Consider the following 72,089-nt stretch of genomic DNA (forward strand, 5'->3'; position numbering starts at 1 on the left):
ATTTTGTGTGATTTTTGTGTAAGAACACATTTGATTGAGTTTGTTCAATTATTGAGAACTTATTTTTTAAAATGCAGGTCGTGCCGTCTCGGTTCGTGGCGTTATGGAGGGTGGCCAACCGGCTGCGAGCTACTGCCGTCGAGGCACTTATCGGCGGTCGAGGCCGTCAGGTATGAACCTTGTGACTGTTCTATTTTTGAATTTTGATTTTCCGATTTTTCTGAAACGATTGACATGAGCCAATTTTGTTGTTTACAGGGTGACCGTGAGCTGGAGCGAGAGTTGACCCAGTCTCAGAAGGAGACAGCTCGCTTGTTGAGGGAGCTCGAGGTTCAAGACGCCGAGATTGCTACTCTTGCGGCAAGGGTTGCAGAGCTGAAGGGCGACCAGCAGTAGTTTTGTGTAGTTTTTGTTTGTTTGTTGGCCGTATTTTGCACATTTGTACATTTGGACCTTTATTTTGAACATGTTAGACTTTGTTCGGGGCTCGAGCCCCCAGTTTGTTGTACATTTCCCTTTTTGGTTGTATATACGATGACCTGAGTGCCTTTGCTGCTGGGTTGCGTTGCTTGTGCCTGCAGGTTAGCTTTGAACAGGTTTGGTAGATGACGGTTTATGCCGTCATGCCGCCGAAATTTATATAGAAATCACGCAAAACATACATTTGTATATACATATGGCTTTAATTAGCGCAAAACGAAAGACTCAAAAAAATGCAAAAATTTTGCCGGAAATGACCGGACGGTAGGGAGGGTTATCCCCTAAAAAAAGAAAAAACAGAAATCTATAAGTTAAAAGAAATGAAATAAATGAAATAAATGTAAATCGAAATGAGAATTATTTCCTAAAATGAATTAAGAAAATGAAAATTATTTCCTAAAATGAAAATGTGCAAGTGTGGTAAAAAAATGTCGGTGTCGCCTCGAAATGCGTGCTTGCGGGATTAGGAAACCTGAAACATGGTAATTTTCGCGTATTTACCAAAACAATAACCCGTAGGAATAGGAAATTATTCGTCATGGGATTAGGAAAGATCCAACGCGGAAAATCACAGAAGTTGAGCTGAGGAAGAGGCGCAGCATGAGCTGCGTCCCTTTGAAGAGGCGCAGCATGTGCTGCGCCTGTTCCCGCATGGTTCGTTGCGCGATTTTTGGAAACAGAAATTAGTATAAATAGAAACGTCGATGGAGCTTTTATTCACACAATTCTTCCGTCTCTTCTTCGTCGTATTACATAAAATTCTCAAAATAAACTCTTCATCATGAATACTTTGGAGACTCGCTTGAAGGAATGGACCAACGAATTTTCGAACATGGAGAAATATGATATGGGTGCCTATAATCTTGGGTCGTTGTTGAGTTTAAAACTCATCAAGGTTGTCAAACCCTTCTTGGATGCTTGTCTTGACTATTGGGACCCGAATTAACATGTTTTTGCGTTTCCTGGAGGCGATATTTGCCCATTTTCTGAAGAAATTGCCACTATTGGTGGGTGGGACCCTGAACACTTGCCTGCCATTCCTTCTACTTCGCAAGGGTACAAGAGCAAATTTAGAGACTTGCTTGGGTTGACTAGACTTGAGGTGGACCGTCTAGTGACCTCGAAGGGAGTGCGGATGTTGGATTTCATAGATCGATTTATCAACAGGGCCGACCCCACCGTTTCTTATGTTGCTAGGCGGAGGGCATTTGGTTTTTGCTTGTTGCATGTGTATGTCTTCCAAGGGCATGTTGATGAGGACTTGAGAGGTGATCCCCGTCTTCTGGGCCTTGTTGAGCAAATGGAGCTACGCAGGAGCCCAGCTTATTTATGCTTAGGAGAGATCCTGTTGGGCTTGGATAATAGGAAAGTCAATCGTGACCTACCGTATTTGGGAAGTCCCGTCATTCTGCAGGTAAAAGACTTATCTTTCTTTTTTTTTTCTCTTTTTTTTTGTCTTTTTTTTTTTTCGTTTCTTTTTCTTTTTTTTTCTTTTTTTTTCGTCTTTTTTTTTTGATGTCTAATACCCGCTTTTGGTAGGTTTGGCTTATGGAACGGCTCCGATTGATCGAGCCCCCAGTTTATGTTCCTTCCTATCATGCTCGTTCCATTGCAATGAGGACTAGGCTTTACATGGTGGATTTCACCCGAGTCTGCAATTGTTGGGAGAACAAACTGAAGAGCGATGATGGTCCCTTGATTAGGTGGATTGTGCCGTGGTGGCATCTCAAATCTGTCACTGGAGTGTCTTCTTTGGATCCTACTCGGTCCGTGCGCATTCCTCGCTTGGAGTTTATGGTGTGCATCTTCCCGGAGAGGCTGATGAGACAGGTGGGACTGAAACAGACAATCCCTAAATTTGATACTGTCCCGCAGACTGCTGTGGCGCTTACTACAGAAAGCCGAAGAGAGTGGGCCATTAAATGGGCTCAAAGAAATGTATGGTTCTTGAACTCTTCTGCAAATGCCTTGTGGGTGTCGGATTCTTATCTGCGATGGAGGAAAGCTACTACTCCGGAAGAGCGCGAGAGATTGAGGAAGCGCGAGCCCATTGACTACAAGGTGCGCGAGGTAGAGAAAGAAAAAGAGAAGCATTTGACTGAGGGAGATGAAGAAGCCGGGTTTCGAGTCGTTCATCCTTCGAAGAAACCGAAGACCTCTCCTGTCGTAGAGATGGTGATTGGCAAGAATGGAAAGTCTAGGCCTCGATAAAGACCTTTGGTGATTAGGTCCGAAGTGGCGCAAGAGCGTCGGCTCGAGGTCGTGACAAGAAATATGACAAGAACGACAAAGGCAAAGGGAAGATGGAGGAATAGCCCGAGTCTTAATTTATTATTTGTTATTATTATTATTTTATTGTTGTAATAAAAAAAGGTGGGGTTTTTAGAATCCTAGCCTATTCTATTTTTATTATGTAGCGTACTATTATTATTAGAAAATGAAATAAAAAAGGTTAAATGGTTATGAAACCATTGTGATTTTCTATTTATTATCCTTGTCGAATTCCAAATGCAATGCAAATGTCCTTCTATTTACATTTTAAATATAATGGGTTGTATCCTGTGAAGGATTGCCTACGTATTCACTTAAAAAAATGAAATCAAACCCTTGCGCGTAGTTCGAGTAAATGTAAAAGAATAATTGTTCCAAGCAAGAGCTTGTAATGAACCTAGAAAATAAGCATGAGCTTTTTGCTTACTCTGAAGGTGCAAATTTAGTTTATTTGATGACATGAGGAGGACGAATTTGTCAAAATGCAAGAGCACAGTGACATTAGCTTATTTCAGCTTGGCCAGGGGCCGTTTATTTAGTGCCACAAGGGCGACACGTGGGGTTACGCGAGGCGCGTTTTTGTTCCTATTCTAGGCATAGTACCGCTTTAGTTGGTCAAGGTTTGTTGGGTTTGAAAACTCATTCCCGTCTAGGTCTGTGATTCTAACCGCACCCCCCCTGGAAGTATGGATTTGACTAGAAATGGTCCGGCCCAATTAGGTTTGAATTTTCCCCGTGGGTCGATAGGTAGAAGAGCTCTAACCGACTTAAGTACTAAGTCTCCTTCCTTGATGTTCCTTGGCCTAACCCTTTTGTTGAAAGCTCGTTTGATGCGTGCTTGATATGTTTGGACATTATGCAAGGCGCGTAGCCTACGTTCATCCAGGAGGATGAGTTCTTCATATCTATCCCTCTTCCAATCGGCTTCTGGTATTTGACTTTCGAGTAGGATACGCAAGGATGGTATCTCTAGCTCGACTGGTTGTACGGCTTCCATGCCGTAAGTCAAATAGAAAGGAGTAGCCCCAGTGGGCGTCCTAACAGATGTACGATACCCCCCATAAAGCAAAGGGTATCTTACTTGGCCAATATCGATAGTTAATCATTTTCTTGAGAATCGTGACAACATTCTTGTTTGCCGCCTCTACCGCGCCGTTAGTCTGTGGTCTATAGGGCGAAGAGTGGTGATGCCTAATTTTATACTTGGCTAGCACCTATTGCTCGTCTCACTTGGAAATGTGATCCATTATCACTAATGATCTCATGTGGGCAACCGTATCGACAGATGATGTTGTTTTGTATGAACTTTGCTACATTTTTAGCCGTGAGACTGGTGTAGGAAGCTGCTTCTACCCATTTGGTGAAATAGTCGATTGCCACTAGGATGAAGCAGTGACCTCCCCGTTCGGCCGGGGTTATCTTTCCGATTATGTCAATTCCCCAAGCAGAAAATGGCCAAGGAGATGTCATTGTATAGAGCAATGAAGGAGGGACATGTTGTACATTCCCGAAGATTTGGCAATTGTGGCAATGTCTTACGTATTTGATGCAATCGGATTTCATTGTTGTCCAATAATACCCCAAACGTGTGATTTTCTTTGCCATCATGGGCCCACTCATGTGAGGACCGCATTCTCCATCGTGGACTTCTTCCATCACCTTTCGCGCCTGTGAATGATCAAGGCAACGTAGGATTACACCAAGAGGTGTTCTTTTGTATAACTCTCCTTGCATGAGAACGTATTGGGAAGCTAGTAGGCGTATAGCACGTTGTTCCCTCTTTTCCATATCGGGTGGATAGATACCATTGAGCTTAAAATTCAGGATTGCTTGGAACCAGGGTTCCTGTGCGATTTCCTCTTCGTCGGTGATTTGGTGGACATAAGCCGGCTCTGACCGTCGTTCGATGCACAAAGGCATTTCCACCATGTGATCTGGCATATTAATCAAAGACGCAAGTTTCGCAAGAGTGTCTGCGAATTGATTTTCTTCCCGAGGTAGGTGTAGATACGTCACGTGATCAAAGAATTGGGCAACTTGGTCTATTCTGGCTTGATAAGGTGCTAGGCTTTCGCTTCGAATTTTCCAAGATCCCGTAACTTGGTTGATGATCAGGGATGAATCTCCATGTACTCGGAGGTTTTTAATGCCTAAGCTCACTGCCGCTTGTAGTCCAATGAGACAAGCTTCGTATTCTGCAGCATTATTCGTCACCTCGAAGTCGAGTTTGACAACAATTGGTGTATGCTCGCCTTCAGGAGAAATGAGCAACACTCCTATTCCAAATCCTCTTAAATTTGATGCTCCATCAAAATAAAGGTCCCAGGAGTCTACGTCAGTTTGGAGTATATCCTCGTCTGGAAGTGACCAAGTGTCTATCGTTTGTGCGTCGTTGATGGGATTTTCTACGAAGAATTCGGCAACGGCGCGCCCTTTTATTACTTTCAGAGGCACGTATTTGAGGTCAAATTCTGAGAGCATCAAAGTCCATCTTGCTAGGCGTCCATTGAGGATGGGCTTCTCGAAGAGGTATTTGACAGGATCCATTTTGGAGTATATTTTGACGGAGTAGCTAAGCATGTAATGGCGTAGCTTCTTCGTTGCCCACACAAGAGCGAGGCATGTCTTTTCGAGCTGTGAGTATTTACACTCGTACTCCAAGAACTTCTTACTAAGGTAGTAGATAGCTCTTTCTTCACTTCCTACGGTTTGAGCTACCATGGCACCCATGGCTGTTTCGGTTACTGTGAGATATAAACCAAGAGGTTGATCTCGTTGTGGTGGTATGAGCACTGGTGGTTTAGCCAATATCTCTTTGATTCGATCAAATGCCTTCTGACAATCATCATCCCACATGGTGTGATCCATTTTCTTGAGTTTCTTGAAGATAGGCTCGCAAATCATGGTGAGTTTCGATATGAATCGACTTATATATTTCACTTTTCCCAGGAATCCTCGGACTTCTTTTTCTGTTTGAGGTTGTGGCATTTCGATCAGAGCCTTGATCTTGAAAGGGTCTATTTCTATACCTCGTTGGCTAACGACGTATCCCAGGAGTTTGCCAGATATTACTCCGAATGTGCATTTCTGAGGATTGAGCCTCATATTGTACTTTCGTAGCCTTGTGAAAAATTTGCGAAGGTTCGCAATATGCCCTTCTCTATCTTTGGATTTGACAATCATGTCGTCTACGTATACCTCAACTTCTTTGTGCATCATGTCATGTAAGAGTGTAGTTGTGGTGCGTTGATATGTAGCTCCGGCGTTGATCAATCCGAATGGCATGACCGTATAGCAATAGGTTCCCCATTGAGTGACAAAGGCGGTCTTATGCATGTCTTCTATAGCCATCTTAATTTGATTATAACCTGCATACCTATCCATGAAGGATAGTAATGCGTGGTCTGCAGTATTGTCCACCAATATGTCAATGTGCGGTAGAGGGAAGTCATCTTTAGGACTTGCTTTGTTTAAGTCCCTGAAATCAACACAAACACGGATTCTCCCATCCTTTTTGGGTACGGGTACTATGTTTGCTAACCAGTCAGAATACTCGGAAACTTTGATGAACCCGGCTTTGAATTGCTTGTCAACTTCTTCCTTAATCTTGAGAGCCCATTCGGTTCTCATTCGTCGAAGCTTCTGTTTTACAGGTTTGAAACCTGGCTTAATCGGGATTCTATGTTCGGCGATATCCCTGTCGATCCCTGGCATGTCTTTGTAGGCCCAAGCGAAAACATCTTTGAATTCGTTTAGGAGGTCTATGAAATCGGCCCTTTCGGTAGAGCTCAAGGTAGTACCTATCCTAAGTTCTTGAGGTTCTAGTTCGGTTCCTACATTGATGGGTTCGGTGTCCTCTACTACTGGTCCCCCTTCCCCTTCCTGTAGTATTTCTTTGGCTACGTAGGGAGGTATTTCGATCGAGTCTGGGTCTTGGTCATCCTCGCATCATCGCAAATGTAATTGCACTCAAGATAACACAAAGAGTAAGCAGAACCTGATTTATTCATATTAAAGTTTGAGTAAAGTTGAAACAAAGAAGCCAACTGATCCATGGTCAGTGGCGGCAAAGGGACAGTGGTTGGGACATTTCCCGAGCTAATGTGACTACTCGAGGCTAAGCTAGGAGAAACAAAGGGAGTGGGGATGACGACAGGAGGAGACTCCCTAATGACTTCTCTAGACTCCGACTCTGACTCCGACTCCGACTCGAACTCATCGTCTTCTGGTTCTCCTTTGAACATCTCTCCTTCTCCAGTGGTGAGCTTGAAGAGTCTTCCTTGATTGTTGGTCCATTTGATTAATTTTCTCCATCCTTTCTGCTGACTTGCGTTGGTTTCTGTGATTAACGCGGTGGGGTTGAAACGATCGTCTTGAAGTATCATGGTAATGATCTCATCCTGCGCGGCCCTAACAAATCGATCTTTTCCAAACAATAGGCTAACAGCTTATTCGTCTAAGCAAGGTGCTTGACGGGTTTTAACGGTAGGAACCGTTTCTGGAGGGATGAAGTAGCAATCGTGAAAGATCTCGATTCCGGCTAGCTTCCTCTCGAGATAATGCCAAGGCTCGGGAAATCCGTGATAGAGTTCTAGACTTCCTTCCTTAACAAAGTACCCATTTAGGGTAGGGAGGTAGGGTCGCATTTGGACTCCTATATGCTTACGATTTTGGGCTTGAGCGAGCATTTCGAGAACCTCTTCTTTGGTGGGTTTGTACCCTAGTCCAAGTGGTATCCTTTTTAAGTTGCCTTCCTTGTATGGTGCGAAGGTGTTTCTTCGGGTAGGGTTCAAAGGCATTCCAGGGAAGTACCCCTGGGTTTTGAGTATGTGGTTGACCACCAAATTGGAGTAGGGATCATAGTATAAGGGTGCCAATTCGCTTTCTATGACACTTATGCTTTGGAAGCCCCAAGTTCGTATACGGGATCTGCAAGGACTTGATTGTTTGACCACTTTTCGATTATTGCCTTGATGGGTGACGAAGTGATCGTCACTACTTTGCCATTTAGTGGGATCTTGATCTTTTGATGGAGGGTGGATGTTACCGCTTTGGAAGCGTGAATCCAAGGTCTTCCTAGAAGTATGTTGAAGGAAGCTTCGATGTCCACTATTTGGAAGTTAACCTTTCGTTCAATTGGCCATGTGGCTATGGTTAGGTTAACAAGTCCTACCACCTTTCGTCATGTACCATCATATGCACGCACACCTTGATTGGTAGGGGTCCAATCCGACTCTTTCATGCCTAATTTTTATGCCGTTTTGAGGGGTATGACGTTGACCGCGGAGCCATCATCTACCAAGGTCATTGGCACGTTCTTCTTTAGACAAATTACAGTGATGTAAAGAACTAAATTGTGACTAGCGCCAAAAGGTGGCAAATCTTCGTCTGAGAAAGTAATAGGATTACTTAGCTTTGGTGATTCTTGGAAGACCAAGTTGACTACATCTTCAGGTGTCGAGTTATATGCTACATTTAGTTTGGCCAAAGCTTGCAGTAAAGCTTGGCGATGTGGGAATGAGCTCGCTATTAATTGTCAGACTGAAAGATCAGCCTTTGTCTTCTGTAATTGCTTGAGCAAATGGTCAGTGGATTCCTCTTCGTTATCATTTGGTGTGACAACGTTGGTTGGTTCATTTTGAGTAGTGCTTTGATATGGACGACCCGAGCGAGTTAGGTGGTCCACATCTTGGTCTTCACCATTTTGGACTATTTCCTTGACTAGGGAGTTCTCAATGAGGTACTCGTCTTCATCGTCGTCAGCCCAAACCCCATTGATTGTAGCTAGTTTCCTCATTCTCATGATTTCATCCTCTAGTCGTATGATTTGGTCGACTAGTTTATCTACCACGGGGACTATTTCTTGCATAGTAGCGTTTTGAGAGAAGATCAGTGGCATATGCTCTTTGGGTGTTGCGTTGGGATTGCGTAAAATTGTCACCATATTTCCTAATTCCCAAACTTGTCTATCCACACTTCTTGCCCATGTGATGAAATCGGAAATGGTAGGAGAGATAGTAGAATAGAACCCTTCATTCTCGATTGCATGGATTTCATCTTCGATTGGAGAAATGAGGTGTGAGCAATCTAAGGTAGATTCATCACTTGTAATCACTAGAACTCCAAGAGGATTCTGAGTGTTGTTGGGTTTACCTCCCGGCGGTATTGGCAATCGACCATCTTCAATCATGTCTTGAAGCACATTTTTCAACTTGTAGCATTTTTCTGTGTCGTGCCCCTTGCCCCTATGGTATTCACAGTACGAGTTCTCGTCCCAAAATTTGGATTTCCTTTTGGGTTCGGGAGTAGGCCCAATGGGTTGGAGTTTGCCTTGCTTAATTAACCTTTTTAGAGCGTTGGAGTAAGTGTCCCCAAGATTTATGAATTTCCTTGGTGGAGTAGTTTTCTTGGATGGCTCGAGAAGGTTAACTTCATCTGTCTTGCTAGTGGAGCCGTATGAACGACTTGTTGAGCCTTGATATCCTCAACCTACCGTTTTGGACAAGAGTCCTTTACGGATGTCATCTTCAATCCTTGTCCCTAGTACGGTTAAGTCCTTGAAAGTTTTGATATTTTGGTATCTCAAATGATTGGCATAGATGGGCTTGAGATTGTCCACAAACTTCTCCACAAGGGTAGCCTCATCCGGGCGTTCAACTAGTTGGGTACTAGTCTTCCTCCACCTACTCAGAAAGTCGGTGAATCCTTCTTTGTCATTTTGGGTAAGAACCTCTAGAGTGCGCATGTTAACTTGGATCTCGGCATTATCCGCATATTGTTTAGAAAACTCGATTGCGGCATCTTCCCAAGTAGCGACCTTCTTGTATTCTAAGGAGTAGAACCATTGTTTCGGGATGGTGTCAAGAGATGAAGGAAAGATCCTTAAGAACATCTCGGGTTTGATGCCTTTGATAGACATGTAATCCTTGAAGGCACGGATGTGGTTCAAAGGGTTCTCGTGCCCCTTGAATTTAGGGATATCCGTCATATTGAAGTTGGTTGGCAATTTAGAATTGACGGCTTCATACTTACGATTGTTCTCCCTATAAATGTCATCCCCTTTAAGGTACATTAATTGCTCCTCTAAGTATTGGAGTCTTTTCTCAGCTACAGTTAGTCCTATGGGAGGATTTTTATCCCTGGATTCATCCGCGGAGTCACCTATTACTTCACTTTCATGGGGAGGCAACCTTCCCTCTACGGCATAGATCCGTCCCTCGATGGTCTCAAGGCGATCATGGACTTGGTCTTGGGTATCTTGGATACGGGCTAGCGCGGCTAGGATTCGATCATTACCATCTTGAAGTTGGTGGAGGTTTGTTTCGTTGGATCCAGGCATCTTGAAAACTGGATAAGAGATCGATGACGAATCAAAACACGATCGACCATTCTAACACACTTGCTAAAAGAAGAAATGTTTTAACTCGTGAAGTGGGTGTGTGCCACTTGTGTTGAGTGAGCTTTGAAGAAAAGACAAGGTTTTGAAAATGTGTATCCTAGTCAACTATAGTGTAGTTGTAGGAGTGGACTCGAAGTGAGGTTTTGGAATGGGCTTGTGGCCCGAATTTTGACTCGACAAATGGACAGAGTTTTGACTGGTTTTGCTCTAATCAATGGCCTCTTTTTTTTTCGAAATTTTGATTTAAAAAAAGGATTTTGATTTTTTACAAAAATCGTCATGGTTTTGTTTAGAAACGATGATCACGTAAGGTACAAATATTCATACAAGCATTATAACGGGATGCCGAGTGTATTTAAAAGGGTTTTGGTTTAAAGGGTGGGTTGCCATACCGAACCATCAAACCCGAAGTCTGTGGAGAGGCTCGTACCAAACAAGAGTAAGGCCGATTCCTAGTCCATTTCCTCAAGTAGTGAAGGCCCTTGATACAAACAAGAGTAAGCATCATGGTATGGATGACGTCAATCGCTATCCATCTTTAGGCCCAAATAAGAATTAGGACCGTTTAGATGGGACGATTGGTCGAATGGGTTGGGTTGGGCCTAGGAAGGCTGAATAAAACGGTCTAGGAAGACCGAGTTATGAAAACCGACAATTGTCTTGTACAAATTATTCCCTAACCTTGTTCAAGTTTCACCTTTGGCTACACGTAAGTGTATTATCCCTAGCAGAGTCGCCAAACTGTGGACAGCGGAGGGCCCACGGGGGCGCTTGGGAGGAAGAGAACAAGCGTTTGCATTTTTGTTGGAGTCGCCACCAATTTTTATGGAAAATTGGAACCGTTCGAATACCTCGTGTCATGTCAAGACACAAAGTAAAGACATGAACACTAAGCAATCGTTACCCTTAGCATTCTATGTCTAGAATGACTCTCGTGGATGCCAATGAACACGGGTGCTCACGGAGATCTGGAGTAAGGGGTGAGGGTACGTATTAGGAAGCTCTTTTGATCGAACACCTAATCCCGCCCGCCTCGATAGCGACCTCTACTAATGATTAGGGACATCATTTATACTCGATATATCGTCGGCTATATGCATGCAATGCAACATCCAAGTTTTAATCCTAACATGTGAAAATTAACTAAGTCGGTTGACACGTAATTTAACATACAATTGGGTCGAAGTAGGATTTAATGCTCAATTACATGTGAAAACATACAAATGAATCATGCAAATGCGATAAATAATACAATAATAGAAAATTACAATAATGAAAATTACAATAATTACAATGGATTAGGCGATTTATGTCGAAAATACCTTTAAAACGGATAATTTGAGAAAACGAATAAAAGAATGATCAAAAGAATTAACGAACAAGTCAGCAGGCGATAATACGATTAATAGTTAATTATACGTAAGCTGAATAACTAAGTCAAGGCAAAAACGGAGTTTAGGGACAGAATTCAACCGGAACAAAGCAATGTAGTCGCGTCCTTTGGAATAGGCGCAGCGATTCTTTGCGTCATTCTGTTTCGACCGATTTCCGTCGTGAAGTTTTAATTGCGTGTTGTTAATACTCGTTGGTAAATTTAATGATTGATTAAATTATTTACTCGGATGAAAGTGGTTAGTGGGTTATTTACATGTGATTAAGGGTCATAAAGCGATAAAACACGGATAAGACGGAATTAAGACGGATTATTACATGAATGAATGATTAATTAGTGACATAGGTGAATGAAATAAACTAAACAAGATGAATTAATGACAAATTAATGACGAATAACATAATAGACAGATGGAAATATATCAAAGATCGAATTCCAGAAACTCAATGTGAACAAATCGAATTCCTACAACCCGGATTGAATTTAATGACGAAAACCCGTAAATATGAGATTATAAGGAATTTAAGTCGGATTTATGATGAATAAAACGTGTTAAAGATGAACAATAATATACATGTGAAACTAATATGCTATTATGTCAAAGAATTAACAAGAAACAAACGAAAACAAATAAAAGACGAACGAATTTGAGAGAACGAAGGAAGAAGAAAGGAAGCAGGAACTGCGGCAGCCTCACGAAGAGGCGCAGCGGGTACTACGCTCCTTCGAAGAGGCGCAGCAGTTGCTGCGTCCTTTCTCGACGGTTTGTCTTCTGAAAATCCGTAAAAAGGGTTTTAAACAAAGCTTTAGAAATCGGTTTTAATTGGTATTTTCGACATAAACCTTACATTAGTGATACAAAAAGTAAATACAATAATAAAAGAGAGATTTACACCCTCAGACTTACATGTTTGACGAAACGAGAAGGACTAAGATATCGATTAGTGATGCTCGACGCGAATGTAAAGAAAGTGCCCTCGTAAGAGGAAAACGATTAGATTAATTAAGGTTATTGATTGTGGAGTTGGTCAAATTGGTCGGTCATGTAAACGAGGTTGGTACTCAGAAGGATCCGAGCTTACGTGGTCGAATGTTCAAGCACGTAGGCGCCAAAAAGTAAGAACAAAGGTCTAGAATGCAAAGGGAGAAGAGAAGGGCGGATACTCGCGTGAGAAATATGAGGAACGAAGGCTCCTATTTATACTAATCACGTGAAGTAATTAGGGTTTCGGAGAGTCTTTGGAAGTGAATCTCGGAAAGATATGAAAAAGATACGAAAATTACGCAGAAAAGGACCTGGGAAGAGGCGCAGCAGCCACTGCGTCTCTTGGAAGGTTGCTGGGCCTGTTCCCAAGTGATTTCCTCCTGCGGAAGAAAGATTTCCGTGTTTAAGTTATGGTAGGACGGAATAATTTGGTTTTCCTTAATATTTTATGTGAATATTACGGGAAATTGTTTACCAAAGAATAAAGATTGTGAAATATTTGTAAAATATGGAATAGAAATATCCGGAACATTCTGGAACATTCTGACTCGGGATTTAACGGTTATCAGAAAATGAAGACGGTTTTAGGCCCGGACTCCAAATGTACTCTAATTACTGTCAAAACGACCGTATCGGCACGTAGATGACAACTAAGAGGTAGACATTAATATTTGAGCAATCACTTGATGATAAACTTACGAACTGTCACAAATCGTTCCGCGTAGCAAACATGCGGCCCAATCATCACCGGGTGGTTTGCGAGAGGTGCAGAAATGAGGTATCTACAACCTTAAAGGAACGCTTGACCACAGCTCCTATCCTAGCTTTGCCAGAGGGATGTGAGAACTTTGAAGTATATACCGATGCTTCAAAGAATGGTCTTGGTTGTGTTTTGATGCAGGCAGGGAAAGTCATCGCTTATGCTTCGAGGCAGCTGAAGCCATATGAGGAGAACTACCCTACTCATGATCTGGAGCTGGGTGCAGTTGTTTTCGCTCTCAAGATTTGGAGGCACTATCTTTATGGAGCAACCTTTAAGGTGTTTTCTGATCATAAGAGCTTAAAGTATATCTACACGCAAAAGGAGCTTAACATGCGACAGAGACGGTGGATGGAGCTTATCGGAGACTATGACATGGAGATCATCTACCACGAGGGTAAGGCTAATGTTGTTGCAGATGCTCTGAGTAGGAAGAGCGTTCATTCGCTATGTAAAACCATGTCCTTGTTAAAGCTGAGGGATGAGATGTCTAGGATGGGGATCTTTATGATAAGGAAGGGAGATACCATCGGGGATTTGACGATCGAGCCAGAGTTGTATGAGAACATCAAGAGGAAGCAGGAGCTTGATCCTAAGATTCAAGAGTGGAAGTCAAGAGTAGAGAGTGGGACGGTTTCCAGGTTTTCTATCCATACAGATGGGAGTGTTTGTTTTGATGGGAGATGGTGTGTTCCTGAGGATGCAGAGTTGAGGAGAGTGATCTTGACGGAGGCTCACTGTACTCCTTATTCAGCTCACCCAGGTGGTGACAAGCTTTACAAAGATCTTAAGAAGACTTTCTGGTGGCCAAACATGAAGAAATATGTAGCTGAGTTTGTGGCCAGATGTTTGACATGTCAAAGGATCAAGGGTGAACAAAGGAGACCACAAGGTAAGATACAATCTTTGGAAGTACCTGAGTGAAAATGGGAGTCGGTCTCTATGGACTTCATTGTGGGGTTGCCTAGGTCACAGCAAGGTAACAACATGATCTGGGTAATTGTTGATCGGTTAACCAAGTCAGCTCACTTTGTTCCTATGAAAGATACTTGGTCTAAGATGCAGCTGGCACTGGGATACAGGAGGCATGTGGTTCGGTTACATGGTATACCTAAAGATATCGTTTCTGATCGTGATGCGAGGTTCATATCCAAGTTTTGGCAAGAACTGCAGGAGTTGATGGGTACAACCTTGAAGATGAGTACAACCTTTCATCCAGCACCTGATGGTCAGACGGAACGAACCATCAAGACCTTAGAGGACATGTTGAGGGCATGCGTTATGGAGTTTGGGGGCAGCTGGGAAGACAGGCTTGATTTGATCGATTTTTCATACAACAACAGTTATTATACGAGCATCGGGATGGCACCTTTTGAGGCTTTGTATGGCTGGAAGTGCCGAATTCCAGTTTGTTGGGATGATAGTTCGAGACAAAGTGGTTTTAGGGCCCACTGGTGGTACAGGATATGGTTGAGCAAGTCCAGTTAATTCGGCAAAAGATGAGAGAAGCTCAAGTTCGTCGGAAGAGCTATGCCGATTTACACCGCAGAGGACATTGATTTGCAAAGAGGTGACAAGGTCCTTTTGAAAGTGTCACCTATGCGAGGTGTGATGAGATTTGGGAAGAGAGGTAAGCTAAGCCAAAAGTTCATAGGTCCTTATGAGATTTTGGACCGTATAGGCGAGGTAGCCTACAGATTAGCTTTGCCACCAGCTTTGGATAGAGTCCACAATGTTTTCCATGTTTCTCAGCTTCGGAAATATGTGAGTGATCCATCGCATATCCTTGAGATGGAGAACATCGAGCTTGATGAATCATTGTCCTACGCCGAGATTCCTAAAGAAATTCTTGATCGCAAGGTTCGTAAGACAAGAAATGGTGAGACGGTCTTACTCAAGGTCCTTTGGTCTAAATCATAATGTGGAAGAGGCCACATGGGAACCCGAGGAAGCCATGCGAGAATGTTTTCCTAGACTTTTTGATCAGGTATGTTTGGTTACGGGGACGTAACCGTTTTTTTTTAGGGGGGTAGGAGATGGTCGCGGTTGTGTTTTGTCTTATTTTGAGTCAGATTAGTGAGTTTTGTGGTGTCTTGTGTGGTTCTTTGGCGTTGGTAAATGTTTGTTAGTGTAGTCTTTTGCGTTGTGTAGTGTCTTGTTTTGGGGTGGAGTGTGAACTTCGGGACGAAGTTCTTTTTAAGGGCGGAAGACTGTAATACTACGTATTTTTCTTAAGTGACTACTCGACCGAGTAGAGCCTACTCGGCCGAGTAGTGCTGTTGGTATGGGGTGTTTCGGTTCTGCCGAGGAATACTTGGCCGAGTATAGTGGATACTCGACCGAGTAGAGGATACTCGGCCGAGTATACACTTTACTCGACCGAGTATCCGGTCTGGCGAAGCGTATTTTGACGGTTTGATTAGGGAATGTTTAAGGTTATTTTATATCCCGCGTCAGTTTCTAAAACCTCATTTCAAACTTCATCATTTCTACGTTTACCCTAATCACTCCCTAATCACTTCCTAATCATCCCATAGCATCGTTGTGTGTGTAGTCTTCGTGGTTCGTGCATATAATCCCTCATTCTACTGTTGGTAAGTTCTATCTCTATGTTATTATTCTTTGGGGTTATTGTATACATATATGGAATTGGGAATATGGGGGATTGTGCAATGTGTAATTGTGTTATGTGATTATTGTATAGGAGAAGACTTCGTAGAGGATCCTTTCTGATTGTCCGAGTTTCATTCTACTGTTGATTGCTAAGGTAGGGTTTCCCTACTCAGTTTACTGTTCATTGTTAAGACATGTTGTTTTATAAATATTGTTATCTGCTGATCATCGGAGTATGAGGGTTGTGGTGACGGTGTTGATGTGGGGATGTTATGACGGCTGTGATGTTGTGTGATTGTGATTGTGGTGGAGTCACTTGCGGGAGTGGCTTCACACCCTAGTTCACCCTCCGTGGAACCCGCCACGAGAGGGGATGTGCACATTAAGGGACAGGGATTGTTAGTCGCTCGTTGATGAGCTGGACTAGGTGGGAGCGGCTGCGGTCACCCACTGGCGGCGAGGATTACATTGCGATGCGGGTAATCTGGCGGGGCTACACACTTTGGTGTGTAGTCGGTTACTATGTGAGATCGGGAGATTGGAGTTGGAGGATGATCAGCTGGGTATCTCGTCTGTTTGTCTTATATTGTTTGAGTAATATTGACCCCGTTATTGTTGTGGAATCTGCGGTGATCCATTCGGGGATGGTGAGCAGGCTTGACAGGTATTGCTAGTGGTGAGCTTGGGGCAGTCATGGGAGCGTTGTCATCACCAGTCATAGCATCATCGTTCGAGTCTTAGTTTTGATTTTATTAGTTGTCAGACATTGGAGTTGTATTTGTTGAATTAGTTTTTGGATTTTGGTTGATGTAAACTTTAACCCTTTATGGCATTTAATAAATGTGCTCAGTTCAGACGCTTTTGATATGTACTAACCTCGGGAAACCGAGATGGTAACACACTTTCATGGTAGGGTGGTCCTGGTAAGGCACCTTGGTATGAGGGGGTGTTACACCACCCTTCCCCCAACCTCGACCCCCTCGCCCATCGCCGACCACCCTAGCTCCGCACGTCATCAACTCCAATCTTGTGTCTACAGAGGATCGTCGTCGACCACAAACGTCGTTGCTCCAATCGCCTTCTTTCTTCTCCATCGCCGACAACATTCTCCTTACTCCGCCGTCGTTGACCTTGCTTCTCCGTCGCCAATCGATTGATGGGGCGACTGGTGACTGCAAACATTTGGAGGTAGGGGATGAGGGTGGTGAATGGTGATCCATCGGGGTAATTAAATTTAGGGATTTCTTTTTAGGGTTTTGATTTCTCTCACTTGGTATTGGTTTGGGTGAAAAATAAAAGGGGCAGATTTGGAAAAATTTGTAAAAATGTGTGGGATTTTGTAAAAGTGTGTGCGGAATTTAGCACGTACTCAATCCAATTAAGGCCCTGTTCTTTCTGGCTTTTTAGAGCCGAGTTTCGAATCGAATCGAATCGAATCGAATCGAATCGAATGAGAGTGAAATAACTTAATCGAATGAATCGAATCAATCGAATCGAATCGAATCGAATCGAATCAATCGAATCGAATGGAGCCGAATGGATCGAATCAATAGAATGAGTCGAATCAATCAATCGAATAAAGTCAATTGAATTTGAATCGAATCGAAATAATCATATTAATATTAATAATATTAGTAATAATAATATTTAATATTATTGTTATTATCAACTATAATAATACTAATATTCATAGTATAATATTATTTATACTAATACTAAAATTTTTAAGAAAAATATTATAATATTATATATGAATAATCATAAATTATAATAATGAAAAAATAGTAATTTTTTACTAATAATATTCTTAATAACAATAATAAATAATAATGTCAATATGAATAATGATATTAGTAAAAATAGTTGTTTCGAATAAAAACACTCAAGTAAGAGTTGCTCGAATCCGGGTCGGGTCAACGCGCTCCTCTCAGACGATGGCACCTCGAACCTATGCTTGCTCTCTCCGGATGGATCTTTTACGCGTAACTAATAAGGCCTCGAAGGGTTCGCAATAGGTCCTTCTCTGATGCCTTACGAGTCTTGGTGGATAGTTGAGGCGTTGCTTGAAGCTAAGGTTTAGTGCCCTCTCATAGTAGCTCGAGTAGTCTTACTTCTAGAGAGAGGAAGTTGTTGGTGAGAAGTATTTTACCATTGATTGGTCAATAATGGGTATTTATAGGCTTCTATGTGTACCTCAAATGATGGCTTGGAAAGCATGGTTACCATATTCGCTATGAATACGCCTTACCGATTCGCGATTCGCTTATAGAAAATGTGTTATATGTATTTTCAGTAATCAATTTGATAGAATTCGCTTTTAACGATTCGTGATTCGTAGGTATCGTTTAACCGTAACCATGTTTTTAAGCGTGTTGACTTGTATGACCCCGTATTGGCTAGTGGGTCAAGTCGGTTGAGCGTACCCCATCAATAATATTAATAATAAATGTTATTAATTTTAATAATAATACCAATAATAATTATAATAACAACAATAATAATAATAATAATAATAATAATAATAATAATAATAATAATAATAATAATAATAATAATAATAATAATAATAATAATAATAATAATAATAATAATATTATTAACATTATTATTCACAACAACAACAACATTAATAACATTATTATTCATTTTAATAATAATATTCATAATAATAATAGTAATTTTAATAAATAAATTATTAATAACATTATTATTAACAATATTATTAAATATAATAATAATAATAATAAAGAATAATATTAAAAAAATAGTATTATTGATAACAAAATTAATAATAACTATTAATTTTAAGATGAGAAAGTAAAAATGAAATTAACTTAATGGAAATGAACGAAAATGAATCGAATCGAATGAAAGAATCGAATCGAATTGATGAATGAATCGAATGAAATTGAATCGAAATGAATTGAATCGAATCAATCGAATCAACTAAACTAAAATGATGAAAATAAAGGAAAAACAGGCGCCAAGACTTACTATCTAATAGGAGCAAATGACAATGTAAAAAAGGAGTTGACAAGATAACATTTTTTTGAGTCCAACACGAGGATTACTCATGTGAACAAGTTGTAGGGCTATGTCTAGTCAGCCTAACGTGGCTCTCAACATTTCAGATCCAACGAGTGATTATTTGGGTAAGACGTTGATCCGCGTTCATAGAATATAGAATACGCCTCCCCCTCTGAAATCGTAAGGCTGACTTATCTTGATTTACTTGCACCTTTTCTTCCTTTATTTCTAAGGTTTCCATTACCTTATAAATAAGGCACCCTATCCTTTATTCTTTCCCTCATCGTTACTCCATTCTCATATTATCCACAACCACAACAACAAAAACAAAATGGCGTTATCGATACGCTCTTATAATTCTTTGGCGACCCTTAAAATCGTCAAAGCCCTTAAATCTTTTCAAGAATTCTCTAATCCCACATGTTTTACACGAATCAGACCATGTCATGTTCGTGCAATGAATATAACAAATGCAGCACATTTCAGCCCTGATAGAAGTCCAATAATCCTGGATGAAAAAATGAAGGAAAAACGGGAGACATTCCACGAGTTGATAGCCAATCATGCAAGTGAGACAAGAGTGCCAGTTTACGTGATGTTGCCATTAGACACGGTGTCAATGTCCGGCGGTTTAAATAAACCACGGGCAATGAACGCTAGTCTAATGGCATTAAAAAGTGCGGGTGTTGAAGGAGTCATGGTTGATGCCTGGTGGGGTTTGGTCGAGAAAGACGGACCTCTAAATTATAACTGGGGCGGCTATGATGAGCTCGTAAATATGGTCCAACGACACGGTTTAAAGCTCCAGGTAGTCATGTCTTTCCACCAGTGTGGAGGAAATGTTGGAGATTCTTGCAGGTAACATATATATTCTGCATATATTTAAGTATTTTAATCAAAGGTAAACATAGACGTTCTTAATTAAATTTGTACTCCGTAAATTGCAGCATCCCTCTACCGCCGTGGGTACTAGAAGAAATGAGGAAGAACCCTGAGATTGTTTACACAGACAAATCAGGCAGAAGAAACCCAGAGTATATTTCATTAGGCTGTGATTCACTGCCTGTGCTCCGTGGAAGAACACCCATTCAAGTCTACTCTGACTTTATGAGAAACTTCCGTCATCATTTCAGAGACTTTCTTGGTGGAGTCATTGTGGTAACTAACTACACCTATTTCCCTATACTCTCAATTACTCATACAACAATTCTGACTCAAGGGTTCCTGCAATTCAATAAGTAATAATCAATTTCAAATCATATTGCAGGAAATTCAAGTCGGTATGGGACCATGTGGGGAATTGAGGTATCCATCTTACCCGGAAAGCAATGGGACTTGGAGATTTCCAGGAATCGGAGAATTCCAGTGCTATGACAAGGTAAAAATCAATCTCATACTCCCTCCGTTCCAAATTCCCAATCATTTGTTTACCTTTGATTAAAATACAACTCACAATGAATATAAAAGGTAAACAAACGAATGAAACGGAAAGAATATCTCTTAAGATTATCTGTCTTCTCTTAACACATTTTCATTGAAAAACAGTACATGAAAGCATCACTGCAAGCAGCAGCAGAGGCATATGGACAGAAAAAATGGGGAGGAGGTGGCCCACATGATTCAGGCAACTACAATCAATATCCGGAAGAAACTGGGTTTTTCCGTAAAGACGGAACATGGAATACAGAATATGGACAGTTCTTCCTAGAGTGGTACAGTGGGAAACTACTTGAACACGGTGACAGCATTCTTGGAGCTGCAAACCGGGTATTTCAGGGAACTGGGGTAAAATTATCTGGTAAAGTAGCGGGAATTCACTGGCATTACAATACTAGATCACATGCAGCTGAGTTAACAGCCGGTTATAATAACTCGAGAAATAAGGATGGATACTTGCCAATAGCAAGAATGTTTGCTAAACACGGGGTTGTGTTTAATTTTACGTGTATGGAAATGAAAGATGGGGAGCAGCCAGGGAATGCAAACTGCTCACCAGAAAAGCTAGTTCAGCAGGTAAAAATGGCAACACAAACAGCTGGAATAGAACTTGCAGGAGAAAATGCCTTGGAGAGATACGATGCTGGTGCATTTGGACAGGTTTTAGCAACCAGCAAATCTCACTCAGGAAGCGGGTTGTCAGCGTTTACATATTTACGGATGAATAAAAAGTTGTTCGAAGCTGAGAACTGGCGGCAATTGGTAGAGTTTGTTAAAAGTATGTCAGAAGGTGGACGGAATGAGAGATTGTCGGTGAGTGACTTGAGCACGACGGATCTTTATGTAGGATTCATCACACAGAAGAGTAGTCACAAGGTTAAAGAGTCTGTTATGTAAAATGTTGTAGAGTTACAACTGTATTATTGTATATAATGCGAAAACTTTTAGACAAGTAGATACTCCGAAACAGTTGCTCCGTATAAAAAATTAAAGAGTAAATAGAAGATGGGGCAGCATATAGATAGCCTGATTATTAGGAGACTGGACGGCTGGACCTATATTAGGGCTGACCACCGTTCAGGGTTGGCTACCACATCGACTCTAGATTAGAGTTGTCTAACTATCTGTATTTTATATTTCTATCAATGATGTTACCATATTAGTATTCTTCCTTGGAAGCAATCTATAAACACGATTTAAAAAATTCTTCTTACATACAATGTCGTCCGATGAATGAATCAGATACAATGCAGCAAAACAGTGTAAGAGTGTTCAAATCTGAAAATTGAAACTGAAACAGGTGAAGTCGAGAGTAACATTAATTGTATAGTCGAAATAAGATAGATTGTGTAGTACTGAACGAGTAACTGGCTTATGCATTTCTGAATGCAGTTTGTAATATCAGTCATCCGAAAACATACTCTATTTTCTTCTTCAATTGAATATGCCCAAGTAACTTTGCTCAGAAGAATGTAATCCGTAACTTCATTCATTTTTCAAGGCTGCACAAGATTACAAGACTTGGTCTCCAAAGCAGAAGAAACCTGCCCTCAAAAATGACTAGTAACGGTCCATATTAGACCAGGAGAATATTGATGGTGACAAGCTTGTTTAAGGTATAGGTACAGTGGCACAATCAAATTGACTTTGAACTTTGAATGGCCATACAACTCTTTTCAATAGGGTAAATGCTGCCACATATTGACAAATACCGAGAGAACTAGAGTCGCAGGTATGAGACAACCATCTCAATTAAAAGCTTAAGCTGATGGTTAAGCCCAATCGTTGGTTTTGTACGTTAATAGCAACTAGTTGAGAATTGTGTCGGGAATTGTACATAGTATCAAACTCCAAAGTTTAAGAATAATGTTGTATTAATAATAATAAATATTAAGAATAATATTAATAATAAATACTATTAATAAAACTATTGAGTTTAAGATGACTAGCTGAAATGAGCCAACTTAACGGAGCTGAGCTGAACTAAATGTAACTGAGGGGTTGAGCTGAACTGTATGGAGCTCAACCGAACTGGATGAAGTTGAAATTAAGCTAGAAAGAACCGGGCCTAATTTGGTCAATTTGGTGTCGATGGAAATGGAAATTTGAGTGGCAAACATAACAAGAAAATAGTCTCAAAGCAGAAACTGCATGAAAATCTCAAGGGAAAAGCTGCTGGCTAGCATGCATGCACCATCTAGGAAACTGCTGCAAAACCCTGATTTATTTCCATTTATTTGATGATAAATTATGCATACACTAATATACAGATCCAGAAATGAAGCAGTTAAGCCATTACAATGCCCTAACACTATATAAACTTACAATAAAAGAATCCTACATCTCATTACAGATCACACTCATATTCTTCATATGCTTCATTCACTCTTCAGTAACTGGCGTACTAATCCGCTAGATTGCTCTATCTTGATGAAACAATTATCAAATAACCATATTAACGGAAGATTTGTACCAAAAACCCTGTAGAAATGACAACATGATTTAATCATTTGGTTTTTTTTTTTTTTTGCTGACAGTTACTACTTCCTTGTTCCACTTGATTGCCCCTTTTCGGAGGAGCTGGTCTCAGATTCCAGAATAGCCTCTTTCAACACTTGTATTATCTCACTCATATTAGGTCGATCTTCAGCTTCCTTGGATAAACATTGATCAGCTAACTTGGCTATTTTCCGAGCTGTGCTAAGAGGGTATTGGTTACGGAGTCTGAAGTCCATTATCATGTAAAACATCTTATTATCAGCTGGGTACTGTTTAACCCAATCTAACAACTTCTGCTCTGAAGTAGGCCGATTTCTCTCTATAGCCCGTCTTCCTGTTAGAATCTCATACAATACCACCCCGAAACTGTAAATGTCGCTCTTATTCTTGAGATGGCCTGTTTTAACATACTCTGGGGCTGCGTATCCATATGTTCCCACAGGCTGAAAGTTCAGGAGTATACCAGGTTAACAATTCATTCATTATGGTGTTTTTCAGTACATGGAGTAATCAAAGGACGCAAAAATAGTTTTAATTTGGTCATTACTCATGTACTCGGACAGTCAATTAATTCAGGGAGACAAGTTACGACATTGTTCAGTAAAGAAACAAATGGCCTTGACAGGAAGAAAGTACACCCTGTGTCTTATCCATTTGTTTTATGTTTGATTCTGGGAGTTCATCTAAGTGTGGTAGGAGACTAGGAATATTAATAATGGGTAGATTAGTGTAATAATGGAGAGTCCATCTGTCACATGGTTAGTCATAAACAAATAGGCAAGACATAGGGAGTGTAATTTACGCACTTGTCTATGTTATTCGTCAAAAGTATCGGACATGGCTATTAAATAAAAGACCCTCATGTTATCTGCTTATGAAGTAGGCAAGTGCAATGCTCGATCACACGAACACGAGTATAAGACACATGTGTGTACCCGACGTAATATGTAGAGTCAAAGTAACATAGTTTATTATGCACCTAACACAGTCTGGGTCTAGGGGAAAAAAGGTTGTCAACAAGAATCATATGCTTCAAGTCATTACTGGAATATTTGGGATAAGCAAGAGTGTTACTGCCAGCCAGTTAAGAAGGTGACCCATATGCCAGTTAAGAAGGTGACCCATATGTGACTGATTCGGTAAGAACAATCAAAATGTTGCCTTGATCTTAGGCATGTCAATAATAAGACTCACCATAGTTGATACATGTGTATGATCTCCGGTAGGCCCTTCTCTGGCCATCCCAAAATCTGATAATTTGGCTTTCATGTTCTCATCCAACAACACATTTGAGGATTTGAAATCTCGAAAGATCACCTGACCAAAAAAACGATAAGAGAGTTTAATACACTAATGCAAAAAAAAAATGCATAAGCTGTGTTTGAGCTTTGAAATCTCGAAAGATCATCTGACCTCATCTAACCAGTATAGTAAAGCGTGTAGCCGTGCAGTATATAAAGACCAACTGCGACTTAGTCATACTAATTCCACAATGTGTATGGTACGATTAATCCATAATTTTACGATGTCTCAAACAATGAATAGCAATTAGTACGTATATCAGTTGAACAAAATGAACTTGCATCAAAAGACTCTGTTATGGACTGATGCCGTAATGGTCTATGGTCTATTTTTCAAACACGCGGACATAATCATCTAAATACACTTCCTTTAATGATGTAGATCATTTAATTCTTTCTGTATAAATGGGGCGCCAATGGCATTTTTGATACCTACGTCATGAGTACCATCTCATAATGATACCAACTAAGCTACCTAACATACTGAAATTTCTGTATCACATTCAAAGTATTTTATCAGCTACAAGTTTACAACTTACTTAAATTTACAGGTTTCGAAGGTAAATTTAGCTGAACCAGTAAAGAAGAGAACCAACCTGAACTTCCATTCCCTCATGCAGATACGCCAATCCTTCAGCTGCCTCAAGCATTATCCTCAGCCTCATTATCCAAGGTAAAGGAGGCAACTTTTGGCCAAATAAATGATTTTCCAAGCTTTTATTAGGCATGTACTCATACACCAGTAGTCTCTGGATTCCCCTTTCTCCATCTATGGCACAGTAACCCAGAAGCTTTACTAACCTTGGATTATCGACAACGCCAAGAAACTGAACTTCTGCAAGAAATTCTTTGTGGCCCTACAATAGAAATTCCAGAACATACTAGAAGTTAATGCTATAGCAAGGCTCAAAACAAGAGAAGGAAGCCAACAGGGTGAGGTTAAATTTTTTGATTTTTTAAGTTACTCGATTGCGCACGCGCATACACAGACACAAATATTTTACCACTCCATCCATATGTTTTAACTCCCTAACATCTAATCCTAACGCTGGCACTGCCCATTAGGTGAGAAAATTGCCTGCTGAGAGCGCCAAAGAAGCATATGTTTTGGTTTCAGTTACTACATCTTAAACCTATCACTCAAAGAGTATCAGAAATAAAGGAAACAATGCTCAAGATCTTGCTCCAGAATTTATGTACATCAAATATGACAATCATAAAATTTATAAATTTCCAAATTAGATCTTGAAACTTGTTGACACATTTAATCTTCTGTCTCAGTTTTGGTTAAAACCAGTAGTGGAGCTAGGGAGGCTAGCAGGGGCAGACGGGCGATCATCCCCCCTAACCATGGAAAATTTCCGATTTTTAGTTTAAATGTTTTTCTTATTTTTCTTATTATTAATCTTATTCCATCAATCATCCGCCCCCATGAAAATTTCCGCCCCTCTCTAACGACAAATCATAGCTCCGCCACTGGTTACAATCAGTAAATCATTGCTTCAGAACACCAAGTAAATCTTGTCTTGAATGCAACAAAAGAGTATCCAATGTGAAACAACTAGAAAAAGGAGCTGCTAAAGTCCACAATACTATTAGATATCAGGAAATTAAAAACAGCAAAACAAAACTCAGTCAAGATTTGAAAAAATCCAATGATCTGAATATTCAAGTAGTACATTTTATTTTACAAAATTAAGAACATCAGTAAATAAATAAATTCTCATGTGAGACGGTCTCTCAATAATATTAATATATGAGACGGTTTCTCAGGAAACTTTTAATAATTTAGAAAGAAGGTAGAAGAAACAAATACCTGCATACCATACTTGTTAAGCTTCTTAATAGCAACAACAATAGGATTACCCTTGCCATTTGCAGGCTTAATTGTACCTTTATAAACACTTCCAAAACCACCTTCACCAATCTTTAACAACCTGTTAAAATCATTTGTAGCTTCTCTGAGTTCTGAGTAAGTAAAAACCCTTAAATTATGCTTCTTTTCTCTAAATAATTCTGGTATACTTTTTGAAGATGATGCTGAATTTGCTGATTTTGAAACCCTATTTTCAGAAACATTTCCTGTTGTTTGCTTCCTTAACTCTGGTGCTGAATTTGCTTTTCTTTCCTTTCTTTTACTCTTATTAAATCCACCAAAACACCCCATTTCTTAACAAAAGAACACGATTTCCACACAAATTTGGACAACCCAGATGCCAAAAACAGGATTTTTTTTCAAAATTTGGCAACTTTGATAATTAAAATAAGAAATATAATTGTGGGCACTTGAAGGAAAGAAAGAAGAAGCATCTGTAATGAAAAGAAAGGTCAAAAAAATGTCAGAGATTTTAAGGTTTAGGTGATGTTGGTCCTAATTTAAATGGGAAACAACTTATATATGAATAATAAACAAATCATAAAAGATGTCTGAAAGAGAGAGAGACTGAAATGAAGCTGAAAATTAAACAGGAAAGCATTTAGGAAACTATAAAGAAACACGGTTTAGTTGAAAGAGAGGCGTGTAGGCAACGTGAATGAAAAAATACATGACCGTCAGTCAGTCCGTCACTATGACAACTTATGGCCGATTTAAATAATTACTTGTATAGGGTATTGTAATCCGTTATAAGTTTATGACCGTCACAAGTAAGACTTATTGGTAGGTAGGGAGTATATTGGATGATGTTATTATGGGGTCCCACATATAAACTGTTGAATAAAGTCAGAATAAGAGACCAAAAAAATACACCTGTAAATTTTGGGAGTCCATTCACAACTGTTTTAAGGGTACATTACATATCCTCTTTGAATTCAATGCATCTCAGATTTTGTTGAAGCTTATCTTAGGCCACAAATAATACAGAGTACATACCCTTGTACGGCAACAGTAAAATCATTAATGAACTAAGAATCATACCAATATAGTGTCTCTAGATCATACAACTGTCTTTTACTGGAACTCCAAAATTACTACACTCAGTAGTTTCAGGGATGAAATTAAGCACTTTTGTTTTACTCCAACTATATGGCCAGAATTTTGTCAATGAATTGAGTTTAAAGGATCGAGTTCTACTGCTGGAGCATGGGTTTCAAATTTCGGAAATAGTTGCGATAGCCAGATCAATCGTTGTGACGACTGACCACCAATAGTGATGGCAGCTTATGTAATTGGATTAGAATTTAAAATTTATCCAACTTTTAACATTAACCCTTTTTCCACTAACTGAATCCCACTAAATTATATCCATTGACAAAATTACATTTTTGTCTATTAACTTTGCCACAAAAGCCATAATATCTATTTATGATTATTTTATTTTGGGTAATGATAAATACCTTAAACATTGAATATTTTTCAAATTTAGTATTATTTTAGGAATTAAACAACTAAATTAGAGTAAATTATTGGTAGACAATAGTTAAATGGTAGTCTTTAGCGAGCCAAAATTTTATTTCAAGACTATCAATAATCATATCCTTAATGCCTCTCTCAAACTAAGAAAGGGCATCGACTACGTAGGGTCCTAAATCCTAAAGCAACAAACACTGAAAATTTGGAGCTCTTGTGACCCTGCCTTTCACGTGTGGACCCGTAAGTCGTAACTCCGCAAGGGAACATAGCCAAGATGTGATTTCATGATTTCATTGTAAAAAAAGGAAGACTTATAAAAGTCGTGGTCAAATATACTCCATGTATGATGACCTTTACTTAGCAAATTCTATCGTTTGATGAGGTGTTGTACTCCCTCCTTGTTTTGCTACTTCTAGCACTGAATTAATAACATGTTCCTCCTATTTCTACTCGGTATGAACCCGAGTAGGAAATCGATTGCTATTTCATTTTCTAAACCGGTATTATACTCCGTATTTATTTAAGAAGCTTCCGTTGACATGATATCAGTAATTATTTAGCCATGCATGAATAATGAGTTGTGTAAGAAACAAAAAAATTGGAAGCCAAATGCAAATGACTATTTATGGTCTTCCTCATTTCTAATGACTATTTATTGTCTTCCTCATTCCATCTTTAAACTATGACTTATCAATTGTACCTTGAGTTTAGTGGTTACGAGTCCACACTCTTAACACTAATGACCAAGGTTCAAACACGGGTAGTCTGGTACCCTCCATTAATCCTTATCTTTAATCCCTTATCTTTAAACTATGACTTAGGATAAACGACATTAAACTATGACCTAGGATAAAACGATAATTTGAACATCCACATAATCTATTGTTCATTTGTCACTCAATAACATTACTCACAAATAATCCCCTCCCCTTAATCTTTTTCCCTCTCTTTGATCTTTGTGTCAAAACTAAAAATAACAAATTACGGGGTTGCATTAAATAATTTCCAAGTCATTAAAAATGCGGAAGATTGGAAGTCCACATCAACATCATTAACCGTCCATCCCTAAACTTTAAAGCAAGTATATTCCGATGTAAGATGACGTATGAACACATGACGCAGTTACCATACAGTACAATTCCTCAAGTTCCACCACTTTTGTTCACATGTTCACTCGCTTTCCAACTTATCATTTCACTTTTCTCCCATACAATCATCCTCTTCATAAATGGGTATTCTATTAGACGGTTTTATACAAGAATTTGTGGAAGAGAAAACAATTAGTCGTAAATACAAGTTTCGATACAAGCAAACATACTCCCATCATATATGGGTATTCTATCATGTATTCAAGTAATACAACAAATCAATACTCGCAGATCTTACAAAAAAAAATATGGTTATTTCCCGCTATAGAGTACAATTGCGCCAAAACAGCCCACGTTCCAAAGTGAATTAGTGCTGGCATTTGGCAACGTCAACTCATGAGGGAGTATTATACACAATTAAGAATGGGAGTAACCTCGGAAATCATCATATGAAAGCAATTTTCGCGTTTGGGCTGGTGGGGCTAATCCAGGAATGTCCCGGATGTCTTTGTTGTTTGGATTCACAATCTGAAAATAACAAACGTAATCAAGGCATACAAATTAGCAGATGACTACTAACATAATGTACCATACCATTTCACATTAGGATTCTAGGTGTAGTAAATAAGTCCCATTTGACTTTTCTCCTCACTAAAATAGTCAAACGGACTTTATTCCATATGAAATGGAGGGAGAAATCCACAGGAAAACAAGGAAATGGAGAGATAAATTCAGCAAGTTGGAAAACTGGAGTCAAACCTTGACAATTATAATGGCTATAACTCCCATTACTATAAGGAAGAGGAAGGCCATAATCAACTTATCAGTAGCAACCTGCAGAAGTTGGAGAGATAAGCAGCAACGAGACGTGATATATATTACATTAACATGAAATATGTTTAAAGACAACTACCTGCCGACCAATTTCCTTAACTAGCTTTGAAGCCTTCTTGATTGAGAAGTTAATTGAGTCCAACTCGTTAACTATCCTACTCATTTGATCAGTCTGCATGCCAACAGAGCTTATATCATTAATACATCCTGCAGATAAAATCGCGAGGAAGATGGCAATAAGGACAGCTAGATAAATTACATGGAATACCCATTTTAACACTGAAAATTAACACCTACAAGTGATCACCTGTGCTTTAAGAGCTGCAGCAGTTTCTGTTCCAACCCCAATTGTTTCTTGAACAATCTGTATCACGTAAACGAAGTTACTGAGAAACCACACAAAAACTTGTATGAGACTATTTTACAAGTGAGGCCAACACATTAACCTTATAATTAGATGAAAAGACATGTATTTGGCTTGGTTTCGCATATGAGACCGTCTCATAAAGGACTCGCTGAAGTACCATCATATAGCAGTATAGACTATAGACTACGGACAGATGAACAGTGTACTCCAATAAGTCCAATTAATGACAAGAAGAGAGCATCAAACAAAGCATTCAGTTGAGAGTTGAGGCAAGCCTATCTAGACCAGTTATAGTCAATAACGTGTAAGATGAATCTATAAGCAGACTACTCCATCCTATATCAGAGTTGAAATGCTGACTGCTCACTGCAGATACATGCATGTTTTAACAAGAAGTCCCAGTCATGCCAAATTTGTATCAACCAGATTTGAAAGGTTCAGTACAGTGGCAATGTAATTGACCAACCAAAACTCCATCATCAGGAAATGCCAGATGAACATACAGCAGGTCTAATCAACGATCAACTACTGGATTTGCTTAAAGATAATCAAGGTGGGCAGTGCGAAGATGGCCTAACCAATGACAGTGTCATAGCTGTCATTCCATTCTGGAGACAAAAGAGAGATATAAAGGTACCAAAAGAAACAAACCTTCTTCCCTCTATCAATAGCTTGATCGGTTTCATCCATCATTTGATGTCCATGATCAACAAGTTGCTGATTTGTCATAGCTGCGGGGTAACAGGAGATATAAGTAGATAAAATGAAAAAAAGTGGACACTCAACGGAGTAAAATGCATACAACTGCAACTAGGCCTAGTGTCAGCCTAAACAAACTTTTGATTTTTCTAGCCCATCATTTTTCACGAGTAATTGGCATTGGATTCATTAAAACAAAACCATGCAAAAAGACAATTAAATTGTTATGCAGTATCAATGGGTACACATATCTGAATGAGTTATGAAATGTGTAAATGTGCTTATTTAAAAACAATAACCTTCTTGATTTCACATTAAAGACAAGGACAGTAACAATGGAAGTGTCAAAAAGAAACGTAGATGAATCAAGTTAAACTAAAAAAATACTCCACATAAGACTAATTCTTAATTTAATTTGTATGTCCATCACAAAAAAATAGTCCAAGTTGCTTTAGCTTAGAACCCTTTACAATAATTAAAATGATAACAGAGCATATAAGCTATGAAGAAGCATAATAAGAGAACTCTACTTCAAATTATGCTTACAGGAAGCCAACAAAACATTTCCTTCTCCAGCCCCTTCGTTAGGTCCTTCAAATAAATCAGCCCGTTTGTTTTCAAGATTGGTTGCATACCTGATAACCATAAGGATGATTAGTAAGAAGTATCAGCCTATGCTTAACAGTTAACAGGATATATGCAAGGAACATCAACCATGGAATGGTAAAAAATTTAATAAAACAATTCAATTTAGAACAAACAGTCAAAGAAAAAGAAAGAACACAGCAAACACAGTGGAGATTCCACAAGCCCTGCACATAGATATAGCATTGACAAACTTACTGGTATAAGGGATACTTGTAATCCCATATGTTCATGCATCAAAGATCAATTTTTCATCCATTTAACAGTGTTCAAGAATCAAGGGAATAAAACACTAGCTCATAATGATCCAGGCCAAAAGCAGACACGTAAATAAGCACGACCAATCTTAGAATGAAAGTAAGAACCTAATGCTTATTAACTTTACTAAGCTATGGATACCAACAGCGATAACCATATTCATTCTTTATTGCAATATTCATTCTCTTTAGAATACACAACATTAGAAAAAAACAAGGCCCAGTAGACATGGTCAACTCAAACAGCAACATCCAATCTATGTAAGGGAACACAGTCAAGTAAATGACAACAGCAAAACCACATCGAAAATCTGATCTTACAAATCATAAAACTGAGATCTGTATGCAAAAAGCACAATGAGATTAAAACAGCCAACTTACTGTTTTTTCATAGCAACATACGAATTCAACTCTTTAATCTGAGAAAAAAGAAAAAAAGTTCTTAGTACCATTTAGCATATATAAATGCATGCCTAACTTGAGCAAATAAATGAGTAAGAAGTAAGTCCCATGTAAAACGATTTTATTATAACTTACTATGAAACTGCATTGTGAATTTGTGATTGAGGCTAAATGAATCACGTACAATGGTTAATGATCAACAATGATATAAAGAATGGGTTACTACTAATATGGACTTTGTCATTGGCAAAATGGTCACCAACAATAGAAAAAAGATCACTAGCTAAAATGGTCGCTGACGATATTAAAAAGGTCACTTCTAACATATTACGGGTCACTTTATTTTGTTGAATAAGGTGGTCGTGGTTTGACCTAGAACTTGAGTAAGGCTACCTTACACAACTCTATGTGAATAAGTAATTTGGAAATAGAGTATCTTCCACATTAGAATTTTGCCTAAGCTTTATTTATCATGAAACTGTGATATTATATAATTCCTTATTAGCATCCATCAAAAGGTGGTCTCTTTCCCACAGAGGTCTGTTCTCCTGAGTCCTGACAAAAGCATAATACGGTTCTAAACCAACGGTTTTTATAATTAAAACCACAAATTTTCTTTTAAATGACAATATCACTATATGTCCCAGCTTGAAGAACTCGAGTAACTTGAGTAAAAACTACAAACCATTGATTGTTTTTTCTCATTCAATATCCTGTTTGTGTTCGCATCATTCACGCTTTCCATTTCCTTAACTTCTCGATCAAAATCTTTAATTAGCCTGCAAGAAAGTTATCGTTACCAACACAGCTTACTAGAGGGAGAGATAAAACAAATGAGATTTCGGAGTTATTAAAATTTTTTTTTTTTTTGAATTTTTTCCAATTTTCAAAATATGTTACGGGAATTTTATAACATGTGGCAATTCCAAACAATAAGAGGGCGTACGGTTTAACAGTGCCAGCAAAAAAATCAAAAAACAGATACATAATAGTACGCAACAAATTCACGCCCTTGACTAAACTGTACATGTATTTCATGAAAAATGAAAAATTTAAGAATACCCCACATAAAACAGAGTAGATTTCTAAAATCAGAACAAAAAAATAAAAAGATATTCTACTAAGACACATGCGATGAGCACGGATTGAAGTACTAGCTTGTAAGAAATACTCGAAATTTTGTAAAATGGAGCCACTATAGAGTACAACAACAACATTATCCTAGTGCCGTAAGGGCTCCCCAAAATGACAAGGTAAAAGGGAGTAGCCAGTAGGCCTAGAGTGTAGGACTTATTAAATCACCAAACAATTCCTACAGATGGTGTTGTATGATGCAAGTCTAGCCCGACTCTTGACAAACCTTGAAATGAGATCAAATTCGTGCAAATTTATTACATGTCAATAATTAAAGCTTTTCCATATTCAAGATCATCTACATGAAAGGACTCAACCACTCAAGACCCGATCAGGGACGAAAGAATGTTTCAGTTATCAAGAACCTCAATCTTAAAAACGTTGAGAGTAAGATTAACCAAAAATCCAAAATTCATCATCAAACTTATTATGCGACAACAATGCTAGTCCACCATAACCCAGATCCCTAACAGTTCGAATTTACTCATAATTCAATAAATTAACTCCTTGAACTACTTAGAGTTTGATATTATCAAACTTCCAAGGTGGTTTATATGGCATGAGAATTTGTGATGATAGTGAATTGTGGATTGTGAAGAAAACCGAAAACTGTGTGGCGGAATGCAGACACTGCTGATCTCAAGTCACAATATTCATACAGGAGCTCCTAATTCATATAGGCTATAGCATACAAAAATTAGTTGGTTAAAATTACCTTTTGCAATCCCGCATCTTATCAGTGAGCTCTTCCAACTGCCTGCTCTGTCGGCTAGACTCTTTGATCTTCTCCAATTTTTGAAACCCATTTCTGTTGGAAAAAAAAACACAGATCCAAGACTCATCAGCTACGCTGTAAGCCCTAGCCACAAAAACAAACGACAGACTAGAATCATACAAGTTCATTTAGAAACAATGTGATGCCACCAAAATTCAACTCTTTACTTCAGTGCATCCCTACACGCCGCGAGTCCGCGACTATACACATTACACAGCTCACCCGCTGCTGAAACAATGAAACATCAACGGTGCAACAGCATCACGCACTATATGATATGTCCAAACCCAGTTATATGGTTTGAGGTCCAGTCAGTGGATGCTCAAACTGAATCGGTGAACTAGGTCGTTAGAGTGCTTAATATTTGAAGGCACAAGCATTTTACGAGTTCAAACCCATTCCCTAGACCAAAGTGAGCACCAAGCCATGCAATAGTGGTCCAAAAACAAACCCTTGTAAACTTGTACACTATTAAAACATTTGTGCCCACTCGACCCATTGACCCACTTTAATTACTAACTAACCTCGCTCTGTTCCAGCCATTTCACTACATTATCTACAATCTCCTCACATATTTTGAGAAATGTGGTAATGTCGACCGAACTGATGAAGTAATTACCCTACTAAATAAACAAGGAGAAGCGAAAAGTAATATTCGCTTTATTTTGTTAATTGAACATTAAAGTTCACTAAAATTCCAAGATAATATCCCGGTACCAACTTTACTTTACCATTAAACAAAGGAACATTTTCAAGAACCTTTTTCGTCTAATTATATACTTAATCCGCTTCATTTGATTGTATACGTTTTTCAAAATATGCGGAAGTATCTACATCGTAACATCTAGCTAGATCCCAACAATATAAACTCATATATAAACTCATAAGGCCATAACATTAGCTCAGTGAATAAGAGTATTTCTTAATCAAATACAAATAACGAGCATGAAATGCAGCTCAAACAAACATACATTGTCAAATTACATAAAAAATATTGGCAAACATTAAAATTGACAGCAATAAAACTCATGGATCAGCTTAAATATCAAAATCAACAAAAATAAATACTATAAAAAAGATCAAAATTTTAGAAAATATAATGAGAAATCTTACGATAATGCACGGAACATATCGCTGATTTGACCATCGAGGTCCCCCAAAGCTTCGCTGATCGACGACAACGACGACATTTTCAATCTCTCTAAATATTTCCAATATCAAATCACAAGATTAAAAATATCATGCTATGTACACAAGAATAATTCGCCTAGCAGTAATCGCAAAATTGTCAAGTGAATGTTGGATCTAGGGTTTAATTTAGGTTTGAATGATTGAATTTGAGGAAAGCGAAATTCAAAGGGATTGAAATGAAGGCTAAACTTTTTTGTTTAATTATATCGGGATTTAATTAGCAGGCTATTTTGTTTAAGGAGTAGACTACACGGTCAACAAATTTAATAAAATTGTACGTCTCTTTCACGAATTTAAGGGGGGATTTTCTCTTATTCATTTGGGCGGGGATTAGGCCGTTTAAGCAAAATGAGAAGAGGCCACAAGGTAGTGCCGGTAAAAGTTGACCGGATTCGAATGACTTGAATTCAACCTGATAAAATCTGATAAAGGGGAAATCGACTTGCTCTGGCGCAATAGTAAATTGATAAACGGTATCATTTTTAGCTGGATCTAAACTAACCAGCGATCTTATTGATGGGGCGTATTCTGCACCCGCTGACCGAGTCAACGTATTAAGACCCCTCGGCATGGAGTCAACGGGGCCCGCCGGCCTGCCATGGGTCCCTCGGCCGAGGGTAGATCAGTCTTTCCACCTACTAGCCACTTGGTCACTTGGCCACTACGTGACAAAAGGTGAAAGTCTATAAATACTCCTCAACCCTCATTGAGGAAAGGATACACAATCTAACTTAAAACTCACTATTCATCTCGTATAATCTCCCTTATCTCTCTACAATATACTTTTGTCAAGTAACATACAACTTAATCCCTTTAAGTTCACTGACTGGAGCGTCGGAGTGAGTACGCTCGGTGCAAAGCCGAGCCCTCAGTTTGTTCATCGTTTCAGGAGAGACCGAGAGGAAGAGTCAAGGCAAGGAGGGACATCCATTCACCAAGCTTGCGTGGTAAATAACACTGCTCTGGAATTACACCCGGAACAATTGGCGCCGTCTGTGGGGAAAGATACTAGAAGCTAGTCAAATCCCTTACAAAAAAAAACACAAAACCCACCCAACAAGCTAAGAAGATGTCGAAACAACCAGAGATGGTGCTTGTGGAAACTGAATTCTACCAAGATGACACATTCCACAACTCGAAATCGGCGGTCCCCCACCTACAGTATCATCAACGATACGACGAACGGATGCCAAAGGAACAAGATACACCGCCGCCCGCCGACCAAGTCACTATCATGGGACATGTGGTTGATGCAAACTAACCGAAGCTACTCCTCGGAACTTATGGGTAGCACGCCGACTCACACTGTCACAACGACAAGAGCGGCGGCACCCCCACAAGAGACCAAAAAGTGACTCCGAGAAACTTGAACGGAGCATTGGAGGAAGCTGACCATGTCAAGACGCCGGGGGAGCCCAGAGTGCAGGTGGTAGACCCGAGTCTTTCCCGCACTCGCGGGAGGACAAATGTGTCGCCGCAAAGACCGACGAGGCCTACCCCGCAGGAGTGAAAGAAGTCCGACTCACCGAGTCGGAGAAGAAGTCCGACTCACCGAGTCGGAGAAGAAGCCCGACTCACCGAGTCGAAGAAGAAGCCCTTCCCACCACGGGGAGAGGAGCCGGACTAAGGATGCGAGGAGCCGATCGCCGCGTGTCATTCGACACGTGGTCGACCCCTCAACCCCTATGTCCTAGAGGTCCCGTGCCGACTAAGCTAAAATTGCCGCCCATATCATACAAAGGAGAAAGCGACCCAACCGACCACGCCGAGGCTTTCGAGTCTTACATGTCGGTATGGGAGCAACCCGATGAGGTTTGGTGCCGAGTCTTCCCAACGACCCTGCATGGGATGGCACAAAGTTGGTACAAGGGGCTACCCAACGGGTCGATATCACGTTATGGCGACCTAAGGGACATATTTTTGGCCCGATATTCTTGCAATAAGAGAAGGGCCGTCGAGACATCGGATCTCCCGACTATCAAACGGGAGGGAGGCGAGTCTCTCCGAAGTTATGTGAAGAGGTTCGACGCCAAGGTTCAGCAGATTCGTGAGCCGACAGCAATGAACCGGCGCCTTCGATCGATGAAAGGCCTCCCGAGAGGAGACTTAAAAACGATCTCATCAAGTGCGGAGGCTCGAACCTAGACTCACTTGAGAAAGATGGCCGATCAAGCCATAAAGGTGGAGGACTATCACAAAACACAGGTAGGCCCAGCGAGGCCGGGCACTCGAGAGAAAGAGCGCCGGGAGGACAACCCGGATGAAGGACGCCGTGACAATAATAGGTCACGGTCGGACAAGTCCGCCAGAAACGTAACTCGGCGGGCGCCGGAGGGAGTTCGGGACCGTACTACCAAAAGCGGTACAATGGTCACACCCCCCGGTCGTATCTCGCCGCCGAGGTCTTCTCCCCGAGCAAGAACGAGGGTCGAAGTGGGAAAGGCCTCCCAAGGCGAGGGGGACGGTGACACGAGCCGATCTTGTGAGTACCACGGCCACACCGGCCACTTAATCGACAACCGGCATCGAAGAATGCCATTGAAAAGCCGATCCGGAAGGGGAGCCTCAAAGCAAATATGTTGTCGGAGGCCAAAAGACTAATACCGGCGGCTCAAATAAAAATCCGTCTTTGAACGGATAGGAGTAATCCATGTTGTCATCGGGGCAACGAGAACGGTGGGGTCCGCTTATGGGCACAAACGGCACCGAACGAGCTATATCGTGCCATCAACTTTGTGCCCAAAACAGCGATCCCCGCTTCCAACATCCCCGATATGACTATTGGGAAGAAGGACTACGAGGAGTCATCGCCCGCACAAGCGACCCACTTGTAGTCCACTTGGACATAGCCAACCACCTGGTCAAGAGGTGCCTGATTGACACAGGCGCCTACACGAACATTATGTTCAGGGAGTGCTTTCTCAATCTCGGTCTGAAGATTGAGGACTTGAGCCCCTGCACCAATCCATTGTCTGAGTTTTTCCGGGCGGCCTGGTACCCCTAGGGTCAATCGACCATCGGTGATGTTCGAGGGGAATGCGGCTAAGAACGCCCCTATCGAGTTCGTGGTCATTGACGGCTCGTCCGCCTTCAACGTCCTCATAGGCCGAGTCACTCTGAGCGAGGCCGATGCAAGATAATGTCCATCCGGCCCCGACACCGATGTACGTCTCGGACCGGGAAAGCGCATAAGCTCGTCTCAAAGGACGAAAAAGACGAAGTAGTCAACGTCCAGATATCTGTCAGAGGGTGCAACATGCAATCCCTCAAAGTGGTGAAGAAGTCAGAGAAGGGGAAAAGCCCATCCTTACAACAGGAAGGCGACCTCATGGATGCCACTGTCGGCATGGTCGAAGGAGCGGAGACCGAAGAAGTGGAAATTGACCCAGGGCGCACCGTAACTGTCGGTGTCAACCTGGAGCCAAAATTCAGGGCCGCTCTCCTAGACCTGCTGAGGAAGAACAAAGACGTCTTCGCTTACTCAGCAGCCGAGATGCCAGGCGTGAGCCGGGAGGTAATTGTTCACAAGCTGAACGTACTCTCCACCGCTCGCCCGTCAAGCGAAGATGAGGAACTCCTCGCCGAGAAAGATAAGGCCATCAAAGCCGAGGTAGATAAATTGCGGCGGCGGGCTTTATCATGCCTTGTACTTATCCTGAGTGGTTAGCTAATGTTGTAATGGTGAAGAAATCATCGGGGGCGTGGAGGATGTGTGTAGATTTTACCAATCTTAATAAAGCGTGCCCCAAAGATTGCTATCCCTTGCCTCGAATAGATAGTTTAATCGACGCCACGGCAGGCTACACTATCGAGCCTGCTGGACGCCTTCTCGGGTATCATCGGTATTCATGGCCGAAGAAGACATGTCTAAATGCGCATTCATCACCGGTAACGGCACATACATGTATAAAATGATGTCGTTCGGTTTGAAGAACGCCGGCGCAACTTACACAAGACTGGTGGACAAAGTGTTCCAAAATAAAAAAGGGCGAAACATTGAGGCTTACGTCGACGATGCTATTGTAAAAAGCAAGTCGACGGCGAGCACTTAACCGATTTACACGAGACATTTTGTTTCGAGGAAATACAAGATGAAACTTAACCCAATGAAATGCAACTTCGGTGTCCGGTCGGGTAAGTTCCTCGGCGTGCTTGTCGGCGCCTTGGGGAATCGATGCCAATCCAGAGAAAGTCCAAGCAATCCTGGACCTGCCGGAGCCGAGGAATCGAAAAGAGGTTATGATGTTGACCGGGAGGATGGCGGCTCTAGCCCGTTTTATCTCTCGGTCAGCCGACAAGAGCACCCCATTCTTCAAAGTGTTGAAGGGAAATAAGGACTTGGTGGAGGGAGGAACAGAGCACGCTTTCGGCAATCGAAAGCTCATCTTCAAACTCTCCCAACCCCGTCCAGGCCGATCTTTGGGGAGACGCTATATCTATACATAGCTAGATTACCTCGGCCACGGTCGTCGTGTCGTGATCATCGAGAAGAAGACAAACAAAGAACACCAAATCTACTTTGTCAGCCATACATTGTTGTCCGCCGAAAGAAATTACCCACTGATTGAAAAAGCGGCCTTTGTTGTCGTCGTTGCCGCAAGGAAACTGAAGCCTTACTTCGACGCACATCCCGTGATGGTCTTAACCGACCAACCATTGGAGAAAGCATTGGAAAAATTTGAGCAATCCGGCAGGCTCATCAAATGGGCAGTAGAGCTATCCGGCTTCGGCATTCAATACAAGCCGAGGCCCTCGATAAAGGGACAGGCACTTGCAGATTTCCTGGCCGAGTGCACATATCAAGAAGAGCAAAACCCCGGAGTATGGGAAGTATACACCGACGGGTCCTCCACGGCAAACAAATGTACTCAGAGCTAAGCATACTTATCATCGCCCAAACGGGGACGAGTTTGAGTACGCCTTGAAATTTACCTTCTCGGCCTCAAACAACGAATCCGAATACGAGGCGGTGATAACCTAAGTCGAGCTAGCTAGAGCTGCCGGGGCGGAACACATCATTTTTAAAAAAGATTCACTTTTAGTGGCTAATCAAATCGAGGAGAGTACGAGACTCGAGACGACGGGATGGTAAGATACCGAAAAGGGTAAAAGCCGACACTTCAAAATTGAAATCTTTCCAGATACAATGCATTCCTGTGTCCGAGAACAACCGAGCCGACGCTCTCTCAAAGCTTGCCAGTTCAACCATCAAGAATGTCAGTCGAACCGTCTTTGGTGGACATCGGGAATGCCAAAAGCATTACCGAGACCGTCGGCATGGTGGGCGACATAGAGGCCGAGACAACGTGGATGACTCCGATAATGAAGTACAAACCGATGAATGAATTACACGGAGGACCGTAGTCTCTCGCGAAGATAAAGAGGATCGCAGCAAGGTACTTGGTGTTTGAAGGAGAATTATACAGGAGGTCCGTGATAAGGCCACTCTTGAAATGTGTCGGCCCAGCCGACGCGGAGCTAATACTGACAGAAATTCACGAAGGCATCTGTGGTCATCACATGGGGGCAAGAACACTAGCCCACAAAGCTCTCCGAGCCGGCTACTTCTGGCCCACCATGCTTGAGGATTCCAGAGCCAAAACCAAAAAGTGCAACAACTGTCAAATGCATGCTCCGGTGATACATGCACCTTCCCGAGACCTGCAGCCGGTACTTAATCCCCTTCCTTTTGCACAGTGGGGGATTGATCTACTAGGGCCATTTCCAACGGCATCCGGAGGAAGAAAGTACTTGATTATCGCCGTCGACTACTTCACCAAATGGGTTGAGGCAGTCGCGGTACCTGCCAAGACCACGGCGGCCGTAAGAAAGGTAATCTGGGAAAATGTCATAACTCGTTTTGGGTTACCCCAAGTCATGGTATTTGACCACGGCCGAGAGTTTTGGAGTGACACAATAATGAACTCGTTGGAGGAACTTGGTATCAAATTTGCATACTCCTCCGTCTGCCACCCACAGAGCAACGGACAAAGTGAGGCGCCAATAAAACAATCCTCAACGGTTTGAAGAAGAAAGTTGAAGACCTAAAGGGAAGATGGGCCGATGAACTACCCGGCGTCCTGTGGTCCCTTCGGACCACGGAGAAAGAAGCAACGGGGTACAGTCCATTCCACTTAGTCTACGGGTCCGGCGCCCCGCTAATTGAAGCGGTGTGCCGACATTCGTAACGGCCACCTTTAACCCGGTTGAAAATGAGGAAGGTCTTAGAACCTCCCTAGACCTGATCGAAGAAAGCCGAGATACAAAGACGCCTCAACTTGGCAAAGTATACCAAAACCGAATGAGAAGAGCCTACAACCGAAGAGTCCACAAAAGGGACTTAAAAGTAGGGGATCTAGTCCTAAGAAAGTCGGCCGCCACCAACAAAGGGAACATTCATGGTAAATTGACGGCCAACTGGGAGGGTCCTTACAAAGTGGTTGAAGAAATGAGGCCGGGTACATACCGGCTGACAGATGTGGAGGGTGTGCCTTTGATGAGCCATTGGAACACTGACAACCTCGGGAAATACTTTGTATAGCGGCGGAGGTGTCCAAAACCGTTGTGGGCACCCCAACGCATGTTTATATCTATTGAAAAATCATCCAAGTTTTCCATCAAACTGTTTATCCCCTCCGTAGTCATATCGAGGTAGACGCCACGCCCAAGCCGGCAGTCACCCCAAGAAGTAGACGCCACGGCAGATCACTACTAAATGATTGATACTCGCGAAAGCGACCAACATGCCTTAGGAACGTATAAGTACAGTTGAGACGCAATTCTAGCCGCCTCGGCCAACCGAAGGCCCGGCAGAGGAAGCAATCAATATGTCTACAGATACGAACGCTGTCGAACCGTAACCTCTAGCCGCCTCGGCCAACCGAAGGCCTGGCAGGGGACACAACGGTCGATACGCTAACATGTTCACAGCGGCGGTTGGAAAGCGCAAATCGGACGCCTCGGCCAGACCGAGAGTAAAAGAGGAAGCGACCAACATGCCAACATGTTTAAAAAACGTTAAACACAGTTGAGATACGCATTCTAACTGCCTCGGCCAGGCCGAAGGTAAAAACGAAAAAGCGCTCAATTAATAACGTAAGAAGACAAGTGAAGGATTGTGATCAAAGCCCCGGCCAAGCCGAGGGCCAATAAACAAGCTTTATTGAAAATGATTACAAGTAAGGAGAATACAGACGACGGCCGTCCCCATAGGGATAAGCCAAAACACAACCTACCAAAGTTTTACAAAAAACAAGGAAAAGAAGAACAAAAGGTTACAGACATATCATTTGAAGCGCCAAAAGATGGCAGGGAGGAAAGACTTAATAGTTGGCCCCCGAACAACTGAAGCTATCCGAGATGCCGGTGAACTCGGTGACGACCGCCCGTCTCCCTATGCTCGTTTGCCGCTTGCCATCGGCGACGTCAGCAACATCATCTTTGGTAGGCGACCCAGAAACTGTCTTGGCAGCTTCAGCCTCAGCAGCCTCAGCTGCCCTCATTCTCTCAGCCTCCTCCTTGGCCGCCTTCGCCTTCTTAGCATGGGTCGCCTTCTCCGCGGCCTCCTCTTCCTCCTTCTTCACCCTTGCCTCCTCAGCGGCCTTCGCCTCCGCGACCTTCTCCTTAGCTTCAAGCTTGTCATCAAGCAACTCGTCAAATTTTTGCCACGGAAAGGAGCCATCAAGAAAGAGCTCCCCTATCACTTCCCTGGCGGCTTCTTCGGCCAGGTCCTGGTATTGGGCGCACATGTTAGGAAGAATCTTGCTTTGGAGCGTCTCAATGTCCAACTCCTCTCGTGCGATGATAGCCTCGCTTATCCCGAAGCGCCTTCCCCTGGGCCTTAAACATGGACCTCCATTCCTCCCTCTTCTTAGCATTGAAGTCGGCGACGGCCTGAAGCTTGTTACGCTCCTCCAGCAGCTTAGCGGCTTCAGCCCCTGCAGCCTCAGCCTTGGCTCTCTCAAAGAAGGATCGCCTTTTCAGCGTCCTCCCTAAGTTTTCTCTCAAGACGGACCGCCTTTTCGGCCTCGGCTTCCCTTCTCGCGCCGGCGAGCTCAAGCCCGAGCCGATCAAGCCGTGGGGCAACTTTCACCATGACCTTTTCTTGCTCCATAATATGAGCACCGGCCACCTCAGCCCACTTCGACAAAGATCCCGGACAAACTTAGGCCCTCCGACCTAATGGGCGGGGTAGGCTTCGGGAAGGAGGAGACGACGGTGGCATCTTTACCACCCGTCTGCGCAGGTCGCTTCTCTGGACGCCGTTCAACGGTGTGTCCGGAGAGGCGGCGCGGTTGATCTACAAAAATTCAATCAAAGCATCCATGTCAACATTCATGGACATACCGTAGAGCTGTCATCGTGAACGCCTAATGAACCAGAAGCTAAGTCCGAGCCACGGGATAGATCTGTACCGAGCTTGGCCTTCTTGGCCGGAGGACCCATTTCTTTTAGGCCTAGCAGTAGTAGTAATGAGCAAAGAACGGCAGCAGTAGTCTCTTTTCTCTTGCGGAAGAGAGGAGATTCCACTGCCAAGGTGACCTCCTCCTCGGTGATATCAACGATCTCCACCGTCTCCTTTTGACCTGAAGGGAGTGGAGGTGGAATCGATGTCGACGCGTCGCCGCCGAAGACTTTGTCTTTCGCGTTCGGCGCGGTATGTTACAGCAACCTTCGCTCGGGCCGCCGTCGTATCTAAGCCCTTCAGCTCGCCGATCCATGAGATCATTTGGCGCCGTCTGCGATCACGGTCCTGGGCCTTAGGATGCAAATCAACAACTTGCTTGTCCTTATCAAGTCCCATTCTCCTAAGGATATCTTCGATGCATCCGGGCCAAAACGGCCCGCAAAGGAAACGAAGCAAGGGTTAAGTAGAAGAAATAAATCAAAGTTCAAAAAACAGGAACATTAAAAGCAGAGATGGGCCTCACACCGACCCCACTCACCCCGTTCGAGGGCCGGTATGAGGCCGACGTGACAGAGCAGCTCATCCTGAAGAATGATCTTCGTCGGGGGCATCCATCCCTTCGGCACCCCATTCTTCTCAGCCTCAAACAGCCTCATCGCCCGCTTCTCATCCGCATTAAAAGGGACCCTACTGGCGTCCATCTTAAGCTTACTCCGAGAGACCCATTTGTCATGCTCCCCCTTACTCTCGCATCGCAAATTGACGCGGTCTTTGGAAGGACCGGGCAGTGGATAATCCTTCGAACCTCAACGTACACCCACCGCGCCTTCCGGTCCTTGCGGAAGAAAGCTTATCAACGGAGACGTAACCCGCTCCGTCTCGCACGCTGTACCACCCAACGCGACCGGGGCCGACGGCCGAAGGTGATGAAGCCGGCGGAATAAGTTAACCGTTGGGACCTCCCCCTTGAAAAGGCAGAGCCACACAAAGCCGACTATAGTCCTAATGGCCAACGGGTGCAGTTGGGCCACGACGACGTTCATGGCTTTAATTATGGCCATAACGTATTCATTCAGAGGAAACCGGAGCCCACACTCCAGGTGTCTGATGTATACGCCGATACAGCCCGGAGGAGGGCAACAGACGGCCTGACCCCCTCTAGGAATAACAATCTTATACTCCCTGCCGAAGGAGAAATGATGTTCGAAGAAGTCAGGACCAGAACAACTGGCAAATTTGTGGGTCCAAGCACGGTCAGGGCCGATCTTACAGGCGTCGCCGTGATCCAGGACGTACGACCTCTCGTCATCAGGATGAGCCCTTTCCTCATCATTACCGTCATCATCAACATCATCATCATCATTCTCCCAATCCTCCAGAACTTTTGGATCAACTTCAGGAGAAGGAGACCTAGGGCCCCCAGACCTTATCGGAACGGCGGCTAGTGCCTCCTCTTCATCAAGACGCGACGGGGAACCCCCCGGCGCAGGATTACTAGGTCCGGCATCAGCAGAAGACATGTTCACAACAAAGAAACTTAAACAATTAAAAGTTGAAAAATTTGTTTGTTTACCTTGGGTAGAGTGTTACGCCGAGTAACGCTTCGAAGACTAGAGAGAAGTTTCGTCAAAGAAAACTAAGCGAGAAGAAGAAAATTTTTTGAGAGAATGAATTTGGAAGGCCAAATTCAGGGGCTAACTCTCCTATTTATAGGGCAAAGCCCACTCAATCCGACCAATCAGGGCAAAGCCCATGAAGCGTCAACCAATCAACAACGAGACACATGTCAAGCATGCAGCCATGAAATGTCAATCGACAAACAGTTACAAAACTTCTTCAACACGCTCCTTGACAGAATGCCAATCGACGTATCTTCTTCAACACGCCCCTTGGTATCTACTTGCCAAACGGCCCGCTGATTCAACCAAGCTTGGCAGCACCGGCTGAGGGCAATCAAAAGCACACGGCACTCACAACCTCGGTCTCGGCCAGCGCCACTTTCTTTTCCACATCTGATGTCCATTACACATCCATGTGGAGGGGGGATATGATACGGTACGGCCTAAGCAGAGCCAAGCCGAGGTAGAAGAAGTCGGGGCAGAACATTTCAACTTGCGCAGAATACGCTCAACACTCATCGAAGGTCCATACCACGGCATAGACTACGCTGGGGGCAAATTGATGGGGCATAATCGCACCGCCGACCGAGTCAACATATTAAGCAAGGTCAAAGATATCCACAAACAAATCAACGACTTAGACGGCTGCTTAACCGACGGCTGTCGGCTGTCTCTTGGGTCTCGGTGGGACAAGTAGCCAGCCGGGGCACATATCCGCGTACTCATATCCAAGACCCCTCGGCATGGAGTCAACGGGGCCCGCCGGCCTGCCATGGGTCCCTCGGCCGAGGGTAGATCAGTCTTTCCACCTGCTAGCCACTTGGCCACTTGGCCACTACGTGACAAAAGGTGAAAGTCTATAAATACTCCTCAACCCTCATTGAGGAAAGGATACACAATCTAACCTAAAACTCACTATTCATCTGGTATAATCTCCCTTATCTCTCTACAATATACTTTTGTCAAGTAACATACAACTTAATCCCTTTAAGTTCACTGACTGGAGCGTCGGAGTGAGTACGCTCGGTGCAAAGCCGAGCCCTCAGTTTGTTCATCGTTTCAGGAGAGACCGAGAGGAAGAGTCAAGGCAAGGAGGGACATCCATTCACCAAGCTTGCGTGGTAAACAACACTGCTCTGGAATTACACCCGGAACACTTATATTGACCAAATTCGATCGATGATATGATAGCCAATTAGCTTAAGAATTGTCAAATTAACATTCATTTTAATTGTTTTCACTAAAAACTAACATAAATACGCCTAGACATCACTTTAACATGAAGTTATCAATCTTAAATTACACATAAGATAGAATACATGATAATAACTTCACCTTCGAAAAGAACTCGATCGACTTGTCACCCGTGATGACCTAACTAATCACCCGGCATAATTGTAACCGATTCGAACCCCTTATTGACCTAACACAACTCACAACCTGAACCCAATATGATTCAATTCACTTTTACCCGACCAATAACCGATTTGAGTGACCCGATTACCGACTCTAAGTATAAAATAGATAAATGGTTGGATTATTTTTAAAGCTTTGACTTAGATATGTAGAAGTACTTTCCTTTTTTATCCATACGAATACTAAAATGAATTCATATAATTTGATTTAAAGTGAGATTTGAATTACAAATTAATATACTCCCTTCAGTATATTGGTATTGATTATTAAATAACAAGTGGACTAAGAAAAGAGGGAGAAGTCAATTATTGAATGATAACTGGACCAAATTGAGTATAAATGATCAAATTACTCATTAAATTCATTCTTAAAATAGAAATAACAAGGGTTTTTTTTGTCAAAAACTACCTTATATTTAGAGATATTTGTAAAAACACTACTTTATATTATTTTTCTTGTTTTAGACTACCTTTGTTTTCTCATTTTTTGATCAATAACTACCTATGCCGAAAATATGGTAAGATTTGGTCGATTTAGTCACATTAACCTATCTCATATGTCTTTGTTAACATCAAACAAAAATGATCAATCGCATTCAAACCACAATTTGACTTCAGATGAGAAAAATTTACGAATTTCACATTTCAATAATAACTACAAACATCTACTAAAGTTAAGCGTAAGTACATCATGACTTCCCAAAATCAGGCCTAAGTAAGATTAAAACATAAAAGAGTCATGTGAGATAGGTTAAAACCGCAAAACAGACCAAATATGTCTAAACTCTTAGCGTAGATAGTTATTGACCAAAAAATGAGAAAACAAAGCTAGTCTAAAACAAGAAAAATAATATAAGGTAGTATTTTTACAAATACATCTAAATATAAGGTAGTTTTTGACAAAAAAATCCAAATAACAATAATAAACTGATACACCAAATAAAATAGGACAACAAATAAACAACAAATCAAATAAAATAGGACAACAAATAAGCAACAAATTTAATTCGTCATTACCAAGACCAAATGAAAAAGATAGAGCTTTCAAAATTGAAATCCCTCTCTTCTCTCTTTGCATGTCCATTCTCCCTCTCTCTCTCTCTCTCTCTCTCTCTCTCTCTCTCTGCTGCTATTTACACTTTCTCTGCCCAAACTAATGCTCTTCTTCGTCCCTCATTGCCTTCTTCTATCCACAATTATTTATACAAATATCACTTGTCTCTTCTTCATTTACTTCTTCCGCCATTGTTGCTCTTTTGAGGTTCATCTAAACATTCTTAGATTTCTACTTCTTTTTCTCATTATTAAAGGTTTTTCTGCTTACCCTTTTCTTTCTTTTTTTCCTAATTCTACTACTACTGCTACTTGTGTTGGGCATGATTTATGAGTATTTCACACTCAGTGGCGGAGGCACGATTTGAACTTAGGGGGCGAAAAATGTCATTGGGGCGAGCGTCCCCGCTAACCCTCCCCCAAGGTCCGCCACAGTTGACAATGGACATTGATTTTGGCATGATTTATGAGTACTCTCATTCATAATGTTGTTACATTAGATAGTTTACTTTGACTTATTTTGTGTCATTATGATGTATGCATGTTTGTGGTAAGGGTAAGACTGCCTACATACGACCTCCCTCAGTCCCTCACCTGCAATTTTGCGGAAGCTGTCGAGGCATTGGGGCAATCTTGTTGTTGTATGCATGTTTATAGAAAATTAGAACGACAATTGATGATTCTATGTTGGTAATTGCTGCAGATTCATCCTTTGTGGCTATATAGTTTTCTTTCCTTTCCTTTCCTTTCCTTTTGATGTGGTTTCTTATAGAATAAGAAAAGAAAAGAAAAGAATGGAGTCTACACCGGTAGGTAGAAGAACGCGTCTTCAACAAGCCATAAAAGATAAGGAGTTGAGTGAGGAAAAAAAGCAGCGATGGTTCAATGCTAGAAATAAGTGGAGGAAGAGGCTGAACAAAGATGTTAATTTAGGGGTAGTTAATAATGACAATGATGATTGTGGAGAGGAGGGTATTAAGGTTAATAATGCTGTTGGGACGAATTCCGTTAACCACAATATTAGTGTTGGGGAAAATCGTAGTTTAGGCGGTGCTGATAATGATCATAATAGTAATGAAAAGAGCAAAGTTGTTTGTGATGGGAATGTCGGGGATAGTGATGATTCCTTGCAAATACTTGAAGAGAAATGGAACCCTGATTATTGTTATGAAAGTCATTCATCAGCAACTGCTTCTGACTCTGATGGTGAGACTATTAGTTTTTGTGAGGGAGCCGAAGATGAAGGAAGAAGTTCAAGAAAAACAGTTGGATTATTTTCACAGCAAGTATTTGGTTTAGGCTCTTCATCTAGTGGAAAAGATAGAAAAGAGATTAGTGATGCTAAGGTGGGTGGAGAGGATTCTAATGGTAATATACTGAAGAGAAAAGATAGACATAAAAAACGGAGAATCTCAAATATTGGTGTTTTTCGTAGATTTGATGGGTTGTTTTTGCCTAAAGAGCCTGAGAACAATGCTCGACAACAAGATTTTGTGGGTAGAAGAACAAGGTCTCATCTCAAACCCAAGTTGTCTTGGAAGAAAAGAGGGAATGGTACTTTTAGTCACCCTGTCACCATTGATGATGGATCATCTTCCTGCTCAGATGGTGATGAATTGCGGAACAATCATGTCTCCGAGAACACCACGTCTTGTGAAAATGGTACCTCGGGAAGGAGAGGTCGGCTAGGTAGGATTAATAAGCCTGAGGTTAGCGCAGAGCCCAAGGATGACAAGGGAGGTGAGAACGTTGTCAAGAGAAAAAGAGGGAGGCCTCCTAAGAGTAGGAATGGTGAGAAACAGGTTGGGCTTAAAAAGAAAACACATAGTTTCAAGACTAATGAGGCTGAGAACATTATGCTTAACCTAATCTCGGAGAATGGAAATGCCAGGTCGGAGACCTTTGAATCTTCTGTAAGTGAAGGGTATCTTCCCTTAAAGTTCAGATTCCCGGTCCATAATTCACTGCCAGAGAAGTCCGATGAGGTTGAGAACATTATGCTTAACACAATCTTGGATAATGGCAATGCCAGGTTGGAGACCTTTGAATCTTCTGTAAGTGAAGGGTATCTTCCCTTAAAGTTCAGATTCCCGGTCCATAATTCACTGCCACAGAAGTCCGATGATGAAGAACAAATAGAAAGGCTCTTCAATGATCTAGATTTTTCTCTTCAAGCTTGTGATGCTGGTTGTTCAGTTTCTCTCCCGGTAAGGTTTACTTATCACCATATTTGTTTGTTGGGCCTATAAACCCTCCGATATATTCTTACTTGAGGCTGTAGTGAATGAGAATTTTGGTCATTTTCATTAAAAAAAACAGTAGTCCGAGTAAATGTTACAAAAAGGGGCCTAGGAAGCTTTCAAAGAATCCATGGGGTACTATTTAGCGCACAGCTGACTGGGAGTTTACTGTGTGACATTTAACATGCTTCTAAGCTCTTGATGATGATGAATTGATGATTATATGGTTATTATATCATAATTTTGGTTCTGTGTGAAAGGTATTGAACAGATGATGATCTTTTACCTTTCACTGCATAAAAGGCATATACGCCTAGTTGGTATATAAAAATTTTATGTACGATTTCTTACGACTGTTGGAAGGTGGTAACGTATTTGACTTGCACTTGTATAGACCTGTTCCATATTTTGATAACCCTAACCCAACTCGTATGACAGGTCCTGTTATGATGAACCAATTTAATTGAAACAGACATGTTCCATTCTTAGTTCTTACCTTAAATCGTTCTCTTGAGTTCATCTTAGGTTAGGCTGAATTTCTGACATTAGCGGTGAATAATTTCTCTTGGAACGATGGTTCAGAGTTTAGTGGTTCTCTTGTAAGCTAAGCACAAAGCTGTCTTCAACCCCTTAGCCCGCATAATCTCCTTAGTTATACACTTATACTCTCATCATTTCACTGGGGAAAAAGGTCAAATGAGGTTTATTCATTGAACTGGAGGACTTATAGTAATGCTGTCAATAATGACGATAATTGTACTGAAACAATTACATGCATATTCTGTTGTTGAATTTTATGTTCTTGAATTCTGCAGACTTGTAGTTTATATACTCTAATCGTGTACATACACATGATTTATTCCTGCTGTTGCTATCTTGTTTGGATGGCCAAGACTTGTAGTGTAGATAAGTCCTTTTCTGGTTGTCAGACCTTTTCTTTTAATTTTAACTAGCACATTATGTGTGTGAATCATAGGACAAAGAAGACGATAATGTTCTTGTCTATGAAAGTGATGTTGTGCCAACGGAGTTGTGCCGTCAAGGAAAGCACTATTTGATTCTTGAGGATGAAATTGGAATTAGGTGCAAATTCTGCTCATTTGTGAAGATTGAAATAAGAGATATCACACCAGCTTTTGTAAGTCTTTGCTTTTTTTTTTTCCTTGTGTTTATGAAGACAAAATTTCCAGCTTTTTATACGAGTATTATTTTAAGAAAACAGGCGCAAACTTTCAAGTTTTCAATCAAGAAATGTTCTCTTGTAACTTGTAAGTTAATTCAATTTCTGTTCAGTGATTCAGAGCTTCTAATACTTGGCTGCACTTGGTCAATAGTCAGTGTGTATATCTTTGGAGATAGGAGACCATGTATTTTGCTTATGAAAACTTTCATAACAATCATTTTTCTCAAAAGTCAAGGTCAGTCAGTCTCCCTTAAGACGGATGGTAAGTTGGTAACCATCTTAGCATTAAAACGGGTCAAATGTCATCCAACTTGAGCATTTAAGACAAATCTTTTGCTTTTCCATATGCATTATGCTTTTGTCGTATTCATACTATTTGACCCGTTTAAGCTTAAGACGGATACACCCGTCTTATACAAGAATTTTTCAAGGTCATAAGGTTATGATTGGACTAGTAGGGTTTACAATAAAAAAAGTGTCCTTTTAAGTTTATCAAAGATTTGCCTTTTGATTTTGGTGTTTTGTTCTAAATCTCACGAACTCTTTATTTATCATGAAGTCTTCTTAGGCTTGACAACTTGACCATAACTTTATGGTAAGACCGTCTCATAGGAAAGTTTCCATGTTCTGATTCATTCCACTAGGTCCCTTGGTGACAAATTATTCTTGGTTTTACCTGTGTAGCACAACAATCCATTTGGGAGAATTAGAAAACAAGAACCACCATAGTATCCTTTATGATGAATGTGGTGGCTTGGGACTGGATCCTTCAAACTTTCGTCGAAGCGGTATCCAATGTTGAAGCCTGTCACTATCTCTCTCAGGCACCCCGTACTCTCGTAGTGTGCTCCTTTACATGTGAAAAAAGAATTTATCAGATGGCAATATGGCATGTTACATAACATGGCATTTCATGACACGGACAAAACTGAACTTTTCTGGCAGAGAGGACAGGAGGTTTTTAAATATGCTGAAAAAGCCGAGAAGCTTCTAAACAATCTGAATCGGAAAGCTTTGATCTCGGGCGGCGGGGTATCAGCGGGGAAAGCTTAGTGTTATGCTTTCCTTACAAAAACACACCCTGAGGAATAATGACAGTATCTTTCAGGATGTCTTGACTAAGGTTGAGACAGCGAAGAATCATCCTTTCCGCCATTCAGGGGCATTTTTCTGAACAAATTTGAAGAGAATCAATCATATCATTGTTTTCTTGGCTAGGGAAGAGTCTGGGAATCCTGTTGTACCAGGTATTTATGAGAACCATGGAAAGAAAACTACTCCGTAATTCAGAATGCCAGTGCGGGCGATGATCACAGAATTGTGGAGCTGAGGAAATGCATGAAATAAAGAAATATAATTAAGGCAATCATTTTCTTTGCAGTAGGTCTCCCTTGCGACGGGTATTTTGTGAGTGGAAATGGGTAGAGGGGACAAGGTGGGCACCCACCCCATGTGCTCCTTCTCTCACCCCCATGGGTTTTGTGTGAGACAATATGGTACCCGTCACAAGTTTGTGACGGATACCCTCCGTCATAAGGGAGAATTTGTGTTTTCTTTGAGTGCTTATGTTTCAAACACGAGCAAACTGTTTTGTGTGTAAAATGTCTTCTGTTTAGAATATTTCAGTTTTGGCTTAATTGAGCTATGCGCTATTGATGCTTGCCTTGATGTAGTTCTCTATGGTAATTCTAGTGATGCTTACAACGCGGTGGACAGTTTAACTAAGGCATTCTCATTTAATCATACGGAGTAGTTCATATTCCGACATTTTAATTCTTTGTTCCATGATGCAAGAATCTGGCAAGTAACTGGTGTTTTTGTTTTAGGTAAGCTCCATATCTCACAAAACTTCTTAATTCACCAATTCAACTTGATTATATATACTAGTTTTACTAGTGTAGAGCCCGTGCTACAGCACGGTATTTTTTAGTTTTGTTTTATAAAGAGACATTCTATTAAATTAATTGCATAAATTAACTGTACTTACAGTTTAATGTTATAATGTACTAATATTATCTTAGTAAGAGGTAGAAAATAAAAGTTTACTATCATCAAGAGACACTTTAAGTCAAGTTATTTTTGTTTTAAACTATTTTTACTTTACTATAAAAAAATAACTCTATAATGCTCTATCATTGCATGAAACTAATTTATGACATTAAAATACAATTAAGTGATGTAAAATCTAATTAAAATGCATATTAACCTTATAACGAAAACAATACACCACGCATTTAAAAAGACGATTTACGAATAATTAAACTAATATTTTTGTTTATTTCTAATAATAAAATACTTTAAAATTGTTACGTCCTTTAAAAATACACCATATTTAGAGAGTAACTGATGAAGGATAATATAAGAAGCAGATTTACGTAATTTTAGAGTGTAAGTGATGAACAATAATTAAAGTAAAGATTGCATAAGAAGCAGATTTGCGTAATTTTAGAATATAACTGATGAAGAAATAATATTTATGGAATGATTGCATAATAAATTAGGGACAATGATTATTTCTTGTAAAAGAGGTAAAAGATAAATGAATATAATTTTGTTATTGTTTCCATATATAGTTCTAGCATATGTTTAGGCGGGAAAATTACTAAGAGTTTTATTCTCTTAGTAGTAAGGGAGATTCTCATGCAATATGGTTTGCTCATTAAAATTTTATTTACAAAAATGGATAGATGAACAAAAATTCAAATAAAAATGCGAAAAAAAAGCAGTTGCTTAATACTTAGTCTATTTCTTACGAAATGACTTATTTAATTTTGCTTTGTTCTTATGAATTGCTCATTTTCATACTTGAGTATGATTTGTGTGACTAAACCTTAATGTTGAAATCGTGAAACCCACAAGCCCCTCGTATATATATTTGATTTCATAATCCTTGTACCAAAAACAAATGAATTACATTGTAAAAATTGGAGGGAAAATACCATGTATAAGGACCTATTAGTAAAGAAAAAGAAACCATTTTTACAGGAAAGTTGACATTCTGACACCATTATAAATTTGGAAAAAAAAATTCGATATTACGATTATTATTATCACATATAAGAAACTTAAAAGCATGAAACCTAATTTAGATTACGGGTCATGTCATTTACTCATATAGTCATATGTAATTCAGATTACAGGCAAAGTTCGGGTGTCGTGTTAGGTATATATCGAGTTATTTTTGCCAAGTCTATGCTTACCTATATCTATACTATTAATGAGATTCGATTATCATAATTCAGGAACAATGAGTTAATTTGTTTTCTAAATACATTCCAAACGAATCGAAATTAAAAAATTAATAACTAATCAGGATACATTAGACTAACCTTAAAGTCGTTAATATATGAGCTAACACTTAGTCTTCCTTAAAAGGGAAGTATTCATTTTAATATTAAAGTGGGTGAAATACCGTCCCAATTGGCATATAGGACAATACTTTTACTTTTCCTTATGTATTACCCTCTTGTCTTATTCATACTATTTTGACATTTTGACTGATATTAAACTTAAACGGATACACCTATCTTAAATGACAATTTGTTAAACACGTTTAACAAAAACACATACGCGAACAATTATTTATTATGACCGTAATTAAGCCACAACAAAATTCAATCTCTGGAGAATATAACCTGAATTGGGCTAATCCCCACTCCCAAAAAGCATCCCATTAAAATTAATAACCCTAAACGGCTAAACATAAAAGGCGACGATACTACTCTATTGCTCCATCGCCTTTTTCATTCTGTTTGCAGTAAAAAATAAAAGTCCAAATAAATGCTTCCCTAAATTGCTCCCTCAGAGTAAAAAGAAGACCAAGTAGCATGAATCTCATTCACAACCTCTTAATCTACCACTTTTGATCTTATTCAACTTCAACAAATGTTTTGGATTTCAATTCGTCTTTATTGAAATAGTTTTCACGAGATTTGTGATAATTTAGGACTTTCATTCCAATTTATGAGGTTTGATGATAATATCAATTTTAATCGTTTGATACCAAGTAAAAAGAAATTACTCTTTTAAATGTGTTTTTTCTATACTTATTTCATAGGATTTTATTTCGTTTTTATTTGAAAATCTAATCGTTTTGAGATTTTTCTGTTTAATCTTACATTTTTTTTTAGATTTATGATGATATTTTATTTGTTCTTTAGCTTATATACCCAAATTTGCTCCATACAATTTATAAAAAATATTGTGATTTTTTATATGAAATTAGAGTAACATTGTTATAATATTGCAACTTTTTTTGTTTTTGTTGTTTAGCACATGAATAAATATGCCAACTTTCCTTTTTATGCTTGTACTACAATTTAGTTTATGTTTTAGTGTAAATTAAAACATTTTAATATATGGAGAGTGAAACTTTGAAAAGTGGGATGAGAGAGGCTAATTAAATAGCAAAGGTGAAGGTGGGGTTTCTAACAAATGAGAAGTCTTTGTTTTTCCCTAAATTCAAGGGACCAATTAGAAGAGTTTAAAAAACTCAGCTTTTATACTATGTAGATGAGTCAACTAGGGATGACAATGGATAGAATCTAGATAAGATTTGGATAGGATCTTATAAGATCAGATCCGATTCATATTTACAGGATTTGAAATTTTCATGTCCATATCCGGATTTGTAGGATCTGGAGTGGATTAGTATATATTCATATCCTTTTGATAATAAAAGAAAACTACCTCTTAAAATATGAAAATATTAATTTTAATTTTTGAATTTTACTGCAACTTAAGATACTATTTTTCTCTATTAGATACAAATAATAGAGCTAAATTTTAAAACATAAAAATAAAGTTTTTTGAAATTACAATAATACTAAAAAAACATCTTTTTTTAACCGAAAAATGTTAATCAAACAAAATTCATGGTTTGATTTATGAAAAAACATTAAAAGACAAAGCATATAGTTTTACTATTTGTTTAACTTAACTTATTGTTTAAGAAAATAAAATAAAAATGGATCTAAGAGTAGTATCTGGATCTCGACCATACGAAATATATCCATATCTTTATCTACTAGATTTCAAATATTGTAATCCATATTCGGTCTGTAGATCTGGGAAGGATTTAGATTGTCTTGCCATCCTAGTGTGGACTATGGATCACCAAATAAATGTTCATAGTCGTAATTTCGCAGCAAGTGAATTATATATCCAATGTACTACTACCATTTTTGTAGTTAGCATTATAATAAAGTTTTCAAGTTTTTTTTTTTTAGTTTCTGAGTTTTGCTATAAAGTTTCTGAGTTCATTCACTTAAACATTAAGCTCAAAAAATTACAATATAACTTAAAAACGTTACTTATAAGCTCAGTTAAATTTGAGTTTTGAAGGCAAAAAATTAAAATGTAACTTAGAAACTTTAAAAAGCTCAGAAAAAATACATATAAGCTCAATAACAAATGAAGTCCGAAGTACTACATTCGATATAGATTCCTATTTCTCGTAATTACGTCACATAAGCATTTTTCCCGTTCATATAGCTAACCTGAATTTCTCATGTAAAACACTATTGACACCAAATATTTAGGCTGATTTGTGTTGATGTTTAAACATTGTTTTTATGTGTCTTTATTTTGAAGGACGACTAAGGCAATAGGAAGGGTACTCTTATACAGCTGGAAAGCTAACCCGATCCGAGAAACTCAACCCAACAAACCCGGAAATTGGTGAACCGAGACCTATCCACCCCGACCTGAGGCTAACCCAATAACCGATAGCAACATTATTTTTTCCAACCCAAAGCCTATCTGAATTGGTCCAACCCGACCCGTGATCCGATATAGACTCAACCTGATGGATGACCCGATAATGAATTAGTTTAATAACTATATAGATCCCGCGCATACGCAGTATATATAGACTTTTTTACTTTTTACCGTATTACTTATACATTTTAGATTAATATGTCATTCATTTTCATGTTTCTCATTGAATTGTATTTTGATTTGAGAAAAAAAGTTAATATAAAAATTAATCAAGGTAATTAAATAATTTCATGAAATGTGTATTTTTATGAAAATATTTTAGTTACCTCAAGGCTAGTAATTTCATTTATAAATTTTCTTAAATTCTTCATAAATTCTTTTTTCGTCACGAAATTAATTACAGTTTATCTTTATGCATAGTTATAGTTTTATTTATACCAATTTTATGTCATTTTAGTCAAAAGTTTAAATTTTAAAGTTTAATGATGAAAATATTATAGGTTGATGAAAAGATTGTTATTTTTTAAATGAAAGATTAGTTAGTTTACTAATTAAAGAAAATCCATTTTATTTCCATATTTAAATTGGAGCATTTTATTTTAGAGGGATTAATTTTTGAGGATCTTTATTCTCCTGGTAGATAGGGGATTGCATTTGTGTAAAAAAATAAGAAAATAGTTATTTATGGTATATAATAACTGGGATCTAAATATTGTGAAATATATAAGGTAAGTGACATATTGGGTATTCATACTATAACAAGTGGATTTATTTTAGTATGTGAAATACTTGGGCGGGAAAAATGAGCGGGATTATTTCAGTGAGGATCATCTGTCCCACTTTTGCATCCCATTGTGTGTGCCACTCCACTTACCTTTTGACACATCACTTATGGCAAAATAAAATATTGCAGCAAATAGATAAACTTGTTGATGTGTTAGAAGGTAAGTGGTGTGACACATACAATGAGACACCAAATGGGACAGATGATCCTCACTGGGATTATTTCGAGGAGTGTTATTCTTTTTTTTTTTTTTTTTTTTTTTTTTTTTTTGACAACAGAGTGTTATCTTTTAGTATATAGGAGATGGTGTAAATAGGTCCAAATTGACATTTATCATAATTATTTTCATGAAACTTCAATTAATACACACCCACACATTCTTTAAACATGGAATTACCCATCGAAAACTAAAAGACAAAATATATGCTAACAACGACCCGTTGATGTCCAGACTCGAAGATGACCCGACATGAATTATAACCGACCTGAACTTGTCACTGATCCAACACAACCCGAACCTAATAAAACCAGACCCACTTTGACCTGACCCATAACCGCCCGAGCGACCCGATTGCTACCTCTAGGTACTCACTACTCAAATATGGTGCACCACTTTGGCGGATACTCTCCCATGTTACTATTCAGTTTTCGATGTCCTTACAAAGGGGTTAATTGTACCATGCACCACGGAATATGGTGCATGGTACTTTCTCCACTTAATTTTTTCTTTTATTAAACAAATTAGAAAATAATAAAAAATATATCTATAGATATCCAGTATTTGTTGAGACTCCAACAAACACCCGATGATTATCGGACTACAACATGCTTAAGAATCGCAGCGTTTGATCGACAGTTTGTGTACAACTTTACTTCGGAAAACTTAAAACGATTTCGAAAATAAACATTTCAAAACTTTTCAAAAGTACCTGGAGTGTTTAATGCATGACGACGGGGTCGCAATGACACTAACTAGAGTCAAAACCGACACCAGACCAAAAACCGACTCAAAATTCAAATCCCGACTCCAACAACGAGTCAAACCGAGTCAAACAAAAAAAAAACCATTCAAAATCTTCTATGTTAAGGTTTCCCGGAATCTTACATAGTCAAGTACCAAACATGTGCATCCAAATCCTAGGATAGAACAAATCATGATTGCACTTGTGTGAAAGCGACAAGACACCTCGAAGACGTGCTACATGGCTCGCGCCTCTTTGAGCAGCTCAGGTGACCATGTCGCTCAAAACTCACACAACCAATCATTTTCCTATAAATACCCCTCAAATGCAACCATTTGAGGGTTACGCGAGTGTCCGCCCCCTCTTTTCTCCCTTAAAATTCTCGACTCGACTTCCTAAGTCACAATCCGACACGTGTTTATGACCTACCGATCGTAAACACAAGCCTTACACATTGTTTGGTACCGTTATCGTGCATTAAATCACTTGACCGACCATCTCGACCACTACACCATCACTAAACTTAACAAACACTCTTTTTACTTACCAAAACGGTTTTAAACCGAGTTTTCCGACCAGACGAGTTGATACACTTACGTCGATTTCTCGCCATAAGCCTAGCATGTAAGTATGAGGATGTAAAAATCCTCTTTTTACAATGTCTTTACTTGTTTCATGACTATAACATGCTAAATCATGCATAACATGGTCCAAAACTTGGGAAGAATGAGCCAAAACCAGACTTTTGGTTGAGGCAGAGGCTACTTACGTAGCACATAGGCTCGCGCCTAAAGGACCCTGCCCAGCTGATACCCGTCGTTGTGAGTACCAAAGATAAAATTTATAATTCCTATTAAGACTAACCTAGGCTAGTGGTAACAAAGTCGAACCACAAGGAGACAGATGTAAATTCTAGTTGATTTATATTCAGTCTAAGGTAACAATTGTGGGGGTTGAGTTGAGATGGTCTATAGCTAAGAACAAGTAAAGATAATAAACTAAAAAGACGGTTTAACAGATAAAGGAGGAGGTACTAGGATGATCGGTTCATTATAGTTTCGGCGGCAGCAAACTAAGTCGGTCTGAGTCAACACAGGTGAGGCGGGAAACAAAGAGGTCCTCTCGGTCCACTCTTAACAAATAGCACCTTTCGATCTCGCTATAGGTCCCTAATATCACTAATACTAACTTTCGTTCTGAAAAGTGATTAACGGTCTAAACTATACCTATCTTTCGATCTTAGCACAGTTTAGTCGATTCAATTGATGGTCTAACAACTTACCCTATCTCTCGATCTATTGGGTCAGTCATAAAGGGGTATCTAACTGGTCGCATGCATTCGGTTCGTTAAATACAACAATTAAAATCAATTAAAACGAAATAAGCTCACGAGGTCAGTCGATCGACCGGGTAAGGTGGTCGATCGACCAACACGCGGGTCCAGGCCGTGTCTAATCTAATGCCGCCTATGCTACAATTCGCCTACATCCTAGCACAAATTAATTTAGCTACTCATGCTAAGGGTGAAAACAATAACATTGACGATGAAACTAGCTACTGAATTCATGCTAAAAACGGTAAAGAAAGCAATTGACATAAACAATGAAATTGGTTGCGGGAAACTAGCTAGCAATTCTAAACTATTGATAAAATAAAGATGAACTAAAATTAGGGCAGAAGAATACCGAATTGCAGAGGAAAGATTAGTTATTAAGAACCGAAAATCCAATGCTCAACAATCCCAAACCCTAACTATCTATCAAGAACCGTATGCGGAAACTTAATGAAAATTACTGAATAAAACTTAGGTAAAAACTTGGATCATAAATGAATGAAAACTCAATGCTAAACTAGGTATTCTCGATTCGTTATATAGAAAGTGTACGTAACAATTATTCCAAAACCTAAACTTAACGGGCTTCAAGTTCCTCGGTCTTTTAATTCACGCCTGGAACAGCATTGTGGTCGATCGACTAAGGTAGGTGGTCGATCGATAGTCCTCGATGTACTGTAGCTTCGGAACCCGAACATTGGTCGATCGATCGAGGGTGATGGTCGATCGACTACTTGAGCTGCTACTTGACTTCTTAAAACTCGTGGACTTGTCTTTTGGGCCTTGAATTGCGCACCAAGCTCGTTCCTCGGGTGAATACTTCACGTCAAATGCAATGCAGGATACTCGGGGACGGATTTAGCTTGATTTTCCCGTTGAATTCTTCACATTTCTGCAATAATGTACAAAACACGGAAGTAGACGGAAATAGGGAGAAATGTAGCATAAACTACACGAATGAGCTCTGAAATGCGTGTAAAATGGGATGTAAAACATCATATAAAAGACACGCATCAAACTTCCCCAAACCAAACCCTTGATTGTCCCCAAGCAAGAACTAGACTCGATCTAATAACCTAATGGAACGAGTTCAATCTCAGAGCGAATTGCAAACTGTTAAGCCTAAACCAAATTTAATGCACAACCAACAATCAACTAGCAAATGAATCATGCAAACGAGTTATGTAGTCGTTAAAAATATGATGAACCGCCAACTGTAGAGACTTATTAAATTGGACTCTCACGGGTCGCTCAAATCACTCAATAAGTACGGGTGAAAATTTGTAAGATAGAAAGAATTAATTTTGTAGTGACTCTCACCTAACTACGACCTATGAAGACATGTCAGCAATAAAATATGAAAATGATCTCTATGACCGTACATATGCATTCCAACCAACAGATGACCATGACACAGGCCGAGGTATATATATATGGAAATGTGAGGCATGGGTAAGAAGAGGCAAAACATTTATGGGAATGTGGGGGTACAGGTGATCAAGCTAGTACCTAACAAGCCATATGACAACATCCACTTCTTGCTCAAAATCAACAATAAAACCCGGTGCAAATGATTAGCACTAATCTCACAATCTCCGAATTAATCAACTCCCCATAAGATATAAATGCAACATGGGAGCAAAAATCGCCAAAAGATAAGGATTAAATTATGCGAATTGATTTTTTTCTTTTTCTTCTTTCGAACTCCAGTCGATCGACCATAAACGGCAGTCGATCGACTGCTTCTACAGCACAGAATTCTCTTTTTTTCTCTTTTTCGAGTCTTTTTCATCTTTTCTTTTCTTTTTCTATTTGTTTCTTTCTCTCCTTTTTCATTTTCCAATCATCATCTCAACAGAGCATATGCCACCAAAAACGAGTAACAATCCCAAAAACTAAACTACTAGCTTGACAAAGGACAGGTTAAATGTAGGATGTAGTAAATGGGACAAAAAGGGATATTTTTGGCAGTGTGGAGCTTATGGGCCTAATAAGAAAAGGGAAACCTCTACCACATGTGTCAACAAACCACAAACCGAATGCATACAGGTATTAAGTAGATCAAATTCATATTTATGCAAATTAAGGAAACATGTCTCATAAGGAGAACTACTCACATTCCTAAATAAACCGGTCATGGATGTCACCAGTTATAGGCTTTAATTCTCAGAATGTATGATGTAGCTTGCCAATTTTCTAAGTCAGGTCTCAAGCCCAGCAAAATATTAACGAAAACTCGCAGATATGCATATACGATTCTACTAATAACATGTTAATCTAGCAAGGCTCAGGCAAAACAGGTGCAAATGCAAAATCATCATGGAACTACTACCGTTCCGACTCGACCTATATGCTAAAATAAACGTGCATTTTATGGAATTTTTTTTGAAATTTTTTCAGTTTTTTTGGAATTTTGTATATATAAGAGAAATGAAAAAAACAATGCAAAACAGAATTAAACGTGAATGCAAGCAAATGATATGCGACGCAAAACCCTTCCCCAAACCAAATCGCACAATGTCCCCATTGTGCAAAATCATATAATGAAGAAAAGAGAAATGGGAATTTGCGAGAAAATTAAGTAAATATGACGTGAAGTAGAGAAATCAGGAACTCACAAGACTTTGGCGCAAAAGGAAACCTCCCCAAACCAACGTGAGCTAGGAGGTTTCAGTAGCTAGCAGTGCTACCATAAGTGCCTGAAAAGACAGAAAAATACCACGCATAAGACTGAGAAAACAATTTTGAAGCGGTAAAATTGTGCATGAATTAGAGAATTTGAAGAAATAAGTAATATGACGGAAAGTAAAGCGGAGTAGAAAACTCCCTTAGGTCCGCATATCGACCAAACACAGCAGGGGAGAGGTCGTGAACAAATACAGCAGCAGCAGTGGTCGATCGACCAAGAAGATCAGTCGATCGACCAAGTGGGCGTGAACAATGAGCTCTCAGAACCGCAAACAAATCGTCGATCGACCATGTAGGCCAGTCGATCGACTGAAAACACTGCTGCAACATCGTAATTCTTCGTATTAGCTCAATAACTAGAGCTACCAAGGTCTAAAACCTGCAAATGCACAATAATACGCGCCCAAAATTGCGCAAAACCCAGAATAAAGTCTAAAGTACTTAAAAATCCTAAATAAGCGAAATAAAATGCGAAGTCTCGCCACACAAAAGAAAAGAAAAAAAAAATAGTTTGAAAGCAATAAAATGTTTGTAAAGCTTTTGATCAACTAGTAGTTGATCAAGAAAGGCCAAGGTATGGCCCACTTCGTTGGCTTCTGGCTACTCGAGGTAGCCTCAATGGTGCTTATCTTATCAGCTGCACCCTTCTCAGCTTCGACAGTCGGAGAGCTCAACGGATCAACTTCGTCATTTCCCCAATCAAGGACTTTCTCGGACTCGTCAGAATCCAAATCGGACCTTCTCACTCTGGCCGGCTCATCATCGACTTCCTCATCGGTTCCATAGCTCAGGCAATCAAGACCTCCTCTTGAAATAATTTGCTCCTTCGCGGCTGGAGCATCAAGTGGCTCTCCCTTCCCCAAACCAGCTCCTGCAATGTTTAAAACAACGGATTCTTCCTCCTTTTTGCTCCCAATCTGGGGCGGAGGGGTTAACACAGGAGTAGTAATAGAGACAGGTAATTCAGGAAGCACAAAGTACGATTTCTTTTCAGAAACCGTATTACAAGTAACAGGCCACATGGGGTCCTTCTTTTTAGCAGGTTGGGCAAAAATGATAGAGTGTTTCCCAACTTTGAAGGTTAAAGTTCTAGAGCCTACGTCAATAACTGTACCAGCAGTGTGCAGAAACGGCCTACCTAGGATGATCGGTATATGGGCATCCTCAGGCATGTCAAGGACAACAAAGTCAACAGGGAAGAAATTAAAAACTTCCCTATTTGGACGGGTATGTCCTCTAGGACTCCTATAGGCTCGACCGCGGATCGGTCGGCCATCTGAACTGTCATGTCTGTGATAGCAAACCGGGTCAACTTAAGCTTCCTAGCTAAACTCAAGGGCATGACGCTTATACTAGCCCCTAGGTCACACAATGCCTTCTCAATTGAGAAGGTGCCTATTTTGCAAGGGACGGAAAAGCTACCCGGATCCTCTAACTTATGGGGCGCAGTGTGAGACAGATAGGAGCAAGACTCCTTAGTGAGTGCGACAGTATGCACTGTTTCAAGTGACCGCTTTTTGGACAAAAGTTGTTTCATAAATTTAGTATAAGCGGGCACTTGGTTAACTAACTCGAGAAAATGGACCTGTACATTCAGACTACGGATAACTTTTTCAAATTTGCTGAAAGATACCTGTTCCTTGGTCGACACTAGCCTCTCCGGGTAAGGGGCTGTAAGAAGTACCTTAGCCCTCTCCTCCAATTCACGCGCGCCGGCATCTTTGGACTTAGGCTGGAAGTCCGTCACCTTCTCTTTGTTGAAGCTAGACCCCTCTTCAGACCGTCTCAAATGTGAACCATTAACCGTCATTGGGTCGAACTTCGGGACCGGGACTGACCCATCAGCACTCGGGTCTTGTCCTAAAGTCTTGGATCGTGGTACCGAAACAAGTGGTCTCGCAGATTATTTGGCATTAAAGGACGAAATTCCTCAGCATCAGCAGCGATCTCAGTCGATCGACCACTGTCCTCAGTCGATCGACTGAGATGTACAGTTCCAGGAGCTCCTGTAACCCGTGCTTCAGTCGATCGACTAGGTATATCAGTCGATCGACTGATATACCCGGTAGACTATTTCTTTGATTTATTCGTTGAAGCTTTCTTTTGGCTTGTTTCCGGCTCATCTTTTTCAACAGCGTCCTCGACCATGGCAGGACCATCAAGGGTGGACCCGCTCCTCAAGGTGATGGCATTTAAGGTCTCCTTTTGGTCAGTTTGGGTCGGCAAGTGTCCGGGAGCTCGAGTGTTGCTTTTGCTAGCCAATTGAGCAATTTGGCTCTCTAGTAGCTTCATCCCGGCCTCTCTTGCTTGGGACTCCTTTAGCAACAAGTTCTTAAGCTCGAGAATTCAGAATTCGCGATTGCTGCGATTGTTCTTCTTTGTGGCACATAAGGAGGTTTCGATATTGTTGTTGCTTTTGATGAGGGGGCACATAGGGTTCTTCTTTGCGGCGGAGGTTGAGTTGGATTCGGGACATTTTGGCTCCTCCAACTCAAGTTCGGATGGGTATTCGGCTCATAGTAGGTGTTGGTCTGCCTATAGTGTTGAAAGGCAAAGACAAGATTCAAAGGGACTAGGCAGTTTTTCGAGACATGGCCCTCACCTCCACACCTTTCACAGACGAAAGGACCGTCGACACCAAGATTTACCTGGTACATCCCACCCTTAGAAGCTCCTCCTAGCTCATACTTGTCAAATCTCGCAGTAAGAGCCTCAAGCGCAGCGACAGAGGAAGATTCAGCAGCTCTCCTCTGGTTCCCTCTAGAGTTCCCATACTCGGCCTTGTGGGTAGCTAGATCGTCAATGATCTTCCACCCTTTGGTTGCTCCCAAATTCTCAGCAAATCGTCCATTGGCTGCAGCATCCAAAATGGCCCTCTGATCGTCGTACAACCCATTGTAGAAATGATTGCACAAGCTCCATTTTTCGAACCCATGGTGCGGTATGGTTCGCACCAACTTCTTAAATCGGACCCATGCTTCGTGGAAATTCTCATCTGGCCCTTGTTTAAAGCCCGTGATTTGAGCTCTTATAGCAATCGTCCTTGAAGCAGAAAAGTACTTCTTGTAGAATGCCAATGCCAATGAATTCCAATCGGTGATCCCCTGAACGGTCCGGTCCAAATCTCTATACCACTCCCTTGCAGCATCATGAAGAGAGAAGATGAACATGGTCTCCTTGATCTGGTCTTGGGTCACGCCGGCTGGTGGGGGTATGGAACAGCAGTAGTCAATAAAGGTCTCCATATGCTTAGCTGCATCTTCATTTGCAGCTCCCCGAATCGGTTCTTCTCAACCATGCTAATGTATGAAGGCTTTGGTTCGAACTTCCTGGCATCTCTCGGTAATTCGAACCCTTATATAAGTTTTCACTGTCGGCTCAGAATGACTAGCTATACTCGCTTCCTCGGCCATGACCGGAATTTCCGGAGAAGTAATCGTCTCTTTGAAGAAGTGGAAACGGGTGAAGACTGTGGGTCTTCTTCAAACAGATTGTTCTCGTAATAGCTTGACAGAGTACTCAGCTCTTCCTCTGTCGGTAGTACTCTTTGTGTTCGTCTCAACTCGCGCAAACATTTCTCTATCTCAGGGTCAAATGGCACTAGTTCACCACCCTGTGACCTGCGCATAAGAGGAAACTACAAAAAGAATATAAGAAAAGTTTAAGGAACAGAAGTCCCTTAAACTAAGAAAGACTAAAATTAAAACAACTAAAAATTAGGACTATTGCCTCCCAAGAACGGCGCCACCAAAATTTGATACCCGTCGTTGTGAGTACCAAAGATAAAATTTATAATTCCTATTAAGACTAACCTAGGCTAGTGGTAACAGAGTCGAACCACAAGGAGGCAGATGTAAATTCTAGTTGATTTATATTCAGTCTAAGGTAACAATTGTGGGGGTTGAGTTGAGATGGTCTATAGCTAAGAACAAGTAAAGATAATAAACTAAAAAGACGGTTTAACAGATAAAGGAGGAGGTACTAGGATGATCGGTTCATTATAGCTTCGGCGGCAGCAAACTAAGTCGGTCTGAGTCAACACAGGTGAGGCGGGAAACAAAGAGGTCCTCTCGGTCCACTCTTAACAAATAGCACCTTTGATCTCGCTATAGGTCCCTAATATCACTAATACTAACTTTCGTTCTGAAAAGTGACTAACGGTCTAAACTATACCTATCTTTCGATCTTAGCACAGTTTAGTCGATTCAATTGATGGTCTAACAACTTACCCTATCTCTCGATCTATTGGGTCAGTCATAAAGGGGTATCTAACTGGTCGCATGCATTCGATTCGTTAAATACAACAATTAAAATCAATTAAAACGAAATAAGCTCACGAGGTCAGTCGATCGACCGGGTAAGGTGGTCGATCGACCAACACGCGGGTTCAGGCCGTGTCTAATCTAATGCCGCCTATGCTACAATTCGCCTACATCCTAGCACAAATTAATTTAGCTACTCATGCTAAGGGTGAAAACAATAACATTGACGATGAAACTAGCTACTGAATTCATGCTAAAAACGGTAAAGAAAGCAATTGACATAAACAATGAAATTGGTTGCGGGAAACTAGCTAGCAATTCTAAACTATTGATAAAATAAAGATGAACTAAAATTAGGGCAGAAGAATACCGAATTGCAGAGGAAAGATTAGTTATTAAGAACCGAAAATCCAATGCTCAACAATCCCAAACCCTAACTATCTATCAAGAACCGTATGCGGAAACTTAATGAAAATTACTGAATAAAACTTAGGTAAAAACTTGGATCATAACTGAATGAAAACTCAATGCTAAACTAGGTATTCTCAGTTACGTTATATAGAAAGTGTACGTAACAATTATTCCAAAACCTAAACTTAACGGGCTTCAAGTTCCTCGGTCTTTTAATTCACGTCTGGAACAGCATTGTGGTCGATCGACTAAGGTAGGTGGTCGATCGACTGGTCCTCAGTGTACAGTAGCTTCTGGAACCCGAACATTGGTCGATCGACTGAGGGTGATGGTCGATCGACTACTTGAGCTGCTACTTGACTTCTTAAAACTCGTGGACTTGTCTTTTGGGCCTTGAATTGCGCACCAAGCTCGTTCCTCGGGTGAATACTTCACGTCAAATGCAATGCAGGATACTCGGGGACGGATTTAGCTTGATTTTCCCGTTGAATTCTTCACATTTCTGCAATAATGTACAAAACACGGAAGTAGACGGAAATAGGGAGAAATGTAGCATAAACTACACGAATGAGCTCTGAAATGCGTGTAAAATGGGATGTAAAACATCATATAAAAGACACGCATCACCAGCCTTAAGTCCAATCCGTGTATGGACGCTTCATCTCCCTTATTTTAATATTTGTAAACGGTTTTTACCATTTCAAATATTCTCAAACCCTTTTTATTTTTACAAGTTTTTAACCATTAAACATTTCTCACCCTTGGTTCTTAATACCATGACGGTTTAATCCGTGTTTTGGTGATAATATTTGGTTAATTACATTTAAAAGGTATTTTAAAGCCTTTTCTTTCATTTCTTTACATTTTGGAAGGTATTTTAAAGCCTTTCATCATTTCATTACATTTTCAAAACAAATGTATAAGTCACCAATACAAAGTCATCCTTGGTTCCATATACCATGTCGGATTTTAACCCGAGTACGATGATGAATATTGACTAATTATATTCAAATGAACTTAAAACAATTAGTTCATAACCATTTTCAAAACTATTCATGTCAAGCTTGCAAAGTCGAACCCGACATCGAATACCGCCAAAACAATGACGGTTATTCAAGTCTCGTTCTTCAAATCAACACAAAAGCGGCCTGAACGATCTTTTCAAACCAAAACGGGTTCAAATACCCATTTTCAACACGTTTTATAAACGTCTTTTAATGGTCAGAACACGTCATATATCGTAACTGACCCACGCCTAAACACGCTACTTCTTTTTCTATTTTCAAACCTGGGGAGACCCTCTTGCATCGCCAATAGGCTCGCGCCTCTTTTGGCTGCCTGATGCAGGGTTTGTTCCCCTTCCAGCATTGGTCTAAAAACCCGAGGAAAGCACACACCCTTTTCTCGAGACACTTTCGAGATCCTGAGGACCATGCACCGTCCCAGAGACCTTTTCAAATATTTCAAAACTCGATTTTCAAAACATACAATTTTGAATTTCAAAATCCGTCTCTGGAAACATTACATTGTTTTCCGAGCCGACTCAAACTCAAACCGTCTTTTGCAAACAAACTTAAGACAACCCTTTCAACTAACCGACTTGCGGAGATCCCTATCTTCGAAAGCCGTCCATAAAGCGATAAATGAATCTTTTTGAAAATCTCTATTTTCGAAAACTTCAGTCCACTACTCTAATTTTGCCTCGTGTCTATTGAGTCGAAGCAAACGTACTTATGGGTCTTTACTTATGAGTCGTCTCACCACGAGACTCGTCCAACGGCGTCACGCCACTATGTTGGACGCGAGTCAAAGTTCAGTCAACACCGCCACATCATAAATCGAGTCAGCACCGAGGTACCACACATGGTCACCCTCGTCTTGTTGAGTCTGATCTTTGTTCTGTCTTTTGTGTTGTCTACGTTCAGTCTTTGAACCGTGTCGGATTGAGTCGTAATGTGAGCCGTTTTTCTACCTTATAACCATGGCCTCGTCTTCAACTTCGTCCAACAACAACGACAACAGAGATGTCACAACTGCTCAGCTAGCCAGCCTACTCACTGCTCTTAAGGTCACCCTGGACCGTGTCGAGACCCGTATCGACACCCTAGAAAACAAGGAAACTGGAGAACACAACACTCCGCCCTTGACTGAAACTGAGAAAAGGCTCAAGCTCTTGGAAGAACAACTCCTAGCCCGGGGTAACAACAACCACCTTGAGAACAATCGAAGATTTGAACCCATTGGGGATCAATTACCCGACAAATTTACCTTGACTGATGTGCCCAAATTCAAGGGAGTGGAGGACCCACTTAATCACATCCGAGCCTTCAAAGATTACATGGCCATAAAAGGGGTCAAACAGAAACTCTTAACCCGGATCTTTCCATCATCCTTGGAACCGATCCCTCGCCAATGGTACTACTCCCTTGACCCAAAGAATCTCAGTACCTGGGATGAGGCTGCAGTTCAATTTGCTAAGCAATATGCCGACAATGTCGAGATCCAAGCCAATACCCGTACTCTTGAGGTCCTAACTCAAAATGATAAGGAGGGATTCACCGAATTCCTAACCCGTTGGAGGAGAGTAAGCACTCAGTTGGTCAGCAAGCCGAGTAAGTCAACTTTGGTGGAAAAGTTTATCAACAATCTCCGCCCGGTATATGCCAACTTACTGAGATATCAAAACATCAAGAAATTACAGGATCTGCAAATCCTTGGAACCCGCATTGAAGACGACCTCCGAAAGGGTGTCCTGGCCAAAACCACTGGTAGAGGCTACCAGAGATCCACATCAACCGGATCTCGCCCTTATGGTCAGACAAACAAACAAGAGAGCTGAGCGCCCTCAAAGAGTGTTCACCAACATAGGGTCAACTTATGCAAGCGCCCTAAAAAGGCTTATGGACCAAGGGAAATTACAACCAATCGGATCCACTCCGGATCCGTCTGATGCTAAGAAATCCCGCTTCTGGAACCCTAATGCCTACTGCCAATGCCACCAAGGGAAAGGTCATGACACGGAAACCTGTTTCAAGCTCAAACACGTCATTTAGGACATGATCGGGTAATTGCCTTTACCTCCACCAACAAAACCAAACAACAAGACAAACCCTTTGGGAATCCATGCTATCTCCGATGATGAGCTGACCTTGGACTGCTCACACCTCATCTTATCAATTGATGACGAGGTGAATGCCCTGGAGAAGGATGCCTCGGACGGGGTATTTGTGTTCAGCGCCGCAACCATGCTTGCTATGTTCCAACAAGTTGAGGAGGCCATAGCCAGTCTCTCCGAAAGAATTACTCGACTGGACGATGCTTACCGCCGATTGATTTTTAATCCCCCAACACCACGCCCGAGGAAGAGTCCCCCAAGCACCCAAGACTACCCTCGCCAGGGAGGATTTCTCCTGCGACCATTCTAGCATGTACCCCACAATAATTACCCAAATTACCCTCACAAAAATTACCCTCACAAAAACTGCCCACCGAGGAATACCCCTCCAAGGTACCCTCGAGATCCCGAAGTCAATGATATCTGGAGAGATGATGCTGAGGATATCTATATAGTCCCAGGAAAAGAGAAACAGGCAAAGGAGATCGGTCATCTTACCTGGTCCGGACGCCCCTATCAAAACCCGAACAATTCGACATTCGTTCCAACAACGAATGACCAGGTTGTCCCCAACTTGGACACTCAACCAAAGGCTCCCGGGGATTCAATCCTAAAACAACTGCAGAAAGCAAAAGCCGAATTTTAAATTTGGCAACTGATTGCTACATCCTTCGAACATCGACATGCTCTACTACAAGCCTTGGGAAAACTGACTATGCCCTCTTCCTCCTCCCCTGAAGAAGTGGTAGCACACATGACAAGGGATGTCCCCGACCTGAACAACCTGGTCATCTTCTCTGATGAGGATATCCCTCCCTTCGGAGCCAACCATAACCTGACCTTATACATCACCGTACAGTGCCCATGGTTCTTGTGGATGATGGATCCACGGTTAATGTCATTCCCCTAAAAACAGCTCATATACTGGGTATCAAGGAAGCTTATTTGGCCCAACCAATCAAGGAGTATGCGCTTATTTCGGCACTCGTCGTAAGGTCGCAGAGCTTATCACTCTAACCGTTTCAACCGGACCACTGGAAAGGCAAACCAGTTTTCAGGTAGTCGACATTGACGCCTCCTTCAACATGCTTCTAGGACGTCCCTGGATCCATGCCGTCAAGGTGGTTACCTCAACCCTTCATCAGAAAATCAGTCCCTTTGATCGGGAATACGATCACAATTCCCGCTTCCCCGATCAAAGCCGTCATGAAAAAGGGAATAGCCTCCCAAGTCATTGAGGAGGACGACAACGAGATGTGGGGATTCCAAGCTGTGAATGCCCTTACTGACGAATCAAAACCCTTTGATTGTGACCCATTTGCCAACCTCACAGTCAACCGCATTCTGATGCGCCAGGGTTATTTCCCGGTCTACCCCTCAATCCGCTGAAGAGCACCTTACCTCCCTTGAAACAGGCTAAGGTCCCCAACATCCCCTTCGGGCTGGGCTATGAACCTACCGATGAAGATATCCAGGAGATGGACCTCTTAATTCGGAAGCGCAAGAAGCACGAAGTTATCCTCTGTCCCTATCATTTGACCCTCAATAGATACTTTGTCCCCGAAGGAGAGTCCGAGCTCTACCACGGCTTTCCTGAGCTGATCTATGACTCTGTAGCCAAGGTCAGGCACCCGGGTGTAGAAATCTTCCAAGACTGCTACTTCATCTTCAACAACACCGAAGCTGCATCAACCGAGTCTAAATCGTCCCCATCCCTCGACGGACAAGCTGTCACTCTCCTCTTTGGAGAGGATAACATCAAGCACCTGGACTATAAGGACATCATCAACATCGCTCTAAAGGACAACCAGTTTGACCCTACCGCCTTAATCTCTGATACTGACCCGGAAAAAGCTACACAAGGCTGGAGGAAAACCGTTAAGTGAACTGATCGCCAAGGCCGCATTCTCAAGATTAAACTGGAGAAGGCCCTATGTTCAAAGAGGGAAGTGAAGAGGAATCTGAGTCTGAGTCGGAGTTAGAGTCTGTC

At 40.8% G+C, this 72,089-nt stretch overlaps 4 protein-coding genes across 4 annotated transcripts; 2 read left to right on the plus strand and 2 right to left on the minus strand.

Annotated features, from left to right (window-relative positions):
* Positions 1–19,076: 19,076 nt before the first annotated feature.
* LOC141587182 (beta-amylase 3, chloroplastic-like) lies at positions 19,077–21,317 on the plus strand. The gene is made up of 4 exons (XM_074408624.1): positions 19,077–19,786; positions 19,876–20,086; positions 20,196–20,306; positions 20,474–21,317. The coding sequence occupies exons 1-4, from the start codon at positions 19,260–19,262 to the stop codon at positions 21,260–21,262; spliced, it is 1,638 nt and encodes a 545-aa protein (XP_074264725.1). The 5' UTR covers positions 19,077–19,259; the 3' UTR covers positions 21,263–21,317.
* A 1,249-nt stretch (positions 21,318–22,566) lies between these two features.
* Positions 22,567–26,538, minus strand: LOC141587183 (putative serine/threonine-protein kinase PBL19). The gene is made up of 4 exons (XM_074408625.1): positions 25,982–26,538; positions 24,762–25,022; positions 24,059–24,181; positions 22,567–23,307 (listed from the first exon to the last, which is right to left on the minus strand). The coding sequence occupies exons 1-4, from the start codon at positions 26,330–26,332 to the stop codon at positions 22,906–22,908; spliced, it is 1,137 nt and encodes a 378-aa protein (XP_074264726.1). The 5' UTR covers positions 26,333–26,538; the 3' UTR covers positions 22,567–22,905.
* A 2,183-nt stretch (positions 26,539–28,721) lies between these two features.
* LOC141587185 (putative plant SNARE 11) lies at positions 28,722–35,187 on the minus strand. The gene is made up of 10 exons (XM_074408626.1): positions 34,832–35,187; positions 33,659–33,751; positions 32,495–32,588; positions 31,789–31,826; positions 31,052–31,140; positions 30,458–30,537; positions 29,747–29,803; positions 29,519–29,611; positions 29,365–29,439; positions 28,722–29,133 (listed from the first exon to the last, which is right to left on the minus strand). Exons 1-10 carry the CDS (start codon positions 34,906–34,908, stop codon positions 29,023–29,025), a joined length of 807 nt encoding a protein of 268 aa, XP_074264727.1. The 5' UTR covers positions 34,909–35,187; the 3' UTR covers positions 28,722–29,022.
* A 12,209-nt stretch (positions 35,188–47,396) lies between these two features.
* Positions 47,397–52,593, plus strand: LOC141587186 (uncharacterized). The gene is made up of 4 exons (XM_074408627.1): positions 47,397–47,660; positions 48,107–49,610; positions 50,620–50,781; positions 51,511–52,593. Exons 2-4 carry the CDS (start codon positions 48,198–48,200, stop codon positions 51,553–51,555), a joined length of 1,620 nt encoding a protein of 539 aa, XP_074264728.1. The 5' UTR covers positions 47,397–47,660; positions 48,107–48,197; the 3' UTR covers positions 51,556–52,593.
* The last annotated feature ends 19,496 nt before the right edge of the window (positions 52,594–72,089 follow it).

This window comes from Silene latifolia, chromosome 6 (genome assembly GCF_048544455.1).
Source record: "Silene latifolia isolate original U9 population chromosome 6, ASM4854445v1, whole genome shotgun sequence".
Lineage (NCBI taxonomy): Eukaryota > Viridiplantae > Streptophyta > Magnoliopsida > Caryophyllales > Caryophyllaceae > Silene > Silene latifolia.

Coding starts and splice junctions, on each gene's coding strand:
- LOC141587182 (XM_074408624.1), top strand. CDS start 19,260: ATGGCGTTATCGATACGCTCTTATAATTCTTTGGCGACCCTTAAAATC. Junction 19,787..19,875: donor AATGTTGGAGATTCTTGCAG/GTAACATATATA, acceptor CGTAAATTGCAG/CATCCCTCTACCGCCGTGGG. Junction 20,087..20,195: donor TTCTTGGTGGAGTCATTGTG/GTAACTAACTAC, acceptor ATCATATTGCAG/GAAATTCAAGTCGGTATGGG.
- LOC141587183 (XM_074408625.1), bottom strand. CDS start 26,332: ATGGGGTGTTTTGGTGGATTTAATAAGAGTAAAAGAAAGGAAAGAAAA. Junction 25,023..25,981: donor TTAACAAGTATGGTATGCAG/GTATTTGTTTCT, acceptor TTTCTATTGTAG/GGCCACAAAGAATTTCTTGC. Junction 24,182..24,761: donor ATGAGGGAATGGAAGTTCAG/GTTGGTTCTCTT, acceptor TTTTTTGGTCAG/GTGATCTTTCGAGATTTCAA.
- LOC141587185 (XM_074408626.1), bottom strand. CDS start 34,908: ATGTCGTCGTTGTCGTCGATCAGCGAAGCTTTGGGGGACCTCGATGGT. Junction 31,827..32,494: donor ATGAGAAAAAACAATCAATG/GTTTGTAGTTTT, acceptor CTTTTTTCTCAG/ATTAAAGAGTTGAATTCGTA. Junction 31,141..31,788: donor TATGTTGCTATGAAAAAACA/GTAAGTTGGCTG, acceptor TATGGTTATCAG/GTATGCAACCAATCTTGAAA.
- LOC141587186 (XM_074408627.1), top strand. CDS start 48,198: ATGGAGTCTACACCGGTAGGTAGAAGAACGCGTCTTCAACAAGCCATA. Junction 49,611..50,619: donor GTTGTTCAGTTTCTCTCCCG/GTAAGGTTTACT, acceptor TGTGAATCATAG/GACAAAGAAGACGATAATGT. Junction 50,782..51,510: donor GAGATATCACACCAGCTTTT/GTAAGTCTTTGC, acceptor TTACCTGTGTAG/CACAACAATCCATTTGGGAG.